At 43.0% G+C, this 72089-nt stretch overlaps 1 protein-coding gene across 4 annotated transcripts; it reads left to right on the top strand.

Annotated features, from left to right (window-relative positions):
* Positions 1–13849: 13849 nt before the first annotated feature.
* ZBTB44 (zinc finger and BTB domain containing 44) lies at positions 13850–71810 on the top strand. Of its 4 annotated transcripts, XM_065569240.1 has the most exons (7): positions 20099–30483; positions 32181–32695; positions 38559–39626; positions 46771–46855; positions 58745–58908; positions 62709–63009; positions 65792–71810. In XM_065569240.1, exons 3-7 carry the CDS (start codon positions 38609–38611, stop codon positions 66072–66074), a joined length of 1851 nt encoding a protein of 616 aa, XP_065425312.1. In that variant the 5' UTR covers positions 20099–30483; positions 32181–32695; positions 38559–38608; the 3' UTR covers positions 66075–71810. The 4 variants fall into 4 exon arrangements, with proteins under 4 accessions (XP_065425313.1, XP_065425311.1, XP_065425312.1 ...); XM_065569241.1 differs by lacking the exons at positions 20099–30483; positions 32181–32695 and adding an exon at positions 13850–14085 and having other exon boundaries at positions 62709–62792; XM_065569239.1 differs by lacking the exons at positions 20099–30483; positions 32181–32695 and adding an exon at positions 13851–14085.
* The last annotated feature ends 279 nt before the right edge of the window (positions 71811–72089 follow it).

Here is a 72089-nt window from a genome sequence, read left to right as displayed (position 1 = left end):
CACTTGCACTTCCTGTGACTTCAGTGGGATTTGTTGGCATTTAGAGCCTCTGAAAATCACTCCACTTTCATGTAGGTGTCTAAATAAGGATTTGAGCACCCAGGTTTGCAAAATTTGGCCATATGGACCTAAGTCTGATCGCCCTTCCACCAGTGCAAATGGGGGAATAACGCTACTGAAGCCAAAGGAAAAGTGGGGGTCAGAATAAGCATTATAGAGCCAGCCTGGGTCAGAAGGAGGAGGGTGTGATGGGTTGGACCCCCTTATAGGATGCCACCTGATGTATTGGGATTTCAATGAATCTGCCTGCTCCACTTGCCTGGGCTCCCTCTCCCTTTTTTTGCTGAATTAGGCTCTCCAGCCTCTGGCAGTGCACACATACAGGTAGGTACGCACCAACTGTAGAATCACACAGAGTCTGCAAACAGTTCTCTACGAGAAGACTCATCTAGGAAATCACCCACCACTCAAGTGCAGCTCGCTTCTGGAAAGTACACCCACAATAATATTGTCTTGCGCTGTAGAGAAATCTATACAACGTAAGCTCATAAATTCGCCCCTTCCCTCAATGTGGAGGAAGATATGCACAACTTCTTGCCCCGCAGTTAGCAATTGCACAAACTGGATTTAATAATAAACAGAAACAGGATTATTAACTATAAAAGGCAGATTTTAAATGCTTATAAGGATAGCAAACAGAACAAAGCAGATTATCAAGCAAATAAAACTAAACACGCATACTAAGCTTAAGATCTTAAAGGGACTGGTTTCAAGAAATAATTTCTCATCCTAAATGTTGTTTTAGGCAAGTTGCAGAGTTTCTGTAGCTTAGACTTCCAGTTATTTCTCTTTATAGCCTAGACTCCTGTCTTAGTCTGGACACAGCCCTTGCCTTTCCCACTGCTCAGGTCCTTTGTTTCTTCAGGTACTTTCAGCAGGCTTTCTTCATAGGTAAGAAGGCAATGGAAGGAGGGTTAGCTCTGTGGTTTGAGCATTGGCCTGTTAAACCAAGGATTGTGAGTTCAATCCTTGAGGGGTCCATTTAGGGAGCTGGGGCAAAAATCTGTCTGGGGATTAGTCCTGCTTTGAGCAGGGGGTTGGACTAGATGACCTCCTGAGGTCCCTTCTAACCCTGATATTCTAAGAATCCTGTTTGCCTTACTCCCCAGCCTTAAATAAGATTTACATAGGGCAGGAATCTTTTGTTTCCCAGTCTTGACCTCCCCCTCCTTTATAGTGGAAAATTACTAGAAGTCCAAGATGGAGTTTAGTACTAGGTGGCAGGACCATTTGACCTAGTAGTGTCACAGCTATGTCCCAGGACGCTTCTCAGGAAGGAGAGAGATTAGTATCTTCAAAGTCTTATTGTTTCTTCCTCATGGCCCATCAAGGCTGTTGGTTGGTTGTCTGGTGGGTGTCTCCCAAATACACACATAGTTGTCATTGTTACATAGTCAATATTCCTAACTTTAGATTCAGAAATGATACAGGCACACAAATTGGATAATCACATTCAGTAAATTATAACCTTTCTGATGATACAAAAGATCCATCTTGCATAAAATATATCTCAGTTATGCCATATCCATATCATAACCATATTTCCATAAAGAATATGGGGTGTGACGTCACAGAGGGATAATTATTTGTTTCTTCGGCCTCAGGTAATGTCCTGAGGGAATCCTACTCAGGGAATCTTGCAAGGGGCTGAGAAGCAATGAAGTCCGTGGCAGCTGAGACGTCGGCCCCTTGCAGGAGCCGTTCTTTTCATATGCCCAATGAGAGCTGTTTGCCTGAGCCAAACGCTCCGTGTTCTCACCCTTGCTTCCTCAAAAGCCAATCTGAACTATGTGGCAATCCGACAGGCCTGGGGCAAGTGGCTCTCTTTCATCCCCAAAGAGTCCACTCTCAAGAAAATCTTGTCTCCCAATAACTGCCTGAGAGTTCAACACAGAGCGCTCGTGTCTGGAGAGCCGTTCCTAACAGGAATCAAATGCTAATCGTCCTATTCTGACAGGCTTTTTACACAGTCCCCTTCTACCCACCCCCTTCTGTCCACGCTCAGAACCATTTAACAGTCCGTCATGTTTTTGTCTGCCTGTTATCTCATGTTGTTTCTTTATCAAATGCCAGCTAAGGACCCATCCTGTGATTCAATGGCAGCTGATCCCTCGGCACTCACAGGATCAGACCCTCAGGTACTAGAGGGTGCGTCCAAATCCGCAGCATGGCTTTCGCAGCAGGGCCCGGTGACTGAACTGTATTCCCCTTGGGCAATTAGTCAGTCACATGTACGTAGTGTCCTGCACGGGAATGGCCTGCCATGCTACGCACAAGATAAAACCAAATAAAACATAACTGGAGAAAAAAATTGGCAGTTGCCAAGCAACTAAGTCAGTGGACTTGAAGTTAGTTAATGGCCCTTTAGAGACTAATATGGGCAGGAACGAGGAGGTGAATTGAAGAACCACAAGGCAGCCTTAAAAGCTTGAGGGCTAAAGCAAAGAATAGGCAGCAGTCTCTTGAGGGTAGCCGCAAAAGGGTTTCCCTATGGAACTACCCAGATCAAAGAGGTTGGGTAAGTGTGGCAGGGCGACAGCCTACACTGAGTGTTGTGTGTAAGGACTTTGACTTAGTTTGACTTAGTTCCTGGGTAGGAAATGATGTACAGGACTCAAATATGCCGGAGAACCTGAATCAAAATGGGAATCGCATCTGATCCAAGCCTCACTGAAGTTAATGGACAGTGTCCCGTTGACTACAAGGGATTGCTCATGAGGCTAATTTATTAGGACAACAGTAGCGTGGCTGCCACCCTGTATCTGATCAGGAGGAACACAGGCCACTACCCTGGGACTGGTGAGCAATTCAGGGAAAGGCGGTACCCTCTAGGGTTACAGCATGAGATTTTGAGCCGGAAGTGCTCCCGGGTCTGCCACAGACCTATGGAGCAACTGTGGGCAATTCCTAACCTCTCTGTGCTTCAGTTTCCCCATCTGTAAAAAGGGGAATATAACACTGAGTGTGCAGAGAACGCTGAGGCTCAGTGAACATTTTGTAATGTGCTTTGAGATCTTCTAGGGGGAAATATATGGAAGTGGGGAGAAAGTTCTGCATGGGTTGCAAATTCTCTGAGGAAGAAACAGCCAGGAGACTAGCGAGTGCAAAAGCGACATCCTGGTGGAATAATTCCTGTCATCGTACTAAGGCTGCCTGCCTAAAAATGCAGCTCCAAACACCCAAGGTCAAAAATATTTCCAGTATGAGAAACTTTGGCAGCAGGAAGAACAGCACTGCCATGAAAGGAAACAGCCCAGGAGGGGAAACGAGGTCTCAGTGTGCAGAGCCCAATCAGTCACAGCTCTGGCTTGTCAGTGTTCAGCTTGAGAAAATTAGTCATCTCCTCCAAACCTTGCTATCAGAAAGGCAATCACACCGTGCCGGCTGTCGAAAGGGCCAAGAGATATACCTAGGTGTCTTCTGCATAGATTGGAAACCGGAATCTCATCGCCAGACGGAGAGGGCTTTGAGTGTCATCGCTAGTGAATTGCGCTGATGCAGGCCCTTCAAAGATCTACCCAACAAATCAGCTCCCTGGATTTGTGGCACAAAATGTTCACTCTGCCCCAAAGCCACGAGCATTCCACAGGAAGGAGCGCTACAAGCTGCTGAAAGTGATACAAGACAGCGCTGATAACTGCCCCGAGCTTCACGCCACACTGTTGGGGAAATCTAAGGAAAAAGTTCTCACATCTTTACGCTGTAACAGCAGCAACCCCCTGATAACGGCTCTGAGAGAAGATAAGCTATTAGCAGTTCTTCCAGCTAAACAGGGCCCTTAGGTAAAGTAGAGCAAAAGCCCTACTCATTAGAAAGCAGCGTCCTGGAAAACTGGGCATCTAGCTGCTGTGTTGTTGGGAAAAAACCAAGAGACTCTTTGGCAGTGCACACTAGGGACTACTGGATCTGCAAAGTAATTGTTTAAATTACACATAATCTCTTGTTTGCGTGTGTGTGCACAAAGGGAATGCAACATGGTGTAAAATGTTACCAGATCAGAATTCTGCATTCCCTTACGCTACCGGTAGAGTTTTGTATGAGAATATGCCAGGTGCAAGGTAGCAAAGAATCAACACCCTCTTCACCATAACTCATATACGGTGTGGTGTGAAAGGGCTAGAGGAACTCTGGGCCAGAGCTGCAAAGATATTTAGGCCCCTAAGCCCCAGTTGTAGGCACCACTCTGCAACCCACACTTAGCTGCTGCCTAACATGGTAGGTGCCTAAACTTGTTCTGTACCTAAATGTTCAGGGTAAAAGATTCTCTAGAGGCCTAAGTTTCTGCCTCGGACCATAAGCACTGCTGCCTGGTTCTAGACTTCCAGACACCTGTCTCCTGCCTAAACACCAGTGCAATCCGGGACCAGGGGGAAGATAGGCCGAGGAGCACTTATCTTGCCTGCCAAGGGGGGCAGTTCCCTTGGTGATCTCCTCTTTCTGCTTGAGGCTGTGGGGATGCAGAGGGCTGTGGGTGGGGACAGAGTTATGTGTGGAGCCCCCCAGGAGGAAGGGGGCAAGCTTACCTTGTGATCTCCTCTTTCTGCCAGCACCTATCTTGGCCGCCTGCATCAAATCCCATTCAGACGCTGGTCGCCACCAGCAGCATACTGAGCGAAGCAACGCGACAGCCCCTTTGTGGAGCCACGCCTCTGAGCCTAAGGGTAAAACTTTCAAAAGCACCTGGGTCTTATTTTCAAACGGGACCAAGGCAGGGGTTCTCAACCTTTTTCTTTCTGAGCCCCTCCCCCACCCCAATTCTGTCAAGACATGGCGGTGTCAAGACAGGCACATGCGCACGTCATGGTCAGTGTTCATCCTGGCTCAGCTTTAGCTCCGGGTGGTGGGGTTCAGGCTTCAGCTTCAGCCCCGGGTGGCAGGGCTCGGGTTTCGGCTTTCTGCCCTGAGAGTCTAACGCTGGCCCTGCTCTCTGGTTTATTTTGGCGGGCCTCCTGAAACCTGCTCGCGGCCCCCCAGGGGGGCCATGGGTACCCGGTTGAGAACCACAGGAGCCTTCCAGTGAAAATCAATGAGATTTAGGCTCCTGTGTTACCAGGGGCGGCTCTATGTTTTTTGCTGCCCCAAGCACAGCAGTCAGGCGGCCTTCGGCGGCATGCCTGCAGGTGGTCCGCTGGTCACGCGGATTCGGCAGCGTTTCTGTGGGTGATCTGCAGGTCCCGCGACTTTGGCGTACCCGCCGCCGAATTGCCGCTGAAGCCGTGGGACCGGCGGATCTCCCGCAGGCATGACTGCTGCCCTCTCGGCGACCGGCACGCCGTCCCCCCGCGGCTTGCCGCCCCAGGCACGCGCTTGCTGCACTGGTGCCTGGAGCCGCCCCTGTATGTTACTTCAGGGCTTTTGAAAAATGTATCATAATTCTCCTCTCAGACCAGTTTATACCTTTGAAATTCTATTGACTTCGGTGATGTTACTCCAGATGTACAAATTAAGTGAGCTCAAAATTAGTTCCAGTGGATTTACAGGGCCTGATTCACCACTGTACTACTCCAGTTTCATGCCAGTGTAACTTCAATAATGTCAACGACTCATGCCCGTAATGTTGGGAAATGAGTATGAGACTAAAATCAGGCTCACCCTTTATGGAAAAGTCCTGTAGAAAATGATGGCTTTCCCATGGGCTTTCTTTAACCATCCTGTAGCATTTTAATCAAACATGATAGCCCAGCTATAGAGGTGGATAGGATGGTTCAAAGAAAGGAGCTCATTCTCTATTAATTAGGTAGGTTTTTAGAGTAATGTTTCTAGAACTGTCACATGCTGCCTGGCTCTTTAAGGGAGTTTGGATCTGCCTGGCTTGTGACAGATCAGAGTCCCCTGCTCCCATCCCACCACCCCATCTGATCCTGATCAGGCTGTGGAATCAGGTGGCTTCGTTCAATTATCTGGCCCAGGTGGGGAAGAGTGGGTGATTGCTATAAAGGGCTGGAAGATCCCATCTGGGGAGGAGAAAAGTTGTTTCCTGTCATTGGTCCTGAAGCAAGAGGGTGATCGGAGAGAAGATGGTTCTTGTGGCAGGCCTGGGAAAAGACCAGCCTCCAGGTAGATGGCCTGGAGGTAGACTGGGTATATGGACCCAGCCAGGGGGAAGGACTCCTAGACAGAAGCTCTGACGGTCAGTGGTTTGGGTAGGAACTGACCAGCCAGGAAGAAAGTCTGGAGAGCCAGCAATCTGAGAGTGCAGGGTGGATGAGGAGACCAGGAGGAGTAGAAGACCCTTTTGTTTGATGTTTTCCTAGGACTAGCCTGCTGCTTGATGTAGCCTCCCTAGGACAAGGTCCTCCTGTCAAAGAAGCATTGCTGAGACTAAGGGGAGAACGGCGGTGGAACTGTTGCTGTGCCATGCCATTGTGGGTCACTGGGGAGGGATGGCATGCTGCCACAAGAACGCTACTAAATTTCTGGAGAATCCTACTGGTTTAATCCCTATTGGACTATTTCTTCAGGGTCTGACTTTATCCATCCCACCTGCTCACTGCATGCAACTGTGGCGTGCAGGTGCTAGAGGCAGCCGGGCACCATTCATTCCAATGTCCTTGGGAGAAAGCAGAGGCATCATCACGCCCCATGGAGAAATTACCAATTGTACAGAAAAAGCAAATAGTAATAAAAAACGACCTGGTTTCTTAGGAATGAGGATGCCGAATCATAAGGACAGCTCCTACATAGATTTACCCCAGCTGATAATCTTGTGGAACTGTTGCAGAATCTATTTTGAAGGGACCAATGAATTCTTTTGACCAAAAACAGTCCTCTTCTGCCCTACTTGGAAGAATTTGCTATTTAGGTTACGCTTGGGAAGGCTTACGTCACAGGACCTCTCACAATTGAAAGCTGGGGGATGCAAATATGACAGGATCGGCTGGGCTGTACGCAGTGCCGACATAATCCTTACTTTGCAATTAATGGGCAAGGGTTACACAGTGCTGTACAGTGATGTATAATGTGCAGAGAACACTGTATATCAAAATGTAACTCATGAACAGTTTCTAGCACCTTGCTTCTTAAATCCAAAATAACCTGCTGTCAATTAAAAGCCTAATGAGGCATGCAGAGATCTCAGCTGGGTGCTGTGGGTCAGATCTACCTGTGATGCTTTCTTGGGGTGGCTAGGACTGAGACACACCCCTGCTGCAGGGAGAGAGAAATTTGCTGGTACTAAACTGGCTGCCAGCTCCCTGACACCCTCTGTTTGTTAGCCACCCAATCTCCCCAGAGCTCTGCCAGCTCTTACTTTGCCCTGCAGGGTAACACTGGGTGTACCCTAGTCCCTGAGAGCTTCTGAAGTGCCCCCCTGTAGTGTCCAGCACCTGTCACTGACACTCCCAGTTACTACCGGTTTTTCTATTCCCAAGGGAACAGTGTATGCACACAGCTTGATTGGTACAACTCAGCATCAGGGCCTTGATACCACCACGGCATAGAGATGTAACAATTGTAACTTTATTATTAAAGATGTTTATTATTGAAGAGGTTGAGTAGCGAAGACAAAGATTTCAGAGATGCTGAGAAAGGATAATGGAAACAGAAGTGGTTACACGTAGGACATAAGGTATAACACTCCTTAGGGTTTACACTTCACTTTCATTGGGTAAAAATTTTTTCTAAAGCAGTTTCTCACTGAAAGCATCTTTGCAGTGTTTCCAGACAGGACAGGCTGGGATCCCATTTTCATGAATATAGTGCACTGCACAATTCCTTCCTTAAGTGCAGGATAAAACCAGGGTCTTTTTGCCTTCCTCCTATACTGCAAAGTTAATTGTCTTTGCACCCAAGACCGGACAACCACTTGTGGTAAAGTCCCTGGCGTGCTGATCCAATGCTGACATCACAGCCTCATGTTGACTTGGAATGCAAATGCAGCTGCCACTGTGTTTGATTTACAATGCTTAATTTACATCAGAGACAGGGGTAGGTGAATTGATACACTTTTACTGACAGAAAACCTGTTTGTCAACTCTGCCTTGCTACATAGTTTTAGTAGGTACCCATAAGTCATTAACCGTACATTTCACAATGATATTAATGACCAGCATGACACCAGCTTTAATTTGTACCTTGCAAGACACTATGAAAGTAGTGTGTTAGGTGTACTGAGTTTGTCAGGCCTCTTAAGAGTTGCTGACACAGAGTAGTGCAGGGGTTCTCAACCTTTTTCTTTTTGAGGCTCTCCCACCATGCTATAAAAACTCCACAACCTATCTGATACTTGACAGCCTACCTGTGCCACAATAACTGTCTTTCCGCATATAAAAGCCAGGCCCGGCGTTAGGGGGTAGCAAGCAGGGTAATTGCCTGGAGCCTACGGTGACCAGACAGCACATGTGAAAAATTGGGACAGGGGGTGGTGGGTAATAGGAGCCTATGTAAGAAAAAGACCCAAAAATTGGGACTGTCCCTATAAAATCGGGACATCTGGTCACCCTACTGGGGCCCCATGCCACTGGGCCCCTGCGAAGCTATATTGCTCAGGCTTCAGCTTGAGCCCCTGGTGACGGGGCTCAGGGCCCCTGGCTTCAGCCCTATGCGGTGAGGCTTCGGCTTTCTACCCTGGGCCCTAGCAAGTCAAATGCTGACCATGCTTGGAGGACCCCCTGAAACCTGCTCGTGGCCCCCTGGACAAGAACCACTGGAGCAGTGAACCCTTTGCCAGCTGGCACCAAGGCGCCTTGGTGTCACAATTCCATTTCAGGATTCTCCAAGAACAAGAGAGAAAGCTGGGAAGAAAACAAATGAAGGGGTTGTTCTCACTGGGGGGGGTCTTATCCAAAGCCTATTGAAGTCAATCAAAATCCTTCTCCTTGAGCAAGTTTCTGTGGAGAGAACTATGGGGGCGGGGGGGAGGCGAAGGGCACGAAACATGCTGACCTGCCTGTCTTCCCAACCAGGCTTGTTCCCTGTGAGGGGCATTTGGCAGACCTGGGAGAAGCTGAAAGAGGGAGCCGTGAATGACTGCATACGCTGGTCATGTCCCCGCATGACTGCGTGGTAAATACCAAGCAACCGTGTCACATGGCTAAAACCTGTGCAGCTTGGCATCTGCGTGCATGTTAAGTTAATGATTTCACTTTGCTTCAGTCCTAAACATCTGCCAAAGTCTGAGCAAATGAATCAGTGAGGGCTGGGAAAGCAGAACTAAAAATGTGATTTGAAAAATCCAGCACAAGGGGGTCATCATGCAATGGGCAGATCCTGCTGAACTGTACTGGGTCAGTGGGCCGTTCTAATTGACCTGGCAGAGTTCAGGCAACTGTCACAGTTGGTTGATTTAATTCAGCTGGGGGTGCTAACAACCCTCATGGAGTTTTCTGTGGAAAGCCAAGTGCATCCGCATAGAAAACTGCGTTTCTGATCCTGCAGCCACTTACTCCCATGAGTAGTCCTTCCTCACTTGAATTCAAGGGTCTACTTGTGGGCGAAAGAGTTTGCAGGATCAGGCCCTAGATAATTCACACTCCTCCCTACCATGCACAGACTAGAACACCTAGAGGTATGGGGCCAGATCCTCACTGGTGAAAATCAGCACCACTCCAAAGTTATGGAAGTATACTCAGTTACACCCACTGAGGTTCTCGCCTATAGTCTTTGTCCATTCTCATTTCCTCATGCCTCATTTTATAAGATGATAGCTCATTACCTATGATATATTGTGTCATTTGGGCCTGGGACAGTCCTTTACTATATGTTTGTACAGTGCCTGCCTGCGGCCTCCAGGTGCTTTCACTAAATAATTTTGTCAATGTCTTGTTTCATGCCGTGACATGACACTTTTGTTCCCATTTCTGTACTGACTTTAATAGCTCATCACCAGCCTGCACATGTACAAACAAGGCCAGATGTTAATGTTTTTTTACTGGCGTTTCAATCCTTTTTCTCTGAAATATCTGATCAGCGGTGGGGTATTGCTTGAGATGCTCCTCTGGTCTGTTCAGGTATGACAAGTCCTATTTGTTTATTTACAGGTCATTCTGACCCCCCCTGTAGCGTGATGGCATTTCTGTCACTGCCATAATTCTTAGCTGGAACCCCATTATCCGAATGGAGTTGGGCAAGTCCATGCCACCATTCGCACAGGTTATATCCCTATTTATCTGACCACCAAAGTTGAACCTACCTATCATTACTGGTGGCATAGATCAGAAGTTCATTGTCCTTCTCCAACAAGCCACACTTTGGGTGAGAAACTTCTCTACAGATTCGCCTATCTGGGATACTCTTCATATGTTCCCACGCTCCAGCTAATTTAAAATCTCACCTGAAGATGTACCTTTTCTCTCTCCTCTATGACTATTAATTTCCCTTACCCATTGTTATCGCTTTCTAACTAGAATCCTTTATTTGTTCACCATACATTCAAGCTTTCCAGCACTGCTTTTTCAGTAACTTATGCCACACACTATCCAGTGTCTTTGTTTGATTCTGTACTGCATTTTTACATGCGCTTTGTGTGGAAGATACTGTATCAAGCTAGGATATGTTGCATTCCACTGTCAAACTGATTGACTGACTACACAGCAGTGAGAGTCTGATTTATTCTACACTGGTTTTACAACAGTGTAACTCCATGGACATCAATAAAGTTACCCCTTATCTGGGTTAACTGCCCCTCTGATCCCTTGCTGGACTGTACCTCCTCTCGGGCCTGAAGCCATCACCTTCGTTAGGGTGGAATCACATGATGCTCTCACTCTCAGATTGGGCCTTGCGCCCCAGATGTCAGTCAAGATATTCTTGGCAGATCTGAATTAGGTTCAGTACCTGCAGTTCTGTTTCCTCTGGGAGCAGCGGTAGCCAGGCAGTCTCCTTAAAGCACATGATTATTTATTCAGAACAAAAGCATTTAATAGAAAACAGGTCTTAAACCTGTGTAGTTTGAAAGCTGGTACCTTCCACCAATAGAAATTGGTCCCATAAAAGATATCTTGTCTCTCTCATATCCTGGGACCAACACAGCTACAACACTTACACCAATGGAAAGTCTACGTGCATGCCTGTCTTTCCCTAAGACTTACCATTCCCTGGAAGCCACAGAAGCCTCAGTTGCTTTTAGACACCCTTGCTGGACCTGTGTCTCTCTCTTTCATCTCCGTCTGTTCTCACCAGGAACAGCATCCTCAGGTCCCTGCTCTTCTCTCGCCAGAGTGCCCTTTTGAGCGTTTGCTGTTCTTGTGATCTCTACCTACCAGCAGGGGCAAAACAAGGCTTGTACCTTTGCTGGAGACCGGATATAGCAGGGGTAGGCAACCTATGGCACGCGTGCCAAAGGTGGCACACGAGCTGATTTTCAGTGGCACTCAGACTGCCCGGGTCCTGGCCACCGGTCCGGGGGGCTCTGCATTTTAATTTAATTTTAAATGAAGTTTCTTAAACATTTTTAAAACCTTATTTACTTTACAACAACAATAGTTTAGTTATATATTATAGATTTATAGAAAGAGACCTTCTAAAAACGTTAACAGGTATTACTGGCACCCGAAACCTTAAATTAGAGTGAATAAATGAAGACTTGGCACACCACTTCTGAAAGGTTGCCGACCCCTGGGATATAGGATCCTCTAAATTTTCCCCATTGTCTTTCAAGTGTGTGCTTGTTTTGCCAACAGCCCCCTATTAAGTTAGATCAATACATTCACATAGGAAAGCCTAATAATCCAATGCAACTATACAGTATCTTTGCCTCACTGACCAGGTCACCTATAGCATTCATAAATTATTATAGTATTCTTAGATTAGTACATAGCAGCTCCACATCTGCCACACCCCGATTTGCAAGGGTATAGGGGTGAGAGAAGAATCAGGCTCAACGTGTGCGGGCATGATCCTTAACTGTAGTTCCACGGAAATCAGATGAACTATGCCAGTTTACATCGGCTGATGCACTGGCCTGGCAATTTTTGCATCAGCATGTAGAGGCTGGTATAAAGTAGGTCTGATTATCAACTCATATCAGTGTAAATCAGGAATAATCCATGGCAGACAGGGCCTGATTCTTCACTGCCACACAATTTATGTCTCCATTTACACCTATGCAGAGTGGGTCTTTATTTAACGCTGCCAAATTGGCATGGGAAAGTTTTATTCCTGCTTTGCAGAGGTGTAAATGTCAACACAACATGCAAGGCAGTTTTGAATCAAACTCCCATTGTAGTTGCTGTACATTGGTGTAAAGCCAGAAGAAGTGAAAAACGAAGCAGGAAGAGCATTCCTGGAATCTACTTACTCTCACACTGCTTTGCAGCAAAGCTCACTAGTTTTGCTGGGAACCTATTCCAATTGCCCCAGTATTTTTAATACAGCACTGAGAGCTTGCTCCTGTTTTTTATCTTTAAAACAGTGAGCAGTGTGTCACTTTCCAGCAGATGACTTAGATTTTTTACTGCTGATTAATTCTTTTGGATTGTGGACTTTCACTCTGTTTCCTGCTGCAATTTAGTTTGAATTTATTACAAAAATGTGTAGCAAATGGCTGCACTACTCAAGTTAAATCAAGCCATGCTTACATTGGGTTAGCACTGACGTGGACCAAATTCTAGGGAGGAATTAACTGAAGATTTGACCTGGATGGATAAAATATGCAGCCACCCAGAGTGACTTTTGGGAGGTGGGGAATGGAAGCGTGCTGCCAGAAAATAATTCCACATGCAAGGAGCGAGGAAGGGTACTTCCTTAAATCCACAGTTGGAGAGGCCCCAGGGTGCTTCAGAGCATGACATGTGGCTAATCTGGTCAACCATTTATCTAATCTGCCACTGCCAAATTCTAAAAGACACTTCTCATTCTAAGCAGGGTTCGGTCATTTTCTATACTATCAGGAGCGGCTGAACACAGAATACATTTCCAAGGGAGAGATTGTGATCTGGCCCCTGGGTGAATACACATTGGTGTGAGAATGGGCAAGATTTCCCTCACTTGCTTTGTATGCCCTGAGCAGAGACAAGATGCCATTCCATTCTTCTGAGAACCCCGAGCACCACGTGAGGTGACAGTCTCCCCAAAAGGACAGGGCTATCCTAAGGAGCAGGTAGTGGCTGCACTTCCCAAGAGCTACCCTTGGCTTATCGCGGTGAACCACAATTGCCTTCAGAGCTGACCCTGGGGTGATGCAAATCCACACACTACTTCCTACATAAAAGGCATGTCATGTGAAATGATAGTCTCTTTTTCTCTCCTGCTCTTTGCACAGCAAGGCTGGGCTGACATTCCTTTAGCACCAAAAGGACTGGAAGTATCAGATGGTTCTGCTGCAGTTGGGCATAAAGGAGGAGGCACCTGGGAATGGCCATTTGAAGTGATGGGAGTGGCAGCTGGAAATGACAGTTAAGATTCAGGTTGGGAACTGTATCATATGGATTAGGCTGGGGACTGTGCATGCATCGGGTACCTGCCCCCAAACTGGAGACCGTGTATGCATCGGGCTGCAGTACCTGAACTAACTGGGGACCATGCACATCTGGCTGCACTGTGTCCTCCCTCATGAGCTTGAAGCGTGCATCGGGCGTGCACACATCGGGCTGCAGTTCTGCACTGGACTGTAGACCATGCATGCATCGGGGTGCAGTTCTGCACTGGACTGTAGACCATGCATGCATCAGGCTGCAGTACCTGCACTGGGCTGGGGACCGCGCGTGCATCGGGCTGCACTGTGTGCGCCTGCAGCAGGCTGAGGCCCTGGCACGCAGGGGGCTGAAGCATCCGGCCCGGGCACGCGCTGAGCGAGCCTCGCACTGCGCCTGCGCATGGCAGGCGGCCCCTCCTCCGCCCGCACGGCCGCGGCCGCGGTGCATTGTGGGACACAAACAAAGTGCCCGGCCAGGCTGGAGCGCGGAGCTCGAGCGCCTGGGCCCCGCGTGCCCCCCCCGCCCCGAGAGCCCGCGCGAGCCGCCCCCCCCGGGAGGAGGCAGCGGCGGCCCCCCGCCCGCCGCCGCCATGGCCCAGCAGGGGCCCCGGCGCGGCCCCAGATAGGGGCTCGGTCTGCCGCGCGGCCCGGGGCGCCGGGCCCAGCCACTGCAGGTAACGGGGCCGGGCCGGGGGTGGCGGGAGACAGCGAGAGCCGGGCCCGGCGTCTGCCTCGTCCCCGGGCAGCCACAGGCCGCCTCCGCCACCTGCCCCTCCCCCACTCCGGAGCCCCCTTCCTTAGAGACCCGCTTCCACGGGCACTAGCCCCCCCGAGAGCCCCCCGAGCTCTTACCCCCATGTGCCCCCTCCCCCGGGCACTAACCCCCCTGAGAGCCCCCCGAGCTCTTACCCCCATGTGCCCCTCATGTGCCCCCCTCCCCCGGGCACTAACCCCCCGAGAGCCCCCCGAGCTCTTACTCCCATGTGCCCCCCTCCCCCGGGCACTAGCCCCCCTGAGAGCCCCCTGAGCTCTTACTCCCATGTGCCCCCCTCCCCCGGGCACTAGCCCCCCCGAGAGCCCCCCTCCCCCGGGCACTAACCCCCGAGAGTCCTCCCCCCCAGCTCTTACTCCCATGTGCCCCCCGAGAGCCCCCCTCCCCCGGGCACTAACCCCCGAGAGCCCTCCTCCCCCCCCAGCTCTTACCCCCATGTACTCCCTGAGAGCCCTCCTCCCCCGGGCACTAACCCCCCGAGAGCCCCCCGAGCTCTTACCCCCCAGCTCTTACCCCCATGTACTCCCTGAGAGCCCTTCTCCCCTGGGCACTAACCCCCCGAGAGCCCCCCGAGCTCTTACCCCCATGCACTCTCCGAGAGCCCCCCCACCCGAGCTCTTACCCCCCATGTACTCCCCGAGAGTCCCCCTGCCCCGGGCACTAACACCCCTGAGAGCCCTCCCCTGAGCTCTTCTCCCCCGGGCACTAACCCCCGAGCTCTTACCCCATGTGCCCCCCGAGACTCCCCCCGGGTACTGAGCCTCCCCGAGCTCTTACACCCATGTGGCCCCCGAGAGCCCTCCTCCTCCTGGCACTAACCCCCAAGAGCCCCCCGAGCTCTTACCCCTCATGTATTCCCCGAGAGCCCCCCCTCCTACTTCCCCGGCACAAACCCCCCCTGAGAGCCCTTGAGCTCTTACCCCCCATGTACTCCCCGAGAGCCCCCCCTCCCGCTTCCCTGGCATGAACCCCCCCCACGAGAGCCCCCTGAGCTCTTACCCCCCATGTACTCCCTGAGAGCCCCCCGAGCTCTTACCCCCCATATGCACACCGAGACCCCCCTCCCACTCCCCATGGACACTAACCCTCCCCCCCCCCCCCCCGAGCTCTTACATGTACACACTGAGAGTTCCCCCTCCTACTCTCCTGGATACTAACCTCTCCCCCCGAGAGCCTACCCCCGAGATCTCCCCCACGCTCATCCGGGGACTAACCTACCGAGAGCCCCTCATAGCTCTTAATCCTCCTGTGTACCCCCTAAGAACCCCCCTCCTGCTCCCCTGGACACTAACCCCCCGCCGATAACTCACCCTGGACTCTTGCGCCCCTCTTCTCCCCCTCCCCCCGCTTCTCTGGGCACTGACCTCCTGAGAGCCTCCACTGAGCTCTTACCTCTCCCCATGTACCCCCAAGAGCACTCCCTGGGCACTAACCCCCCAAGAGAGCCTCCCGCTGCTCCCCTGGACACTAACCACCTGAGAGCCTCCCTGGGTTCTTATCTTCCATTCACCCCTGAGAACCCCCCCCCGCTCCCATGAACACTAACCCCCTGAGAGCCCCTCCAAACTCTTGCCCTCCACACACACACACCCCCCACTGGGCACTAACCCCCTGAAAGTCCCCTCCCCCGCTCCCCTGGACACTACCCCTGGAGAGCAGGCCCCAGGCTCTTAGTCCCCAATGCACCCCTGTGAGCGCTCCTTGCTCCTCCAGGCAGTAACTCTCCCCCCCCCTCCCCCTCCGAGGGGCCCCTATGCTCCCCCAAGAGTCCCTCCTGGGCACTAACCTCTCAAGAGCCCCCTGGGCTCTTCCCCCCCACCCCCCACACAACCCCAAGAACCACCTTCCCTCTCCCCTGGGGTTTCACCCCAGAGGACACCACATGTCTCCTGCCTCTACCCTAGAGGCTGTCCTATTTTACCTGTCCAAAACCTTGCCTGGCATTTATTATCCCAGTACAAATTCTCTAGTGATGCGCACCCCTTCCTTCCCCTCTCTCTACCCCTCTTCCAGGACACACCCTAGAAGTCCCCCTAAGTCTCCTCTCCCACAGCTTAGCAGCTCCTCCTCCCCATTCCCCCCACTCCCTCTTGACATCTACCCTTTCCCATAGCCCTTGAGGCCTCTCCATTTTCTCTCTTCCAAAGCCTGGTCTGGTCTCTCTGTGTCCCTTTCCTCCCCCCTTGCCCCCATGAGGCCTTCCTGTTCCCATCAGCCCTCCCCCTGGCATCTATCTATCCCACTCACCCTTTGGAAGTGATCCCGCTTCATCCTTCCCCAAGGGTGACCGCTTACTCCCCATCCCAGGGGGTTGCTCTCCAAAGCCATAGGGGCTGGCAGCTGTTCGGGGCAGCAACTTGGCATTACTTGCACCCTTGTGATGCCTCCTGTGGAGCCCTGCTAAGTGATGCACTGAGCACAGGTGCTCCTGGCCTGGCAGGGTATGCACACTCACAGGATAACCTGTCTGTTGGAGGGGGGAGGTGGGTGATGACACACTTCCCCTTTGCCTAGGGGTGTGAGTCCCACCCCCACCACAGGGCCAGGCACATAGAGATGTCTCCTAGGGTTGGCCCACCCACAGTTTTTGCACCAATTTAGCTATATCTGCTTAGAAAGCAACATAGTTAAATAAGTGATCCAATTATATCAGTGCAGGTGTTTTTATTGGTATAACTTGTTTTTGATATGAACACTTCTGTAGTGATATAACTATTCATAGTAGGGGGTTACAGTGATTTAATGATCTTTGTTTCTATTCCAGTACTTAAATTGGTGAAAAAACCTGTAGGTAGGTAATCCCTTACTAGAGGGATTTCCATTTCCGTGCTGATCTCCCCAAGTGGGAAATGCACAGAGGATCCCCTTTACACTAGGAGAATTGTTTCTTTGCATGTCGGTGATTTTCCCTAATTTGCTTCCTGAACCTGACACACATAGAGACTCAGTTTACAGGGGAAGGGAATGTCCCCTGTGTGAGATTTACAGATGCACTGGGGGAACAACCAATTAATACTTCTCTTTATTGTTGTCACATAAGCTGTAAATGAAAGAATTAGTGAAATGAACTCTATGCATCATTTGTTGCTGCAAGAGGTTGTATCACATGTTCTGCCTGGTTTTAAGGAGGGTAATTTTGTGGTATTCATAGTAAAATGTGTGCTAAAAGAAGGGTCCAGTCAGATGTTGGATATTTGCTAGATGGGTCAGAAAGAAATTTGACTCCCTTTCTACTGTGTATAGCATTGCACGAGTAGCCAAATCCATTGTAGGAATGTTTGCCGTCTTTGAAGCTTCAGGTATTGCCAGGGATAGACTATCTGATCCAGTATGACAAATCCGGTGAATATTTGGTTAAGGAGGTTTTTCTCTTTGGTATCTTTCTTCTCATGAGCAGTCTTTGCTGTATGATGTCTGCATTACGGGATTAATAATAGACATTGCTGCCATGTCTGGTCTTTTAATAGACTGTAGTTGATGAAAAGGAGGGCTTTGGGACCACCACCCCTCCCATACTGAGATTTTTGACATTGTGCAGTCCAGTACACCTTCTTTGCTGTAGGTGGTAAATCAGATCAATTCTGTACCAATCCACTTGAGTGTTCCAGTATATGTTCATTCAGTACTATACAACCTAGCTGCTAAGAAGTCTGCTAGGAAATAAAAATCAAATCTCTTAACTCGATAAAACTATAAAATGAAAAAATAGAAAACAGGAAAATAGTAATGTAAAGATATTGTATGTAAACCAAATAATTTAGTTTTGGGGTGTAAAAAAAAAAGCTGAGAGAATTTGAGTTCTAGGCTATAAAAATAAATGGTGTGCCTTTAACAAAGGATTTGACGAGAGAACTACTGGAATCTAAGGGATACTTGCAAGTCTCTGATGATGAAGAATCAGCTTTCTAAGTAATGGTGATGGATTCCATTTATGAGCCTTAATTATAATCATGAATTTGAATGACCAAAAATAAGCATCATTTTGTGAATGTCTGTCTCTGCCAAATCTTCTCTTTAGACAATCTAGATAGATCTTTCCTTTATTTCTTTTAAAGCATTGTAGCTTGTAGGCTGTCTTTGAAACCTATCAGGTGTGTAGCAAACCTTTTTCTGAAAAATGGTTTCTAGTATTCATTAGTGGCAATACATTTAGATGATTTTTGTTCGCTTTCCTGCTATACTAGAGTGCATAATATATTTGTTCTAAATACTTGTGACATCCCCTCATTCTGTTGACATACTTTATCTTATCCACTGCAAGAAAGTTATCCCAAATTATTCAGCCTGTGCAGACAGCCAGACTTAGAAACTCTGAATATTTTCATGCTTAAAGAGCGCACACATTTTTAAATGAAATGATGTAATTGAACAATGCTTTTACAATCTACATTACTTTAAATATTATGACATAAGTTGTGGAATTTGTCTTTTAAAGGGATACAACCTTAAAAAACACCTCTCTGAAAATGTTTTGTTATAAGGAACATGTAAAATTGCAAGGAAGAAAGTGTGTGGTTGGTATGCCTTACTTCTAATGTCACTACATATTAGTATTTCAACAATTATATTTGGAAATAATGAAATAACAGTTAACTTTTTAACAGTTAAAAGGGAATTGGTTTGTTTTAATATACTTGGGAATAAATATGAAAATGCAACCTCTGTGCACTTAGGCAGAGATTTTTAAAAATATTTAGGGGTTGCTGTGTTCAGTGTCACAAAACCTGATTGTTGGAATTTAGACACCTAAGTGCCTGAATCCCTTTTGAAACCGGCTTCTAAATCAGTTACGGGTTGTGATGCTGAGCACAGCAGTGCCTAAATACCTTTTAAAAATCTGGGCCTTGCTCCTGACTCAACTCCATGGGAGTCCACTGTCTTTAATTTGCATAGTAGTTAAAATTAGTACTCACAATGAACTCTCAGGAAGAAAACAAATGCTTAGTGCTGCTATGTCAAATGGGCATAAAAGTGGACCACTGAAAAACAATGGGTGGGATGATACATAAAAGTGTAGTAAAATAAAAATGGTTTTAACTAATACCACTATAGAAGAGAGGAAAAAGAATTCTAAAGCTTTAACAGCATTCCTTCTTCCAGCTTCCATTTAATCAAGTTACAGAGGAAGCCTCTTAAACTACATATTGTGTTTACAGGCAGGCTGTTTGTAACATGTATTAGAAAGAAAAGTCTGCTTAAGCTAAATCATGAGTTTTATTTAAATTTGAAGTTGGAAGAAATCAAATTCTGCAGATGAAATGTTAAAATACCTGTTCCATTGTTCACAGAAAACGGTTTCATTCATTTTATTCGAGAGGAATGAATAAAGGCAGGTTCTCTAAAGCAGAAACATCTTACTAAATGGATGTTTTTTCTCTGATCGCATATCTGTATTGACAGTGTAATTACTGAGTACAATGTCTTGCATGCAGAAGTGTGACTCCTGTTCGTTTGTATTAAGAGCAGTTTTAGTGGAAAGTTTGTGGAAGACTTTCAGGAGGAAAGACTTTCAGGCTGCTAAACTTGGCTGAAGATGGCACTTATGAAGTAGATGGCAGATTATCTATCTAGCACAGGGGTTCTCAAACTGTGGGTCGGGACTTCAAAGTGGGTGGCGATCCCATTTTAATGGGGTCGCCAAGGCTGGTGTTAGACTTGCTGGGGCCCAAGTCCAAGCCCCACTGCCCAAGGCTAAGGTTATATGACCCCCGTCCAGGACAGAAGCCCTTGGGCTTCAGCTTTGGTCCCTCCCACCTCCACCCAGGATGGCAGGGCTTGGGCAGGCTCGAGCTTTGGTCCCTCTTCCCCCTCCCCCCCCCTCCCCCCCCCCCCCCCCCCCGGATCGTGTAGTAATTTTTGTTGTCAGAAGAGGGTCACATAATTTTTGTTGTCAGAAGAGGGTCACAGTACAATGAAGTTTGAGAACCACTGATCTAGCATATTACATACCTGGATATTATATATAGAAATAGCTTTACAAGAAGATGGCTTAAAATGATTGGGGTTTTTGCCAGGAGCAAGTCTTTTGGGAAACATGCTCGATAGCATTTAGAAGTAATGTACCGCAGGGTACTGGAGCTCTCAGGAATGGTAATGGACTGTGTACAGGCTCTCCCCCCACCCCCCTCAGTTGCTGGTTTGAGTCCAGCCCATGTTAGTAATGACAGAAAGTTGTTAACATCTGATGACTTTTAAGTGTGGTTATTATTAAGGCTATGTTTTAGTCATGGGTATTTTTAGTAAGTCATGGACAGTTCATAGGCAGTAAACAAAAATTCATGGCCTGTGACCTGTCCATGACTTTTACTATGTACCCCTGATTAAAACCCTGGGTGGGGCGGAGCGCGGCTCAGGGGGGTACCTTGAGAGGGAGGGGGGTTGGCAGGGCTGGTGCAGACTCCCTACCCAGCTCCTGGGAAGCAGCGACCTCCAGCTCCTAGCTCAACTTGCTGCCTCCGCTCCGCCCCAAGCCCAGGTTCTGCAGCTCCTATTGGCTGGGAACTGCGGCCAATGGGAGCTGTGGGGGTGGTGCCTGCAGGTGGAGGCAGCACAGGGAGCTAGAAGCTGAGGGAGGGGAGTTCCTTTGGCCTTTCTGGGGCGCCACCTCCAGGTAAGCACTGCACCCCAACTCTGAGCCCCCCCAAACTCCTGTTGCTGGGGGGGGGGGGCGCGGCTTGAGACTGACCTAACAGCGACAGGTGCGACTGGCCTGGGGGCTGCTCGGGGGCTCCTGGGCCATCTGCATGGGCCACTGCAGAAGTCATGGAGGTCACGGAAAGTTGCGGAATCCGTGACTTCCATGACAAACATGGAGCCTAAGTTACTATATTTACATAGTCTCAGACTCTGCATAGCACTTCACAAAGATTTAGAAGAAAACAAGGGTCCCTGCAGTGATACAGAATCCAGCTTCTAATGCACAAGGTACCTATGTCACAATAAAAACACACTAATTGGCAAGTTTAGTGGCGGTGTTAGAGGCCAAGGACTGAATGGCCATGTGGAGACTCTGCTCTTACCCATAGAGAGAGTCCTTCCAGACTCGATCATACAAGGGAAAGAATGTGGGAAGCTTGCATTGCTTTTGCTCATCCTTTACGTATTCTGTGGATAAACAGAGTACTCTTCAGTTTCCAGGGCCAAGGACAGAGGTTTTGCTCAGGTAACTGGTTCATTAAGTAAAACAAAAAGAAACTCTTAAGGCTTGTCTACACTGGCACTTTACAGCCCTGCAACTTTCTCACTCAGGGGTGTGAAAAAACGCCCCCCGGAGCACTGCAAGTTTCAGCGCTGTAAAGCACCAGTGTAAACTGTGCACAGCGCTGGGAGCCACGCCCCTGGTGGAGTTGGTTTTTAGAGCCCTGGGAGAGCTCTCTCCCAGCACTGTGCCGTGACTACACAAGCCATAGTAAAGCACTGCCAGTGTAGACTAGCCCTTAATGGTAAGTGTGCTGAGACAGAGCTGTATTCTTTCCATGATTAAATTTGTTCAGGACTCTTTAAATCCACTTTCTTTTGAAAAAGTATCCGTATACTTGTTTATACAGTATATGTCTGGTACCTTGAGGAGTTGATCACACTCCATGCTGCCTGATCTATCTTTTGGACTGATGATTCCTGTTTGTCTTAAGTTTTTGCATGTGTGACTTGAACTCTCTCCCTCAGCCCCAGCACAAATATATTACATATAGTTTCTTGTTACTGCAGTTTTCTCTTTACCTTTTGCATTAATATGACTTGGATTATTGGGGGGGTGAAGTGGAGGGATACGTTTTGCTTCATAGCTCATTAAGAAACCCAATCATGGAGGTTCACACTGTATTTCATCAATCATAGTGTAACACTTTCCCAATAACCAGTTATGGAAGTTAGAGAAGGAAAGATAGCAATTGTTATAAAAGGAAATCTGTTTACAAGTAAACTTTATACATAGGACACATAAAAACCAGCAAACTCAAAACTATCCTACCTTGCTGTCTTGTATGAAGTTACAATTGTATATTCGTGTAAAATTATGGGATAGATTCTATCAGAGTTTTGGGTGACGGGAGTAAAGTCTCAGAGACAGAAATGGGGGATAATTCTTCAGTAGTGAAGTTCTGCTGTCCCAGGAAATTTAGGGAACCCGCCCAAGTAGCCAGGCACTCAGTTTTCTCAGAGGAAGTGAAGAAGGAACTGATTTTCAAAGTATAATCTCCACTTTTCTCTCCTAGAACTGGTGTTTGAATCTTATATTACCTTGTTTCAAAACCCAGAGGATGTGACTTTTCAAATAGGAGGCTCAGGTTGGTTTGGTTTGAATAATTGAGAATCTACTGAATTACATAGCTTCATGTTATTTGTTTTCTTAAGTGGGACAGAAGTTTTGTTCTGTGAATAGACATCTTTTTAAACTTAAACATGCATACACAAGCATGTTCAAGTTTTTTTATTTTCCCCCAGAGTTTAAATACCAGTGTTTGTATAAATCATTGTGAGCTGCAGTATAATTGTGTTTTGGCATGCAAATAAGCACATTAAGCATCCCACTTTGCTTTAGATTTCCTTTACACAGCATGTCCACAAATAGCTTTTTAAATTGGGGTGCAGTTTACCCAGACTACGTTTGTAAGGGTGAATATTTTTGTCACAAGTTTGAATTTGTATACTAGTTATACTTGCAGAGCTTCTAAAATTGACATTGATTGAAAAGCTATATTCAACTGTAGAAAATCACTTCCTTCAATTAGCTCTTTTAAAGCTTTTTTATTGCTTCACTAAGTGGCCACTGCCATGTGCCAGATGTCAGAGGTTTATATCATTATTCACAGTGGCTTGTAGTACCTTACAGGTTAAAAATACTATTTTGGTTTCCTTTTATTTTTTTGCTGCCTTCTATTTGCATATTGTTATTGCAGGACTTGTTTTCAATATCATCTTCAGGTACTGCTTCTGTTGGTGGGCTGGGAACTGTTAAGTATTTGTTATAAAGGGGTAGTATACGTGGAGGGGTTGGAGGTCACAAAGGTCAAACTTTGATCCTAACAACTCTAGTGTTGTAATTGTGTTTATGCCAGTGATCTAGGTGTGACTACAAGCTCTGGTCAAGTGTAGGTAGTCTCTTGGTCTATCCAAGGCCATGATCAAGTGTCTTGATGTTTTTGGTCTTTTGGCCTCGAGATGAAAACCTTGTCTTTGCTTCTGGGACCTTGAAGTGAAAAAATTCTTTGTGTTCAGATAATTGACATGCTTATATAGGATATAAGTTCTACATCTAGAAAAAAATCTGCAGGTTCATTTTACATGCTGGTCTTACGTGTGGTGCCTTTTAAAGGCACAATAATCAACTTAATTTGGTCCAAACATAAATGTTATAAATGTCAAGTTTTTTTTATCAAACCTAAGCCCAAATGTGAAACGGGCTTCACAGATTCATAAATAACAAAGACTAAATTATGTATTGTTTTTATTCATCTAAAGTGATGATAGTAACACAATTAAATTTGTTTACATGTTTACATTGGTAGTGTCTCTTTAAGCGCTTTCAGACCAAGTGAAACAATTCTGTTTTTAATTCACGTTCTGGTAGGTCAGCAACTACACTTGGCAGATTACTGTTGTCGTTGTGCAGGAATTGCAGCGCCATGAAGCTTTGCTAGTTATTTCCTGGAGTGTCAAGTGGTTCCTCTATATAGCAATTTTTCAAATGCTAATTGCAGATTATTTTACCACGTGAAAATAAAATTCATTATAAAACAAGGCTTGTAATCAATTACTGTTCAGATATTGTTAATGAGACATCATCTTAAAAATTGCACTACTTAAAAAATTGCTTGCCTACTATTCTAAATAGCATAAGTGAGATTACTGTGATGATGGAGTCTCCCATTGAGTTTGATGGGTGAGCTACAGTCACTTATTGTGAGTCCTGAGATGGGACCGAAGACCAACTTTGGACCTGCAGCTGCATCCACAAGTGCCAGAGGTGAAGACAATTGTAGATGAATGTGTGCAGCTTTTAGCTTTATGCCCTCTCTCCTTGGTTGCAGCAATCCACAAGCTCTCAGTCTTTCAGTCCAAGATGATAGAGGTGCTGCCATTGACTCTTGTCATGGGCTAAGAGCTCCAAGGTGTTGAGGTCAACATCACAAGACTGCAGGTTGACCTTGAGAGTGTATTTGTAATGTTTTCCTGGTCTGCCCCTAAAACAAGTTGCTGTCTTCAATTCTGCCTAGAAGATGGTCTTCGGTATTCCACTGTCAGACATACAGACCACGTGACCACACTATCTCAGCTGAGTTCTCACTATAAAAACTTCAATGTCTGGGAAGTTGCAGCACTCAAGCACCTCAGTGTTTGGAAATAAATATTGCCAGACACTGAGGTGTCCTCCTTATAACTGAAGGATTAAAGGAGAAAATATTTATTTGGTTTGTGTACCTATTTACTTGGATTACACAGACAGCTGTCAAATACAATTTTACTCTTCCACTCTATAGTATAGTAAATTTTCTTTGGCTACCTTTAGACAAGGAAACATTCTTAAACAGCGGTGTCAACAGGATTTAGCACGTTTATAAACGTTTTAGCTGGTTGTGGTCAAGTATGGGGAGAGGTTAAGAAAACATTCAAATATTTTTAAACAACTCATTTTTCTAGTCTAGATAAGGCCTTAATAAAAAAGATTGTAAAGCTCCCAACACTTGTTGACAGTGGATCGAATGAGACTGCCCATGAAAGGCCTGCTGGTCACAAGACCACTTACAGGCCATATCCCAGGATCCATTCTTTGTTTTGGCAGTACAACTTCTAAAAGGCAACAGGTTAAATCTGGGGCTGTTAAGCGATTAAAAAAATTAATTGCTCGGTTAAAAAAAATGTGAAATTTCTAAAAATAGCTACAGCACTCAACCCAAGATTTAAGAATCTGAAGAGCCTTCCAAAATCTGAGAGGGATGAGGTGTGGAACATGCTTTCAGAAATCTTAAAAGAGCAACACTCTGATGTGGAAACTACAGAACCCAAACCACCAAAAAATAAAATCAACCTTCTGCTGGTGGCATCTGACTCATGATGATGAAAATGAACATGCATCGGTCTACACTGCTTTGGATGGTTATCAAGCAGAACCTGTCATCAGCATGGACGCATGTCCCCCGGAATGGTGGTTGAATCATGAAGGGACATATGAATCTTTAGTGCATCTGGCATGTAAATATCTTGCGACACTAGCTACAACAGTGCCATGCAAATGCCTGTTCTCACTTTTAGGTGACATTGTAAACAAGAAGCAGGCAGCATTATCTTCTGCAAATGTAAACAAACTTGTTTGAGTGATTGGCTGAACAAGAGGTAGGATTGATTGGACTTGTAGGCTCTAAAGTTTTACATTGTTTTATTTTTGAATGCAGGATATTTTTGTACATAATTCTACATTTGTAAGTTCAAGTTTCATGATAAAGAGATTGCACTAGAGTACTTTTATGAGGTGAATTGAAAAATACTATTTTATCATTTTTACAGTGCAAAAATTTGTAATAAAAAATATAAAGTGAGCACTGTACAGTTTGTATTGTGTTGTAACTGAAATAGATATATTTGAAAATGTAGAAAAACATCCAAAATATTTAATAAATTTCAGTTGGTATTCTATTGTTCAACAGTGTGATTAATCACGATTAATTTTTTAATGGCAATTACTTTTTAGTTAATTGCGTGAGTTAACTGTGATTAATTGACAGCCCCAGTTAAATATAAAGGTTGTCTTTCAAGTAATGCTTGATAAGATTCTACTCTCTGAAAGCACTGATCTCAAATAACTCTGCCAGAATTTCAAGAAAGTTGTGGTTAGATATAAAAATGCATAATTTACAAAAACAGTGACATCAGAAAGATGGGAATTTCTTGGGGGATTTTCTTGCATATAATTTAGGTTATGGTAGAAGACAGTATATTCGACTTGATGAAAAGACAGGTGCTTTTTTCTCATTTGTCAAAAGATGAGTGAGAACAGTTACTGTGTTTAAACCCTCATTAGAAAACATGTATTAGAAGCTCATCTTGGTGCACCAAGATGTGACAATTCCACAATTTGAGCCTCTGTACTTAAATATTTGAAATGGATTAAGGAAAATGATGACCCTCTTTCTTTTCCACATTCTAAATGTTACACCATAATTAAATGGAAAACATGGAAATTACTGTGATTAACTATAATTAATTAGTGTAAAACTAAAATAACGCTTACTAAGCTGTATTAACTCAATTAAAGAAAAAACCTGCAGTATTAAAGTATTGGAAATAAGTTTGCAAAGGAAGTAGAAATCAAAGCAATATTGCATGTTTTATAAAACCAAGGCAGATACTGGGTATCCAGCTGTTATGAAAAAATGCGTATCTTACAGAAAATCAGTATCTTAAGACTAGATGATAGTTCCCACCAGAATTCCTGTAGAACTCACCCATGCCTGAAAATGTGGTAGGTAATAGAGAGTTCTGATAGAATTTGATGGACTATTCAAAAGATGTTGCCCAGATGTTTGTACCTTCCAGTCTGGTTCTGCTGTTCAAGTCACGTAATAACATGAACAAGGTGCAAACTCACCACCACCTGTTTAATCTCAGTGAGTGAACTTCAAAGCCTAACATGGATCACTGAAGTGTTATTAGAAGTGACCTTGCATAGAAGAGAAGTCTGTCTTTGTTTTTTTGGAAGGGGGTGCGTGTGGAGGAGAGAAAGATGAAGGGGATTGTTGCTTTGTGATGTATAAAGAATTAATTGTTTAAAAAACAAAAACTTTTGAATATCAGGTGTGGTCTTCCAGCAAAACCAGCGAAGTCTAAGGCCTGGTCATACTACAGCTTACGTCGACCTAACTGTAAGCATCTACACCAGAGGTTCCCAAACTGGGGTTTGTGACCCCCTGGGGGTTCACAAAATGTTACAGGTGGTTCTCGGGGGAAAAAAATCCCTAATGATGGACAGAGCTGTCCCTAGGGATCCCAGTCAGCACGGGGCCAGCAGCCCGGAGCCCCTGGACTTCCAAGAGCTAAGCAGACCAAAAACAAGCACATCTATCACATTGAGGAGATTTAAACTTCAAGACTCCTTATAAGAAATGGAAAGGGAAGTGGATATTTTTTGCTGTTTTAAAAATTAAATAGGCAGCTAGTATTGTTTTTAAAATTATTATGAAGAACAAGTTTAAGCTTTGTTGTAATGTGTGTTGTTTGCCCGGACTGCTCAAGACCTGAATGCTTGTGTAGGAGGAACTCTTTGAGTTGGCTTCTTAAATACCTTCATGCTGTTTCACATCTGGTACTCTTTGATGAAACATAGGAGCCTTGTATTATAACAGGCTTATTGAAAGTGATACAAGCTATGAATGTGAGATCTTGGAAGAGTGTTGCCGTTTTCATAAAGTAATTAAAGTACTGTAATGATTATTAATAAATAGTGTGTAATAAGCATGTCATCAAAACAAATTTTATATTTTCAAGATCACTGCTTTTATAATTTATACTCAAGTAAAGGAGAAAATCCCTGGAAATACTCATTTTTAGACGGGGGTTCACAAGACTTGAAATTTGAGTAAAAGGGGTTCACAGATTGTTAAAGTTTCGGAACCACTGATCTACACTAAAATGTTGCTGATGTAACTTGCCTACTACAACGAATTCATAACTCCACCTCCGCAAGAAGTGTAGTGTGTAGGTCAATGTAATTTGGTCGACTCAATGTCAGTGCAGATATTGTGTTGCTTACATCTACTGTTGCTGCCTTTCAGAAGCCGTCCCACAATGTCCCGCACTGACAGTCAAATTGGTGCAAGCGCTCCTGGTGAGGAACACACTGCTAACACAAAGAACATAGTGTGGACATGCAACAACGATTTAATTACTGTGGTGGCTGTACATTAATGTAACTTAGGTTGACTTAATTTTGTAGTGTAGACTTGCCCTAAAACTGCTTTCTCAATAAGCAGCTGAAGGCGTGGAGATATCAAAGTGCCTTTCTCCCAAAAAACAATCAGGAGTTCAAAATAGATGTTATTAAACACCTAACAATAACAAAAAACCCAAAACAGTGTGACACAGTCCCTTTCCCTTAGAGTGTTCCCAGATGAGACTATTTTAATCCAGAGTTAATTGATAGCAAACTCTGAGTGGCAAATATGTTTGTAAATGAGTATCCTGGACAAACATTTTTGAGTGTCCACACTGGGATTTACAAATGCGTTAGCTAATTCAAGTTAACTGGCTATCAGTTTACTTGAGTTTAAAAAGTTCTAGTCTAGACAAATCCTCAGTTGCTCAGGTTTCACTCTTGTCGTGCCATAATCTCAGTAGACTTGCATCATAAACAGGGACATCGTAATGTTAAAGAGTCAATTTTCTTTCAGACCCTTTATACATCATAAAGAAGCAAAAAAGGACAAATGTAACTTTTTTTCTTCTAAAAATATTGTGTATATAAATAGATCAGCGTAATGTTAAAGTCAACAGTTTTGATCTTGGGTGCTTAAATTTAGGTAACTAAATCCATTTAGGCATACATACTTGAAAATATTCCTTTTACATGAATATTAAACTGGCCAACGTGAGTATCCCGTGAGGTGTAGGGCATATATATTGTGCATGTTGAAAATAAATAGATCTATTAATCTACATAACTCTCAAATGAAAATTGAGAATGCTATACACACTGGGGGGTTTTATAAGAATGTTAACTTCTTAATTTTCCAACTAACTGTGCAACCTTAATGTTTTAAATAATGTGGCTTTTTTGCAATGAATTATTCTCTAACTGGGTACTAATGAGCTAAAATCTGGAGAACGTTTGCAGCGGAGTGGGTGGTTTGGGATAGCTGTGGTTTGGGTGTAATATTTTATATATCTCAGGAAATGTTTGGTTTTTTTAATATGAATGTGCACACGTTACTGCAAAGAAACACTAAAGATTTTCTTGAGCTAATTGATATTTTAAACCTCTTATTTTTAGATTTTAATAAATGAACTTGACTGCAGTGGAAAAATTTCCTTGCTGGCTTCTGGAATTTACCAGACTACTTGTAGTTTTGTGGTTTTACTGGGCACATAGATTCTTTCTTAATTTGGCCAAGATTCTTGCAGATTTACTTTATACCTAATCTAATTACTGGTCTTTGAAAGAGCCAGAAATTTTTCTATGTTTTTGAAATAATTGGGACTGTAGTCTGTCTTATTTTGGAGGATGAAATTAAAGTACCACTAGTGCCGCCAAGATTTCTGACAGGTCTAATACAAAATGAGACTGTCTTTAAATATTACTGATTCTTCTCCCCTTCATCCTAGCAGTTTTTCCTTGCGAATGGAGATAACAGCTAGTCTTCCTCAGAACAAAGTTTGAACCAACAGATTTGACAGCAGTGTTTGGCTGTCATTGCAACAGTTTGAAGCGCTTTAAACTGATTTTAATGACAGGAGCAGTGACAAGGTTTGCATGCCTAAAACGTGATCATCTTTGATACTTAGACCTTTCCGTAGACTAGAAGCTATAGTTGTATTTAACATCATGTGTTCCCTCTGGTATGATTCTAGCACAACCTGCATCCAACCCAAATTACTCAATTCTGTCTAGGTTCCGCTAGGTTCCACATACACTGGAGTTCCTGCTAGGGCTGACCATGACCAAGGCAATTCATGTCAGCTTTATTGTGTTACTGTGTTACTGTCCATGTGGATGGAGGCTAATGTCATGTTAAAACACACAAGTCAAATTGGTCTTCCATAACCCTTTGAACTACAGGAGTGATCTCTTTGGCTATGTAGCTAATCTTCATTGCTCAGGGGTCAGCAAGGCCAAAAACCACCTACTGGTTTAAATTTCCCCGAATGGCCACATGCATTCCAGCTGAAGACTGATTCCACAGCAACCAATTACTTTTGGCAACTGATCAGCAAACTGCTTCATGCTTCATCTGTAAATTAGTTATCTATCTGCTATAAAACTATAATGTTGGCAACTAGCTACCCACAATGCTTCTAGCATGTCAGCTGTGGGCATCTTAATTTTGGCTGTCTTCTGGGCCAAGGCACCAGCCGTGCAGAATTCCTTTAACAGAAATCACAAGGCTTACAATAAGATTTCAAGTCATCATGCCAAACTGGAAATTTCCCAGACCAGAATGAAAGCCATATCAAGGGGATGAAGGTGGCCTATAGGAAGACAAAGAACGTAAATCCAGGAATGTTACCAACGTTTTGTCCATTTCCTCATGAAATGAATTGAATTATGAGATTCTGCCCCAGTACAAGGCTGGTATACTTAATGGACAGCTTGGTAAGTTCCACTTATTTATTATACTATTATATTCCTTTACTTGGCTTCGGGTGGAAACATTGTGAGGTTTTGTGGAGGCAGCCATTATTGGCAGATACAGCTTCATTTGGGCACAAAATTTTCCATCCATCTCTGTGGCCTCCTCAGGTTCCAGCCCAGTTGCAATCTAATCTCCTGGTTGGACTCTGACCACCTCCTTCCCACCGATCTCACCCAGCCTCCCTACACCTTGATATCTCTGGCGGCACAGTTGCTGAGCAAGGAAAGAATGTCCACTCTACCCACCATTTTGCCTGCCAGTATGTGCCATGCCAACAGGCAGTCATAACCAATGGTAATCGGAAAATTTTCAAAAGTGAACTGCACACACAGTGCACTGAAGCTTAATTAGGAGGGTTTTATTGCTTTAAAACAATGTCACTTAGCCTTTTCCAGTGGTACCCCATTTTACCACAGGAACAGTTTTGAGATGCACCCCCTCTCATCTAGGCATAAAGAACAGGTGGGTGGTTGTGATGCCCCCACCCTAGTTTGAGAACCCATACTGTAACACAAGCAGAAGCATTCCTAGAATACAGGAGTTGCAGGTGGCATTTTTAACCCCAATATGATATCCCACTTATACAGGTAAGCAAACAAGTGCAGATTATTCCATGTATGCATTTGAACATTTCATAGTAGCACTTGTACAATACAAGTTATTTTCAAACTAGAGTTCACTGAAGTTATCTGATTGGTTTGGATCATATGCTATAAGAAAAAGCAGTGAGAAGTGCATTCAGAGCAATGAGAAACAGTGCACTTGTGCATGCACTGCTTACATGCAATATAGCAGGGGTCAGCAACGTTTGGCACACGACTCGCCAGGGTAAGCACCTTAGCGGGCTGGGCCAGTTTATTTACCTGCTGACGCGGCAGATTCGGCCGGTCGCGGCCCCCACTGGCCGTGGTTCACTGTCCCGGGCCAATGGGGGCGGTGGGAAGCCTCGGCCAGCACATCCCTCACCCGCGACGCTTCCCGCCACCCCCATTGGCCCGGGACGGCGAACCGCAGCCAGTGGGGGCCGCGATCGGCCGAACCTGCCGCGTCAGCAGGTAAATAAACTGGCCCAGCCCGCTAGGGTGCTTACCCTGGCGAGCCGCATGCCAAACGTTGCCGACCCCTGCAATATAGGCAAAATTATTTTAGTAAGGCAGATACTACAGACACTCTACCGTAATCTGTTTTTGGACTTAATCAGTATCCACCCTTGTGGCACAAGATCAGAAACTTTCCCTTTTATGCAATATTCCACATTGTTCTTGAGGCCTACAGGGATGGCCTGCTTTTCCTACACCTCCACTCCCTTTTACAGCTGACACTGCCTTTCCAAGCATCCAGCAAGTGTCTTCGTATGCCAAAATGAGACTGTGGTATAGCTCATTGGCTTTCCTCTTGTTGCCTGAAACACCTGGGGCCTTTCATACTCTGGAGATGAAATATTAAATTGTCTTTAAGGATCTAATTCCCATGCCTTGATAGTCTTTGGGAACCTTAAAGGGAAGGCAGTAGTTTACGGTGGTGCTGCCCATGTCTCTTGGTGAAATTATGTATTGGAATGTAAAAGTGAAGATAAGTGTCTGTTTTTCCCTTTCCAGAAAGGATTTGGTGCTATGTTGCTGTGGACACTGATATAGACTTTTGGCTTTTCCTACAGGCCCTCTTAATGCTGCTCATCCCAGGCTCGAATCAAGAAGACCCATGTCCTAACTGGACATGCTTCACAGTCGTCTTGCCAGGAGAACAATTCAAAAGAGGGCAGACTGCTTGAATTTCAGGCGTTGTCATACCTCTGCTAGTCTCCTTCTCAGCTGGAGCTTGGAAAAAGGAGACTTCAGGTTGCAGAGAGAGGGTGACAAGCAGCTTGACTGCCGGACCATGGCTGAATATGTTCATCCTCAGAGATGTGAACGGAGGACAGTGAATTCCAAAGACATACATTTCAGGGATTTTGAGGTGCTTACACACCCCTTAAGCCATCCTGCTCCCTCTGCCTCATGTATTCTGTTTGTACCTGCTCCCTCACCTCCATGTAACGATGCACTCCAGAATAGAGTGCTGTGGTACTTTAAACAGCAGGCGCATGTCTCAACCATAGCCTGTGCACGCCAGTGCAGAGAAGAGGGAATGAGAAACAGCGCCCTGAAGTGCTGCACTTCCACTACCTCCAAGGTATTGCAGAGAAGAGTAACCCCAAGCTTTCTTTTTGGGAGAATGCATTTAAGGTTCTATATGCAAACCTGACTAGTTAGTTGGGGGTATATTACAATAGTCCATTTAAAAAAAAAAATCACATTTGGGAGCTAATGTTAGTCTTATTGCAAGAATTGCTTTCTTGGCCTTGTTTTGTAATGCCGGATGCACTGTGTACTGTCTTTTTTTCAGCTTCCAATTTAGTCTTTTGTCACAAGTTGGCAGCTGGTCTACCCTCTCTACTTCCAATAAAGCTGTGTTTAAAACCACTCATTTGTTACTTGCACTTCAAATAATTGTATCTCAAATAATATTTTCACCACCCAAGGAGACAACCGGCACCTCACTGCCAGGGCTCAGGCTCTCCTTCTCTCCACCCCCCAAATCCCTCACTGGGAGACAGACTGGGCTCGGGCTCTCCTTCCCCCTCCCCTGAATCCTTTAGCAGGAGGTAGCCTGAGCTCTCCTTCCCATCCCTCCCTTCCCATCCCCCCCCCCCCAATCGCTCACCTGGAGGTGGTGGGGCTCCAGCTGTCAGCCCTGGGGTGACAGCAGCTGTGCAGAAGTAAGGGTGACAATGGGGTGCTAAGTCTGCTGTGAAAAGTGTTATTGACAAATACCACTTTTCACATTGCCTCCCCTCTGTCCTGCTGCTGGCGCGGCACTGCCTTCAGAGCTGGGTGCCCAGTCAACAGCCGCTGCGCTGTGTTCTGACTTCAATTTGGTGGCTATCTATGTACTTGGCTGGGATTGCGGAGGCATAAATGACTACAGACACAGAGAAGGGGAGCCCGATCAAATAAGTTTGAGAACCACTGATCTAGTGTAATCATTCTGTGTTTGTGGGCCTGACCCATAACTGCTGCTTGAGTGTTCCCTTCATCCGTGAGGAAACGATGCAGTTACTCGTGGAACTCCTCTGAGACTCTCTTCTTGCTGGGTATTCCTCACACCAGGCTCCCAACTAGTAATGCTAGACTACCTGCCACCGCCTCAACAGCTGGCATGTGACTTGGAAATCCTTTGATAGTTCTCTTCCCTGTAAGGATCCATGCCAGTGGAGAGTTGGCTGCTGTGGAAGCACTTCCAACTGGGGCCCACATTAGGTGTGCTAGGAAATTATATAATAAGATTTGGGACCTTGGAGGAATTATGAGAGACCCCGCCCCCCCCAGGAATCTTGGGATTTTCCAGGACAGGTTGTAGGAGTTGAGAAACTAACCCCTCAGCGTGCAGTTTCCCTGAGCACTTGCAAAAGTCTCTCCAAGGCCTGTGTAGTTCATCCATGAGGCACCGCAGTTTGCTGTGGTATTGGGAACTCTGAGCTGCATCTCCAGAAAGCATTGCTGCTAAAATAATGAAGTGTAGTGCTAGTGTGGATACAGTGTGTAACGGCAGACCTGTGTGTAGACACACTGACATGTTCAATAGAGTCAAACTAAGTATTGAGTGTCTTACAGTTAAGATAACCATGGTGTAGATATTGCTTCAAGTACAGTTTAAAGGCAATGCTTTGAGAGTTGCATTGTCTACCCCCACTTCCCCCCCAAAAAAAGTTTCATATTTTTGGTGCCTAACCCTGTTGACTCTTGTAAACTAACTTCTGTAAATGGTCTCTCTATGTAAAACTTTCAGCAAGGTGATTTGTGAAAGATCAGTATTTGAGCCAAGAGATGGTAGTTTATTGCAGAAATAAATTTTCAGTGATCTTCACAAAGTAAGGACTCTTTTAATGACAACTCTCAAGGTAGATCAATTTTTAGGCCTAATATCCTCGATTATAACAGTTCCAAGCTCTATCGTAAAAGAAATATAACATCTGTGGAGCAACTGGCATAGCCAGGTCAGACTAATTATGAAAGCTGTGATAATGACTGTTATCCCCAAACTTGTAATTTGATGTCTTTAACTGTAATTCTGCTGGACACTTGTGCTTTTAAGTATGCAGTACTCACAGACATGGGACTGTTAAAACATTGAATTTGTATCTTGATGGCTCAGTGCCCTGATGTATTCACCCATTACCTCCAAAGGAGACAGGTTTGCATTCCATAGATTCTATTACAGCAGAGTGAATATTTCATATTGAAGTAATTGCATGCAAGGAGATCTTGCAGTGTTGGTCTGCTTTTTTTTTTTTTTTTAAACATAGTTTTGTCCACACTGATGCTCAAACTGGGCTACTGAGCTGGCTTAGAACAGTGTTTTAAACCATATTCAGCGAATAGTGTTCTTGGTCCAGTGTAAATGGGAGGCCTTTGTCAGATAAAGCTGACATCTTGAATATTTTTTGTGTATTTTTGAAGTTATAGGGCTAAATCCACTTTTGTTGTTAGGATGCACAACTGATGAAGGTGGCCCGTGGTCTCACCCTAAAAAGAAACCAATTTCACAGTATAAATCTCATGTTACAAAGATGATAGTCTTAAGCTGTAAAGAAAAATTAAAAAGCAGGAGGCAAATAAGAAATAAAAGTATTGGTAATGAGAGAGGACAGGCAATATAAGATAGAGAATGCTGAGGTCGGACCTGTTGTTTGTTCATAGTATACATTGTACTGTTTATACTTTCAAATATGTTTATAGTTTCCAGGCAAGCAAGTTTTACATACAACTCAGATGTTGAAAAATAAATACTTTAGAGGATCTGAACTGGTACATGTGATTTGTTGATTCAGAGATTTTAAATTGTGTTCTTTCTCCTTTGGAAGTAACTACTTGATTTCTTCAGTGATCTTGACCCAGTAAAAATGAGACAAGCCACCTTAAATGATTTACTATCAGGTCTACATTACCATTCTAACTCTATTTAAAATCCATTCAACTGAACTTGTTTGAAAACCCAGTGCCCTAACATTTATCATCAGCCTACCCATCAATTGGCAATTCAGAAAATTCTCCTTGCTCTGGCATTCTGAGGCACTCTTGTCACACTTCAACAGAGTAGTGACTGGTTCACTCAAACCATAAAAGTAAAGAAAATGTCAGGGAAAGTTTGAAATAAATTGCTGTTGCACCAACCTATTAAACTTCTTTGAAAAGTTTTTGAAAATAGCATCATTTTCAATTTAACAGTTAATATAAGTGGTTTATTCCTTGAACTTGAGAACACTGTGGTGTAGCATATTGCATGTGTGTGGAAGAGGAGTTTAATTCTGAGAGATGAGGGGTGAGGAGTCCAGCACCCATGCCACCAGTTCCTGGGAAGAGGAAGCATGCCTGTGTTTCTGTCAGGTTGCTGTCCCTGCTCTCTACTCAGAGTTGGTCTCTTATATTGTCCTGTGACTGGAGATTGTTAAACTTTTCCAGTTGCATCCTGCCACGCATACACCCCAACTCCACTCCTGTTTGCTGTTGGGGGGGAATCTCTACTACTCTTGTGCCTCCTGGCTGCAAAGTAGCATCAGGATTAGTTCTCCGTTACTCCATCCACTCCCCAGCTCTCCATTTTTGGGTCCTCTTTCCCAGATAAACACTAATTTGCATCCCCTGTTCTTCAGTAAAGCTATAAACATCAACAAAGCCTTTGGAGCTATCTGTCTCCAGACCCCTATAGATGTGAGACTGGGATATGGTTTCTTTCACTTAGCAAGTGTTTTGTTTATGCTTAATTTCTCCCTTCACAGTGGCGTGAAATTTCATTTTAAATCCAAGTTGTCTTCATAATTTGACTGACTTCATAAATTAATGTTCCTCTCATAACTTATGGTTATTGAAATAAATTAAGCATGTGACTGCATCTGTAATGTTAGTCAGTTGATTCTGGGCTCCAGAAGGAGTAATACTTTTCTCTGTCTGAAGTAGTTTGCAATAAGAAGAGTGAAATAACAGGAACAAGATAATGTGAGGTGGAAATATGGCTCATATTTAATAGTGGAGTGAGTGAGTAATGAGAGAGAGTCACTAGGAGCCTCTGAAAGCCATTATTTATGTATATTTTAAGGCTCCAAATCTGTAACCTATTCCACATAGGCAGCTCCCTGCATCATGAGGTCAGCTTGTACAGAACAGCTTGCAAATTTGTGAGTGTGTGAGGCAGATGGTGATGGCTAGAAGGGAGGAGAAACTTACCCCTGTCAACCAACCAGGTATAATTCAGTCACTGATATTTAAACATGGAGAAGCACCTTATTTATGCATCCAGCCTCTTCTGAATTGTGTAAAGCATACAAACACAAAAGAAAATGGGGTCCCTACTTTAATTGGGAGTTGTGTTCATGTAAGGAATGCATGCTTAGGGCCTTAAGTAACTGAAATGATAGCTTGTTTTCCCTTTAACAATTAAATACATAATTAAAGCTGCCTCAGAAACTAGGTCTCCTCATTTGCAGACCAATTCTGTGCATGCAGCAGAAGTGGTATGGTTCCTAGCAAAAGATGCACACAGAGCCTCACTGTGCAAGGACTCTCCACATGTCTGTAGAGTGAGGGGTTGGGGTCACTGGACCATCATATTCCTCTGTAAAATCAGAGGCATGTAGGTTTCAAACAGTCAATAATGGCTTGAGAATGTTTCCTCTGTAGCCTGGAGGAGAGGATTCTGTGCCTTCCACACCTCCAGGAAATTGTGTCAAGCCTTTTTACTTAGATTAGCATCAAAGAGAGGATTTGTCCCTAAGGGTATGTCTTCACTACCCGCCAGATTGGCGGGCAGCGATCGATCCAGCGGGGATCAATTTATCGCGTCTAGTCTATATGCGATAAATCGACCCCCGAGCGCTCTCCCGTCAACTCCTGTACTCCAGCTCCGCGAGAGGCGCAGGCAGAGTCGACGGGGGAGCGGCAGCAGTCGACTCGCCATGTGAAGACACCACGGTAAGTCGATCTAAGTACGTCGACTTCAGCTACGTTATTCACGTAGCTGAAGTTGCGTAATTTAGATCGATTCCCCCCCCCAGTGTAGACCAGGGCTAAGAAAATAATTGGAAGTGTTCTGTGTTTTTATTGTTTCAGCAATAGATATGCAAAGGAAGATGTTACGTGCCTTGTGTTTGCTTTACCTTGTAAAATCCAGTGTTGTAGATGTGATTTGGTAAGCCAGAACTGTACTTTGAGGATTAGAATGCATTTTGTTTTTGGAGGAATTTTCAACAACCTCTCATCCTAGTCCAAAATCATTTATTGAAAACCGCTTTAGGCAATCACTGCCTACGCTACCAGCAGCACGGCTTAGCTATTGTTAAAAACTGTTCTGTGTTTGCTAGCTCGAACTCTGTCTTCTGAAAATTCATACAGTGGACTCTATAAGGCTTTCTTATTTAGAACCTTCACTGAGAAGTTTGTTTGATTCTACACATTTGCATCCCAGCCCAAACTAATGTCAGGGTCTTCAGTTTACAGAACCATTTCACAAAGCCCCTGAAGACTAATAACTAAGCAATAGATTATTGATTCCAGAAAACAAAAATACAGGTTTAAGACACACGCATACTAGTTTAAAAGCATATATTTCCCATCTCAAAAGGTGATAAGTGTCCTTGTTACCAAACTCTGATCAGGGTAATTTCTTTGAGCAGGTAACAGCAGAGATCTGGAAAGTGATATTATTGGCTGAGTTCAGATAATCTGACTTCCACATTTCATTTACATTACAAAATATTAATAACTCAGTGCATTGTCGTAGAGTAAACTTAATATAATCTCTCATAATTTTTTCTGGCCCATGGGACAGTCTGGATTCTAAAAGGTCTAATGTCCTGGACTTTAGTGTAAAGGACAATTCTCTTTCATGTTAGTCTCTGCAAATACGAAGTCACTAATCTTTAATTCTCAGTGTAGAAATTTGTAGTATAGAATATCTTTATAAAAATTACAAAAGATAATGTTTTTTGTCTATCTTTTAGGACACTTGTGACCACTTGCATGGTGAAAGAGCATCAGCAAAAGTGAAAAAATGGGTGTAAAAACATTTACTCATAATTCCCCTGCTCACAGCCAGGAGATGCTTGGAAAACTTAACATGCTTCGCAACGATGGACATTTCTGCGACATCACCATTCGCGTACAGGACAAAATCTTCAGGGCACACAAGGTGGTCTTGGCAGCCTGCAGCGACTTCTTCCGCTCCAAACTAGTTGGCCAAGCAGAAGATGACGGCAAGAGTGTATTAGACTTGCATCATGTGACAGTGACTGGCTTCATACCCCTTCTGGAGTATGCTTACACAGCCACACTGTCTATCAACACAGAAAATATTATTGATGTGTTGGCTGCAGCCAGCTACATGCAAATGTTCAGTGTTGCTAGTACATGCTCAGAATTCATGAAGTCGAGTATTTTATGGAATACACCCAACAGCCAGCAAGACAAGGTGCTAGATGCAGGACAAGAAAACAGTGCAAACTGCAACTTTACTTCTCGAGATGGCAGCCTTTCTCCGGTTTCCTCCGAATGCAGTGTGGTGGAAAGAGCCATTCCTGTTTGTCGAGAGTCCCGAAGAAAGCGCAAAAGCTACATTGTCATGTCTCCTGAAAGTCCACTTAAGTGTAACACACAAACGAACTCCCCCCAAGTGCTCAATCCTTCAGCTTCCTACGCAGAGTCCAGAAATCAGCCAGTAGATTCTTCCTTAGCTTTTCCTTGGACTTTTCCTTTTGGAATTGATCGAAGGCTTCAATCTGAGAAGGTGAAACAGGTAGAGAATTCTAGGACTTTAGAACTCCCTGGGCCATCTGAGGCAGCCAGAAGAATTACTGATTATGTGACATGTGAGAGCACAAAAGCCAGTTCACCTCTTGTGATTGAAGAAGATGTGCGTGTCAAAGTGGAAAGGTTAAGTGATGAGGAGGTTCATGAGGAAGTATCGCAGCCTGTGAGTGCATCCCAGAGTTCTCTGAGTGATCAGCAGACAGTCCCAGGAAGTGAGCAAGTTCAGGAAGATCTCCTGATCAGTCCACAATCTTCCTCTATAGGTACAGCCACTTCTACTATTTTATATATGTATACGTACATGCACTTGTGATTTTATTTAAGAAAGTCTGCTTGAATTTTTAATTAGGTCACAGAAGATTGGTGAAACTGTATTTTGTTATTCTAACTTATGAAATGCAATGCAGTGATTTTAACAGTTTGTTAATAATTATTTTCTTAATAGTGCCAAATGGTTTGACCACAGTCCATTCACAGAGAACCATTTTGGAAAAATTGGTGCTTACCTTTATCTCCCTTTACAGTTACGGAATCTCCAAAATCAAGCCTTTTATCAGTGTAGGTACAATGATAGTAGAGACCTTTTATAATAAAAGTTAAGAACATATTTTGCAGAATAAATGGTGGAAAGCTGTAAAATTAATATCCCAGACAAAAACAAAATAGTGAAGTCATAATATATAGAACCTTTCCATTTCAAAGGGATTTAATCACAAATTGCAGCTCTTATTCTGCCAAATGCTGAGACTAACATTTTTCCCAAATGACGATTTGTAGCCTTTTTTGGGTTCCTCTAGTGAGCTTTTATCTATTAATAGCTAATATTTAGAGCAGTGATTCTCACCCGGGAGTGCGTGTACCCCGGGAGTATGCAGAGGTCTTCCAAGGGGTACATCAATTCATCTAGATATTTGCCTAGTTTTACAACAGGCTACAAAAAAAGCACAAGCGAAGTCAGTACAAACTAAAATTTCATACAGACAAAATGAGAAAGTAAGCAATTTTTCAGTAATAGTGTGCAGTGACATTTTTGTATTTTTTATGTCTGATTTTGTAAGCAAGTAGTTTTTAAGTGAGGTGAAATTTGTGGCACGCAAGATAAATCAGTAGTCTGGAAAGGTTTAGAGGACATCACTATAACCATCCGGTTTTCTCTTTGCATAGAAAAGACTCTTACAAATGGCTTTCAGTAAGTCTGAACACAGTTTGCAATATTTCTAATTTTGTTGCCAGTATTTTGCACAGATTATCTATTTGCCTTTGTATTTACAAAGCCTATTTATTGAAGGGTTATTTCAGTAAAATCTGGTTTATTTGAGAACTGTTGGTCGACTTCATTCAGCTAATATCATGCCAAATGCTGTTTCAATTAATAAAATTATAAATATAGTCTTGTACGCTAACTCTACCTCAGAGTTTTGTCACTCTGCCTTCATGAGGGAGTAGTAGGTAGCTGATCTCTCTGACCCTTTCAATGAGGAAATAGCTGGCCACTGTAAGCGTACTATTTCAATTGCACAATTGCTTTAAAGAAGCAGGAACTTTGTCATGTTAGTACCTGCTTCAACACTTTGTATATTGCTATTTTTTGTATGTCATTATTTTGTATAGCTCATATGGTAGCATTCTACATTGGTAGTGTTTATGCCCAATCTAAACTGCTTTACTTACTGGAGTTTTACAGACATGGTTTTTGTGAATCCCCTTTGAGTAGCAGCCACAACTTGTGAGTAAACTATCAGAGTAAATACTGATAGTTTCTTTAATTTATCAAAAATGTGTCTCATTTTATAAACTACAGGGAGAGTAGAGTTTGTGTTCCAACAGCCTCCAGGAAAAAAAAAGACTGGTTCACTGAACTGGTGCAATTTGACCCAGTCCTTAACACATTGTAGCAATACCTTAGAAAAGAAGTTGCCAAGGACATGTGATAGTTGTGTGAAGTCATACTATATTGATATATCAGTGAGAAATATAAACTACAACATACAAAAAAGACAATGAAACTAAGGGTCAGGAGAAGGAAAAAAACATACCCACTGAAAAGAGTTTTACCCACTGTATTTATCATATTCAAGCAGCCTGACAGACAACTAACTATGCTGCTTCCTTTTGATCAGGATCCGGTGTGATCTGTATAGAAAATGGCAGAGGACAGGTACATTCGATATCTTCTAAGCCACTCAAAAAATAGCAGTGTATAAAAATACATGTCAACATAAAAAAAGTAATCTTTAACCATAGGAGAATGGGAGGAATGGCAATATAAGAGTGAGCCCAGCACTAGATCGTAAAGAGAGAGACTTCGGTGAGTGGCCTAAATGTTCCTTTTCTAAGAAAGTCCTAGAATTGAACAAATGCACTGAATGTACGCTAGTGATCAGGCCCTGGTAATGTATGTGACTGCGTTCCTTTTGCCAAAGATTGACCTAGCCAGAATCCTTCACTGTGAAATGACATCTACTGAGAAGCAGCTTTGAGAATGTCACCTTCTAGTGCTGAAGCTGCACAACAGTTTCTGGAAGGCTTACCCTTTGAACTCTACCCTTCTGGGTCTATTGCCACTAAGGGCATGTTCCCTAACCATATTTACAGCACAAGAAGAGGGTTTGGGGTCTTGTGCCATATTTTTGTGAACTGCATTAGTGACCATCATTTTAACCAAATGCTCTAAAGTCTAAAATCAAATGTCTGTAAGCTTTGAGGATAGTTCAGTATAGCATGCGGCTGCACCTTCATGGCTGCAGATACAAAAAAGTTGGCCCGAGGTCAACATAATAGAATCCCATTCTGTGTGCTTGAATGATGCATGGGTGATGCTTTCCTCAGGGCACCTAGAGCTGTAAGCCACTCTTACCTCTGCGTTAGCAAGAGAGAGTTTTCCTGGAGTTTAGATTAAGAGACAGTTCCCTGCTGCACTAATCTGTTTGCCTCACCAGCAAACTCCTGAGATGCTGCCAGTCCTTACTTTGCAGGTAATAGAGTGAATTCAGGTTCCCCAGAGACATCTCGCAGCAGAGAGGTAAATCCACATTCCTTTGTCTAAGGCAGGCTTGCCTCCAGAACATATTTCCAGCACATATATATAATTCCTTATATACAACCTGTACATAGATCACACAATATGACCAGCATGTCACCAGTTTTTTATGTGATACCTTACCAAAACCGTTTGGCTAAATATTTTGACACAGTGTGTTGTCTTCCCTTTGCTGTTTGGCATAAAGGGCCCTTAAGGTATCAATGTGTTTGAATTTACATTTAGCATTGTTTGCACAACACTATTATACCATGATTATAGATTATATTCCTGTTTTGCTGTATTCGAAAGCAGTGCAAATTCCTTGTTTTAGAACAGGGGTCAGCAACCTTTCAGAAGTGGTGTGCCGAGTCTTCATTTATTCACTCTGATTTAAGGTTTCGCGTGCTGGTAATACATTTTAGCATTTTTAGAAGGTCTCTTTCTATAAGTCTATAATCTATAACTAAACTATCATTGTATATAAAGTAAATACGGTTTTTAAAATGTTTAAGAAGCTTCATTTAAAATTAAATTAAAATGCAGAGCCCCCCGGACCGGAGGCCAGGACCCGGGCAGTGTGAGTGCCACTGAAAATCAGGTTGCGTGCCGCCTTCGGCACGTGTGCCATAGGTTGCCTACCCTTGTTTTAGAAGGTTTGCACTGCATCAAAGGTATGATAAAGCACAGTTGCAGCACAGGCCACATTATAAGCATCCTTTGTTTTCTAAAGAAGTATTGCCTTGCACACTATCACAACATTAGGGACGATCCAGTACAGCAATAACTGTTGGGGGCAAGGAGGTATGTTAAAACACAACATTCTCTTTCCTGAACACACACATTACCCTTTTAAAATTACATGTACTTATTTCAGTGCTTTATAATGCATTTATAAAAGCTTCCCTGCCTGTTTTTCTTGTATTGTAAAGAGCTTTCATTCGCTACTTGGGCAATTGCAAGAATTGCTCATTTGCAGTTTGTTATATGTAGTATCACTTAAACAGTGCGTAAGGGCACTTTATAATACTGGAGAAAGACAAGCAGGAGAGCCTTTATAAATATATTATGTCATTCTGGTAGCAACACTAGTTACGTTTGAGAAGATATTTTCATAACTCTTTGACATCAGCCCCATCAGAGAGATAAGTACACAAAATAAAAATTCTAGCAGCAAATAAACTTTTTTTGGACTAGATTTTATTAGTTGGCAATATCATGAAGGATAAAATCAATATAGAATTCAATTTTTTATTTTTACACGTTGTATTACATCTGATCTTGCGTACCCAACAATACTCAGCTTATTTTAAGTCACACTGAACCACAGTTTTAAATTTGATATTCATAATGTTGTTTTCAGAAACTTATCAAAGGTGAGTCTTCCATCAGTAACCCCAAAATATGGGATCATTATATTTTGGATCCCTAACTTTTCTTTCAGTTGGGAAATATGGGCCTTCCTTGTGACTCCTGACATCTTAATGGCTTTTCTATTTTCTATTCTAGCACTCTTCCTTTTGGAATAAACATTTTTCCCCCTCTCCTGTCTCCATATCGCATTGTATCTCTTCTCTTTCCATTTGTATCTTCGGTCTGACAATCTCATCTGAAGTCCCAATAGTATTGTTTTTCTAGTGTTGTATTTCAGCGCATACTGACAGTGGGTCTTTTCCCATTGAAGTCTGTTGGAATTTAGCCATCAACTTTCTTCACTCCCATTAAATCCCAATACCGTCCTCAATGAAACCCCAAATGCCTGTCACCATATGCAGGCATTACAGAGTGCCCTAAAGTTCAACAAATTCAGGCTGTTTTGCATGATGGGAGGGAGGAGAAAGGGTGAAATTAAAATTCCAGGGACTCTTCAGCAGCTCACTTATATATCTGGAATATTGATCTGTCTTCACCGAGGTACCCACCCCTTCTCCCAAACCCCTGCCCCCGCTCCACCTCCGTCCCCTTCCCCCATGGCCCCACCCTGCCTCTTCCCCGCCCCATTCTGCCCCTTCCCCCAAGCATGTCCTGTCACCTGCATGCGGTGGGCAGGACGCACTGGGAGAGAGTTGATCAGTGGGGCTGCCCACAGGCAGGAGGCGCAGGGGAGGGAGGGAGCTGGGCACCTGTGGATGGGCATACTGCCTCTGGCACAGGAGCAGTTGAGGGCCCACAGATTGTGGTATATGAAGAAAGAGGGAATTGAGGTGGCACGGGGAGAGCACACAGAGTTCCTGGCATGGGGGAGTGCAGGGAGTCTATGAAATAGAAGGGGATGGGAGGGTGGCACACACGGAGCTGGCAGGGTTGGAGATGATGGAGGAATGCAAGTGACCCCCTTGTGTATGCAGTGCTCTCTGCCTATAGAAGCTACACTGTGGAGCATTCTAGTTGTACCGCATTACCAAACAGGAGGATGTTTTCCAGCAGAGAGGATGTTTTTTCTACTGCTTTATATTTCTTGGAACTAAATTGACACCAAGATCTGATCAATTTCCTTATCCCCTTTCTGTTAGAGTGAAATGCGGTCAAATCTTGATCAGAGTGGATTTGATTTAAATCAAATTGATTTAAATCACTAGTCAGGAAGAATTGATTTAATCATGGATTTCTACATAAAAGTGCATTCTTGATGGTTGTTATAACCTTAATACATAATCTTCAAAACTCAGAGATAGATGTAGGTTTCATTTTTAGAAGGTACACACTATACATTTTTAAAGTGATTTATTTTGAAAACTTTTCAGACTAGTTTTACAGCTATATCAGAAATTGAATGATTGTTTGGTTATTTCATTTACCAAAGGTAATTGAAGCAGATATCTATGAAGTCATTGGTAGGTGAACTATCTCCAATTCAACACATTAATCATTAATATTTGGAGGATTTTCTTGCCATGCTATATTAGTAGGAGAACATCACCCAACAGACATTTAAATTGTTTTTTTTAACTAAAACAACGACGTTATGTATTCTGGATTTTTTTTCTTCAACAGCACACATAATATTTTAACAAAACAAGCATATAAATTTTTTAAATTTAAACAGTCAAGTTTTTTAAAATCAGGTTTGTTTATGTTAAAAATGTTTTTAATTAAAATAGTTAAATGAAATATTTAAAAAAACAACAACAACCATTTTTGCTGTTAACAAGCATGTTATCTCTGGAGACAGAAATCCACAGTTCTCAAACTGTGAAACTAAGCATCTCTGATGGTCTCTTCTAGACTGAGCACTGAGTCCCGTTGGGTAGATAGAAAGATTAACCTATATAATCTATACAGAAGCCCCTGGAACCCCGTAAAATTGGGTCCCTAATCCGTGAGCTATTGGAACTCATTTGCAAAACTGTTCTTAAACATTACATGAATATATTGTCTCATACTATAGAATTAGAATTTATAATCCCTATTCCATGATGAGATATCTTTGAGCTATAATATATCTTAATTAAAACTACCTTTAGATAGGTTTTTTCCTCAAAAAGCATTTTATCAAAAAAATCCAATTTAAAGTGGAAAAAAAACAAACTATTTTTAAAAAAAAACAAACATTGATTTTTATCCACCCTGATCTTGATGCTGTTACTTAGTTTACCCGGTCCTCACTCAAGCAAAACTCTCATTGAATCAAAGGAGACTTGTCTGAACAACGATTGAGTAAACAAACTAAGGATATCAAGGTTTGGTTTAGTGCTGAAATTATACTAGATCTGTTTCCAAAGCTCAGTTCAGCAATATTTCCCAAGACATTTTGTGTCCTAATGAACCATTATGCAGACTAGCATCTCTCTGGCAGTAATAAGTGCTGGGTATACTACTGTTTAGTCTCCTTTGGGTTGCATTTTTCATCTGCCAAGGGCACCAAGAACCTGGAATTGGCATTCTTTTATTAAATATCCTTATGTATAGAGGATGCATAAGGTATGGGAAATAAAGCTCCAAGACAGCAGCAGGATTAAATTGCTCAGTATACCTTAACATTTTGAAAAATCTTGAGGAGCATAGTAGTTTTACTTGAAATTAGCATTTTCTGGCTTAGAAGTATTAGTTTCGGAGAAAAAAATACAACATTTGTTGACGACCTTTACTGCATTTTAACACAATTTTATTAGTCTTTTAATTTATCCTCTCATTTTGTAGGCACACTGAATATTTGACCATATATTAAAATTGCTCCTCCCTCTGCTGAGTTCTTGATAAAGTGGGGAAGAATCCTGAGGTCTAGATGCTGCTGGTTTTGAAGGAGCTCTGGCACTTTGTGTGCCTCCAACCAGTAAACAGTGTCTGCAGGAGACTCTTGGAAGAGAGCTTTTACATGTAGTTACCCAGCTTTTGAGCACTTTTACTTGCATTAAATTGCAAATTGATGTTCCTTTTTTCTTCCCCAGGTTCAATAGATGAAGGGGTTACTGAGGGATTACCCACTCTCCAAAGTACCTCTGGCACTAATGCTCATGCAGATGATGATGATCGGTATGTACCAACATAGTGTGCAAACTGTTCTGTAGTGAGTGAGTGGTATGCTATAATTAACTTGCCCCAGCCCTGCTCGGAGAAAGGTTAGCTGCTCATACATATACTTTGTGTTGAACAAAGTACAATCAGTGCCTGAAGGATCAAATACTTTTAAGAGAGCAGAGGTGATGAAAGTCTGTTTGCTTAGCAGTTGCACTGTTTCCTTTTGCGAAGTTTCCAACTTAAACTGAAGAGGAAAGGGATGAGCTTATTCCTGTGCTGGGTATTCACACTAGTCTATATTTATATATGGACTTCATTGTGAAACCATTAAGGTTGATGCATACAGTGTATAGCTGACACAAAAACAAGGAAATGAAAAATTAATCCACATAACAGTACATGTCTTCTCCTCCACCCAGAGAGAGAGAGAGAGACAGCTACTACAACTACTGTACATCACACATACAACAACCGTAACTCTGTTCCCTCAATCTGTTGTTCTTAATATACCTTTACCAAAATACCCTGTTTCATCACTATTCATTGTAGATGTTCAACATAGTAGTTTGCTGTGCTGGGAGTGGGTAGTTTGTTAAAGTGAGTGATGGAAGGCTGGCATCCCTAGGTATATAGAATTAAGGTTATGGGAGCATGGACTGACGTGTATGGTAGCTATGTTGAAAGGAAGGTATGTGCTTGTGGGTGGAGTATGGGGTATGCGCTGTTGGGTAGCGTAACTTTTTATTTCCTAACTTTTGTAGTTTTTGTCACGTGTGGTATGTATGGAGCCACATTGTTTCCCAGTGAAGCTTTTAGTGTATTAATTTCCTAGTGTTTAAATGTTTAATCAAGGGAGTTGGTCTTGGGCAAGAGGTATGGACCCTATGAGGGCTGCTCCAGGAGCTCTGACACAGTTGCAGTGTCTGATAGAGAAAACGTCATCAGCCAGCAGCTGCACTTTTCTAGCACACAAAATCTCTGTTGGCTGCTGATACATGTAACTTTCTCCATTGTAGAGTTACATGTGAAAAAAGAATGTAGCTGCTGGCAAAAGATTTAGTGTATGATTGAGAAGATTTTACACACTTTGGTGTGTAAACTTAGTTATAATAACAACGTAGTTCTTATACCTATGACTAATAGTTAAAATAACCCTAAATATCCTTTTAAAAACTACCCGTTGTACCAAATCTACTCCCAAGTTCATCTCTATCCCGGTTTTTAAAAAGATACTAGTCAACAACAAAAAAACCAAACTGCCACAGACAGCTTTCAGCCATGGATCAAATTCCGACACCTCCTATTAAAAAATCATACGAAAAGAAATTAATCAAAAACTTAATAGAAAATTCAAAGGGCATAAAACTAACACATTATGAAATTTACATGTAAAGGAGAAATAGGAATTTATGCCTCATCTTAAGCCCATGCTCGAAAAATTCCCAAACACAGATTTGTAGAACCATCAGTTAAATCCAGCAGGATTTGTGTACTATTTACTCAGTACTGAAGAAGCTGCTAGCTGTGTGCATTTATTAAGAACAGAATTCTGCACTTTGGGACTTTGGAGTTTCTAAACCAAATGATTTATAAGTTCATATGCAGTTACAGGCCCTACCCCATAAATTGGCTAAATATTTACGGCAGAGTTTCCTAGTCCCAGGAAGCTCACTCTTAAAAAGGTCTTCCCACTATATTAGAGTTATGTACCCCAAAACTTTATTCTCACTCTAGAACAGACTTTATTACCATTACCAACATTCAGATCTGCTCAGCTCAGTAGTACACAATCAACAGAAAAATCTTTAGCTGCTCTCCTGCTCTTCTCTCTGAGGAAAAAACAAATTATAGTTTAAAAAAAAACAAACACACACTCGTGCTCTTACACTCTCCCTCTCTTTCTCTCTCAGTGCATGTATATGTATATATAAGGGGCTCTGATTTTGTCTGGAGGACAGTAAACTGGCCTCCTGGGCAGGTCACTATTTTTAATTCATTGTGCAGCATTTAGAATAGACACTTTAGAAGTGGGCTGGATGCTGATTCCTCATGTGTTCGGAGTACAATAAAGCCTGTAACTCTTAGTCACCTTCTGTTTAAAAAAAAAAAAAAAACCTCTAAATGCTTCCTCCTACAGATAGCATTATCCATTCCCTATAGTGTTCCCTAGGCTCACTCGAGAAACACTATACCCCAAATATAGCTTGAACTTACTCCAGGCTCCTGGGAGCAACAGGATTTTTTCCTATCTGAAATAAGCATGAGAACTTTGTGTTCTTCTATCACTCAGTAGAGCTTCTGTTACTGAACAAAGCACTAAAAACACTTGGTTAGCAGATATGGATACAAAAACTTTGCTCGTTGGGTTTTTTCCATATGGATCATTAGTTTAAACCTCAGTTGGAAATTCCTTTATTGATAGATTCTTGAAACTCAGAATCAAGTTTTAGACAGGCATAGTAGACTTGCATCTTGAAACACTTAGTTGACTATGCGTGTGCTGCTCTTCTGTTGGGCTAGTCTTTGTATTCTAATCTAAATATGTTCTCCATGCAAAAATCATATTATAAAATATTTTTTCTGGTAAAATATCTTCATTCGGTGTTAATTGTCTAATACGATTAAATAGCGTCCTTGTTTCAAAAGCAGGTCAGATGATACATGACTTGAAGTAGACACATGAATGTTTTATGTATTTGAACTTTTCTCATTGAACTGATTTCTGTAGTATTCTTTCTTCTATTGAACATTAGATTGTAAATTTCCATAATATGGATATGTAGTAGACTGGTTAAATGTTTAGTCTAGTTTATTAGCTACTGTTAAATTAAGTTGACGCAAATTACCAGTACTGAAATATATGATGTTTGGAAAGTCTAATGAGAATGTTTGTTCAAATGGCTTGTCCATCTCTACAAGCGGGGGGCATTCTTGGGACAAACACAATGTTTTAGTGTTCATATTTGTCAGGATTTAGTTTTGCATAGCTGAACGTGCATTCCAGTCCATTTGCAGAATGTCAAAAGCAGATCAGTTGCTTATAGAATGTGATATCTGGAGGTTATAACATTAATTATAATTAACAGTTCTTGTTTCTTGATCTGGACTGATTGGAATGTTTTCTGTGCTTTTATTTAATTTTTAAAAATTACAAAATATTTCTTATTTAAAATGAAGCTTTTTAATGTATGTTACAAAGCGTCCAAAAATGTTTGTTTTAGTTTAGATTTTCCCCATTATACCTGATGTAACAGGAATTGCTCACAGCTTCCAAGTATTTAAATAAGTGAGTGTATAGAATGCAAGGAAGGGAGGGAAAAGGTGATTTTTGTTTTTACATTTCTTCCTTGTGCTAAGGTCCACAGATCCATGAGCATGGGTACTTCAGCCAGCTTACAGCGTGGGGAAGAAACTGACCTGTCAGTCATTGGGAGTTAGAAAATGCCCTGCTTCCTGAAATGCCCTCCAGTTTTATCTGCCTTCCCAGAGACAAGCAGATGGCTCACCCAAGTCTGGGGTGACTTTTCTGGGGGAAATTCCAAACCCTATTTCAGATTTCTTACTATTTTAACTCAATAAAATATTGTCTGATTACCAGTTATCTCAGAGTGGCGTTTGCCTTTCAGGGAGACTGTCCCCTCAGCTCTGCTTAGCCTTCTGAGGCATTTGCAGCAGCTGGTGCTCCTGCAGGCTTCAGGAAGTGAGTTAGGTCAAAAAAAAAAGCCAGAGGCAAAAGGAAAGGTGCATGTCTCCTGCTTTCTCCCCTCTTCAAGTATCTCCTTGATGAGCTCGTCTGACTCTGTGGGCAGAATGCAGTCTTCCTCCAGTGCAGTCCAGGCGGGGTCACCTCAGACCCCTTCCCCCCGGCAGGAAAGTAGCCAAACGAGGTTGGAAAAACTGGCTCCAGGGACAAATAGCTCCCCCTCCTTCGGCTTTGTGAGTGGAACATTACTTAAAGGGCAATGCACCATACAGCCTGCAGCAGCAGCCATAACTCCAGCTGCAAAGTTCAGCTGCCTTCTCCCCCTCACATTCTCTGAGGCCAGGGTTAGAGGACAGTGGACACAGCATGGACTCTACCAAAGCTGCTGCCACCTCCATAACAGGCGTAGTGTTCCCTGCTGATATCCCAGGCTGGGCCCTCCAGGAGAAATGCAGACCTATCAGGCCCAGGTCAATCCCTTGTGCTAGAGACAGGTAGAGTTTCTGGGGAGTTCATTCTTGAACTTCATGCCATGTCTTTGTGGGGAAGGAGAGGTGACAAACCCAGCCTCTTTCAGGATACAGAGATTGCTAGCCACTTGAAACAGTTTAGGAGCAATCTGAGCCCAGTCTCTCCTCAAAGCAAGATTATAGGAACAAATTTCCAAAGGGGAAATAAACAAAATCAGCGCTGTTCCCTCTGAACGCCTCCATGGAGTGCAGCATGCACCTAAAGCAGTGGTTCTCAACTTATTTGCCATTGTGGGTCGTATATGCAGCTCTATGTGTGTTATGTGGGCTGCATCCACACAATATATATACTACCTTTATGGCCCTGAGGGTGTCACATGAGCCGTAGCTGTGTGCTGATTGGGCTGCATGCAGCCCATGGACCGCGGGTTGAGAACCACTGACCTAGATGTTATGGGTAGGGCTACGATTTTGTCACAGAAGTAACAGATTCAATGACTTCCAGAGTCCTCCGTGACTTGTGCCTTCAGCACCTGGGAGTTGCAGGGTCACCCCATCACCTGTGGTGGCTCGGAACTCTGGGGCCCTAAGCTCCCAGCCACCTTGGGCAGAAGAATTCAGAGTTGCCGCGGCCGGCCAGGGCGCCCTGGGAGCTCAGGTCCGGTGGGGTGCCCTGCAGCTGGGAGCCAAGGGCTGCGGGGATGCCCTGCAGCTCCCAGCCAGGTGGTGTGGGGACCCTCAGCTCCCCATTTTGTCAGGCATATTTTTAATAAAAGTCATGGATAGGTCATGGACTTCTGTGAATTTTTCTTTATTGCCCGTGACCTGTCTGTGATTTTTACTAAAAATATGAGAGACAAAATCTTAGCCTTTGTTATGTGTCATAAGGCAAATGGAAGTAGTCCCTGAAGTACAGCAGGAGAAAATACTGCAAGTGGTAGCTAGAACAAGAGCAGGCAACTGAGGCAAGGTTATTAGCTGCCCTCAGTTGCCTCAGAACTATATGCATGACTCCCAAACCAGGCCTATCTGGATTTAGATCTGTTTGGTTTCTGGGTCCTTCAGTTTGGGAGTGAATGGCTACCAACCGCTTTAGTTAAAATGAGGTCACTGGACATTGCCCACCAGAGGTATTCTAAGGCAAAAATCTCATGAACAGCTTTGTCCACTCTGAATCTCAAGCCACCTATGGAAATGCCAGGATGTGAATGAAACCATCCATAGTTTAATTCAGTTCAGAGCAGTACAACCCTTTCCCCATCCTATTTTCTAGCCTCATGCAGTCAGGAACAAACAGACCAGGGCATAAGTTCCTTAAGGATGCTTATCTTTCCCATTTCACCATCACATAGACAATTTTCCCCTCTTGCATGCAGATGGCAGCTTTTTATTTTCTCAACTTGTATTACCATTTGATTTGACAAGTGGTCAAATCTAGGTCTCTTCCAGGATCATGCCAGTATTAATTAATATTGACTTTAAGGAAGACACAAATTCACTTCTCTTCCTAGACAATTTTTCTGATCAGGGCTCAGTACGGAGTCAGCTGCAAAAAAATACAGCAATATGTTTTCTAAGATACCTTGGATACATGATGAACCCAGTCATATGGTGCCAGGGGAGTCAATCATAGTATTTATTCTCATCCCAATCCTATCAGAAGCAAGGTTTCACCTCAGACCATTTTTAGCAGAAGATGAAGAACAAAGGAAGGGCATGCAGTATCACAGAAACAAAAATACAGCTCTCTAGGGCATGCTGTTCTTATACACAGATATGTTTCCGTGATCAAGAGTTCATGAGAAACATCCAGTAATTCTTGTTATCCTCCTCTGCATCACATCCACTGGCAGAGATCAAGGTCTCATTGGATAGTCTCCACTCTCTCAGATGAGTGTACTAAATCAGATGTTTTTTGAAGGGATCCACCCATTAGCAAACCAGGCAGAGCAATCTTCATTTGATGCTAGTTGGGGGGTAATGGAGAGGGCTCATTCAGGTCCCAGTACAATCCAGGGAATAGGTCCCAGAAAAAGCAGCGCACAACACCAATGATCTGACGCAATGATTCATTGAGGCCTCAGAACACTGTTCCTTTCATGGGTCACAGACTTGTTTGGGTTGTGACAGTCAAAGTATCTGATAGGTTTTTTTTATAAATAAACATGGGAAACCTGATCATATCAATCACATAGAAAAATCAACTTCTCCGGTCCTGGGCAGAGCAAAGTTTACTATCCCTGTGTGCACTGTCTATCAAAGGGGAGATGAACACCAAGGCTCACATGGCAGAAGTTTGATTAAAGTGGACCCTGCGTCAAGAAATGTTCTTACTCATTGTAAGTTAGTGTGGTGGGCTGGTGAGTCACCTGTTTGCATCTGGAAACAGCAATAAAGCACCCTGTGGGCTTTCCGTATGTCGGGACTGGGATGTGAGATCAGAATTGACTTACAAAGCTGCGCAATGCCTCTACTGTGTGCCTTCCCACCTTTTCCACTGCTCCCCAGAACCATACAAAAAATAGGAAGGAGTGAGTGGCAGTGAAACTGTTGTCTTTCTGTCTGTCAGGCCTCATTAACCTAGCATTGAGTCTTCCAATGTCTGATTTTTTCAATAGTAGACCTTCTCTGAGGGGGGGGGACCCCAACCCAGACAGGTTTAAAATGGATACATGAATGAAGTGAATTCATTCTCATGGACCCTAAAAATCATTCAACAAATAGACCTTATTCTGCTGGTTGATGCAAAGTCTGTAATTTAACTACAATGTTAAACAAGTGAAATACAGCCTGGAATTCCACCAGGAGGGCCTTAGTGTCAGTGAATAAGTGTCCAAGTGAAAAGGTCATGGCTCCAGTATAATGTTATCAACATGTTCAGAAAAAGGGAATTTTGTACAAATCCCAGCATTAAATACTTTCTTAAGGCAACAGCTGTTACTCTAGCTCTGTTAGGCCATAGTAGAGCATGACTTTGGAACCTCATTCTGCTCCGTAGAGCGTTACCCAGATTGAGCCCCGTAGGAGGTGTCATTATACTTCCTACCCATTAAAGTAAAGCTCCCAGTATCTGTAATCTCCAATCAGACGAGCTTTGAAGTTGGCTAGGAGCTTTCTCAGATGAGATCCACTATTGTATTTTTCATTCAGACAAGTGTAGTCCTCTCAACTGTGTCATACCATTCATTCCTAAAGTAAATTCTAAAAATATTCTTCCTTCTCTTGAGCATCAAGTCCAAACTTCAGGAGCACTGGCAGTCTCAGGGTGGAGAAGTCATATCTCCTATATTGAGATCTGCTAGGTGGCCAAATGACCACTGATGCATAAATTCACTAAAATTCTGCATACTGGTGAATCCAGTTGTTAGTAAATGCTGTTTTTTAGCTGAAGTATTCTTCCGTGTCTTAGTGCTCAGGGGAAGGAACACTAAATTGGATGTCCATATTTAAGAGTTGATCCTAGTTCCTCCACTGCTGTGAAAATCCCATTGTAATGGCTCTGTTAACTTTCAAATGATGAAGTACAGGAAAATATATCTGCTTACCTGAACATTTCCTTTTTTTGAGTTTTAAGATCCACAGATCCAGCCCACCCTAGAGGCCAGTGGATTTTCCAGAACAGAGATGGAAATTGACATCTAGCTATTTGGTTTTGTTCCATTAGGGGGAAAATTATCCTGGTTGTGGAAGTTGTCTCAACTGGAGGGAACTTCAGGTGGCAGGGCAATCCCCTGCTGCCAGTGATAGACAGGTCTGGTTCTGCCCCTAAGCTGTGAGCGGGCTGCAGCAGCCATGGTAATAAAAAGGAAATTTTCAGGTAAGCACAGATAATAGAAAAGGCCGTTTTTATCAACTGGATCACCTTTGTCAACAAGCATGTGGACAAGGGGGATCCAGTAGAGACAGTGTACTTGTTCTTTCCGAAAGCCTTTGACAAGGTCCCTCACCAAAGTAAACAGTCAAGGGATGTGCCTGGGTGGGCCACACTGAGAAGGCCACACTTAGGGCAGACTGGAAGAAAGAGGGCAGACAATCCCCCCCAAACTGGTGAGGGTTTTTCTATAATTAGATTACCAAGCCAGTAACAAAAGAGCTTCTGCAGTACCACACAAGTTAACCAGGAGCCAAACACAGTCCCCTTTAGGCATTTCAGCCCTTGGTTCCCCTCCAGACAAACAGGTTAATATAGTGAAGAGTTATTGAAAACCTAATTCATCATATGTGAGGTTCTTACTAATCCCAAAGACTGTATGCATCCGAAGAAGTGGGCTGTAGTCCACAAAAGCTTATGCTCTAATAAATTTGTTAGTCTTTAAGGTGCCACAAGTACTCCTGTTCTTTTTACGGACACAGACTAACACGGCTGCTACGCTGAAACCCGAAGACTCAAACACTTACCCCAGGACAATATGTATTTCATATATTACCCAAATATCACACTGTCAACCAATCCTTAGTAAATTAACTAAAGATTTATTAATAAAAGAAGAGAGTTATTGGAATGGTTAAGGAATCATATACATTGGGGTGGGTGAACTTTTTGGCCCGAGGGACACATCTGGGTGGGGAAATTGCATGCAGGGCCGTGAAAGTAGGGCTGCGGGAGGGAGTCCAGGGTGTAGGAGGGGGTGCAGTGTGCAGGAAGGTACTCGAGGCCGGGGGTTGGGGTGTGGGAGGGGGCTCAGGGCAGGGTTTGGGGTGTGGGGTGCAGGAGGGGGCTCAGGGAAGGGGGTTGGGGTGCAGGCTCCAGCCCAGTGCCACTTACCTGGAGCAGCTCTGGGGTAGCAGCGGGCTAAGACAAGCTCCCTGGCCCTGCACTGCTCCCAGAAGCGGCCAGCACCACATCTCTGCGGCCCCTGGGGGAGGGGGACGGAGTAGAGGGCTCCAGGGGCACAGGGACGTGGTGTTGGCTGCTTCTGGGAGCGGCGCGGGGCCCGCGGTGCCACAGGAGTGGCAATCCCACGGGCCACATCCAAAGCCCTGACGGGACGGATCCAGCCCGCGGGCCGTAGTTTGTCCACCCCAATATACATACTAGTGATTTTCAGTGTTCGTAGATCAGGATAGTAGCAATGATGTTCTATTTGCTGGCTTGCAAAAGTCTCTTTGGAATTATCCCAATAGGTCAGAATCTAAAGGCAGCTTAGATGTAAAGTCTGTTAGATTTTCTAGGGTATTCCAAATAGCTACTTGGAGGATCTCAGTCCCATGGCTTAAACTTTCCCTGTTTAAAGCTTGGCAGACTAGAGATGCAGGATCAGGCCTGAGGTTTCACTTTTATAGTTCTCCAGCAGGCTTACAAGCCTCCTCAGGGGAAGAGTAGGCAATGCAGCTTGTTTGTGAACCTTTGTTTTGAAGTTAATCTTCTAGTTCCTGTGCATACACAGGTGCACTAGTTACACTCATTTACATAATCAGGGGGTAGCCGCCACCAGACTCCTTGTCATTTACATAATGCAATTAGCTGGCCCTCCATCATAACAGAAATAGATAAGCTGAAGACAATGTAGGTAATATTATCAATTTCCTGCAGTGTCTCACATCTTTGATCTTAAGGTTAACTAAACACAGTCACATATATAATGTAAGGTAATTAAGACGTGAAAACAGACTTAGAATCTAAAAGCTAATTTGGTTACATTGATAAACTTCTAACAAGATATAGGTAAACACAGACAAACACACTTAGCATCTACCTTTGATGTCTGTTATGACAAATGAATGGGTTAATGATTGCTGGTCTAGTACATCTCTTAGAAATTCACGTACAAGTGAATTATCCTGATAAAATTGTAATGCATCCTGTTAAGTTGTTATGGGTCCTGCACAGGTTGGTTGGTCTGCCAGTGTCACAAGGGATAAGAGGGAAAGTCTTCTTTTCGATCAGTAACTGATTAGAAGGTAGGAAAGAGAGGGTGGGAATAAATGGTCAGTTTTACAGTGGAGATTGGTATATAGCTGGGTCCCTCAAGGAACTGTACAGGGACCTCTGCTGTTCAACATGTTCATAAATGATCTGGAAAACAGTGAGCTGGCAAAATTTGCAGATGATACAAAATTACTGAAGATAGTCCAAAGCTGGCTGCAAAGAGTTACAAAGGGATCTCACAAAACTGGGTGACTGGGCAACAAAATGGCAAACGAAATTCAATGTTGATATGTGCAAAGTAATGCATATTAGGAAAACATAATCCCAACTATATATATGAAATGATGAGGTTTAAATTAGCTATTACCATTCAAGAAAGATCTTGGAGTCATTGTGACTAGTTCTCTGAAAACATCCACTCACTGTGTAGCTGCAGTCAAAAACGCTAAAATGTTAGGAACCGTTACGAAAGGGATGTATAATCAAATAGAAAATATCGTGATGCCACTATATAAATCCTTGATACCCGTACCTGGAATACTGTGTGCAGTTCTGGTTGCCCCATCTCAAAAAAGATTTGAATTAGAATTGGAAAAGATACGGAGGAGGGCAACAGATTGGAGTTTGGAACATTTTCTATGTGAGGAGAAAGTAAAAAGACTTTGTTCAGTTTAGGAAAGGGGGGCTATGGTAGGGTCTATAAAATCATGAATGGTGTGGAGAAAGTGAATAGGGAAATGTTGTTTACCCCTTCATGTAAACACAAGAACCAGGGATCACTCAAAGAAACTAATAGGCAACAGGTTTAAAACTAACATAAGGAAGTACTACTTCACACAACACACAGTCAACCTGTAGTACTTGTTGCCAGGGGAAGTAGTGAAGGCCAAATGTATAACTGGGTTCAAAAAAGAATTAGATAAGTTCATGGAGGATAGATCCATCAATGGCTATTAGCCAAGATGATCAGGGGTGCAACCCCATGCTGTGTGTGTCCCTAAACCTCTGACTGCCAGAAACTGGATTGGGTGACAGGATAGATAATTCAGTAATTGCCGTGTTCTGTTCATTCCCTTGAAGCTGTGTGGCACTGGCCACTGTCAATAGGGCCATTCTTATGTTTATGTTTAAGTGACAGGCAAGGCTGTTTCTAATTGACTAACGTGTCCTATCCACCGTGAAGAAAACACCACACCAGAGGACCAAATTACAGTGCTATATTCCACCCAGTTAGTTTGCAGTTAGAGAGTAGGTGAGGGTACTTAGATAATGTCAGGTAATTAATTTCTTTGAAAGTTAAAATATTTCCTTCATCCGCTACCTAGTGACCTTAAAATTATAACCAAGTTTAGCTAACTTTTAAACATACTGGTACATATCCTGTCACGCAACAGACTGTATCAAACAAACATCCAGTATGAACTAATGCAATTTACTTCCTTGCTGCCTGCTGGGCAAGCTAATTACTTGAAATTGTAAATCATATTATTGATTAATTATTGAATCTGATTTGAGCTGAAAATGAAAACTGTCCTGCCTCAGTTTCCTTTAAATGTCACGGGAACGGCAAAAATAAAAAAAATGGATTTGCTTTCCCATCTCACTAAATTCTTTCTCGTGGTCCATTTGCCAGTTGCACTTCATTACGTACTTTTGGAAGAATGCACGTATTCAATATGTATACATGTTCTCTGAAAAACAAAGTACATTGTACAGCTAGTGTTCAGTGACTGTTTCCAAAGAAATTGAGGTCAGAGGCCAGTGTCATTTCTTGCTTCATGTCAGGTTTTCTTTGGACAAGCCACCTCCATTTTTTTATCTAGCCTGCTTGTAAATTAGTGATTTTTTTTTTCTCCCCCCAGGTTGGAGAGTGTTCAGTATCCCTACCAACTCTACATTGCCCCTTCTACCAGTAGCACAGAGAGACCCAGCCCAAATGGCCCGGATAGACCTTTTCAGTGTCCAACCTGTGGGGTCCGATTCACCCGCATTCAGAACTTAAAACAGCACATGCTCATCCACTCAGGTAAGAAACTTCACTGTTTCCATGAATAAGTAGGTCATGGATCCAGGATGCTTGCTGGTTTTACAGCATGCTCAGTACTGCAACTGTTTGTTTTTAAATGAACTGCTGTGCGCAAACTGACTTTTTTGCTTCAATCTCTTTTTCAGAGGGGGGAGACTTTTTCTGAAAATTGGGTGTGTGTACCTCTGTGTCCCACATACAGTCTAGCAGTCTAGCTGAATAATTAAACTTTGTATGGATGAAAATATATTTATTAAAGTTAGTGGAATAAAACATTCATACAGTAATGGAGCTCCTGCTTGTATGGAAAGGTTTGAGGCAAAATGAAGATGTTAAGCTATGTGGCTCAGGGGTGTGAATCATCCACACCCTGAGCGGTGTAGTTTTACCACCCTAAGTGCTGATGTAGACAGCGCTATGTCAGCAAGAGAGCTTCTCCCGCCCATACAGCTGCTGCCTCTTGCGGAGGTGGCATTATTAAACCAAGGGGAGAGCTTTCTCCTATCGGCTTAGAGCGTCTTCACCAGAAGCACGACAGCAGCACAGCTGCATCCGTACAGCTGCGCCAGTGCAAGTATCTAGTGTAGACAAGCCCTATGAATCCTTTGCAAGTGTTGTACTGCATTGGCTTTTTTTATTATACCAATCTCAAGTGGCGTAGATTGGAGTTCATCCTTGGATGTCAGACTTGTCTGCTGTGTTGCTTGAAAAGACTCATAAATCCTAAGAAAGCTGTGACCAAAACCATTTTATCCAAAGCAGGTAGCTGAGATTAGTAGTTATGGCCTCCTGTGTCTCAGAAACTTCTGCAGGGATAGGTGAAGGGGAGCAATCGAAATGACTAATATATTAAGTGGTTGCAATCTGTGTCATTTAGCAAGAGCTAAGTATCAGGTCTGCCTCTTTTGAATCAACCTTTCTCTCCAAATTTCTTTGCAGCCATTTTGTTTTCTTTCAAACAAATGATCAAAGAATGAGCTGTTAATGAGGTTGTTACTGTTTGTCACCCAGAGATTTAACAGTTTAGGACAGGGGTGGGCAAACTTTTTGGGCCGAGGGCCACATCTGGGTGGGGAAATTGTATGCAGGGCCGGGGCAGGGGGTTGGGGTGCGGGAGGGAGTACGGAGTATGGGAGGGGGTGCGGTGTGCAGGAAGGGGCTCAAGGCAGGGGAGGGGTGCAGGGTGTATGAGGGGGCTCAGGGAAGGGGGTTAGGGTGCGGCGGGGGCCCAGGGCAGGGGGTTGGGGTGCAGGAGGGGTGCGGGATGTACAAGGGGGCTCAGGGCAGGGAGTTAGGGTGCAGGAGGGCTACGAGGTGCAGGCAGAGGACTTAGGGCAGGGAATTGTGGGGTGGGGTGCAGGAGGCTTCAGGCTCCGGGGTGGCAGAGGCGCGCAGTGGGGCCAGCGCAGGCTCCCTGCACGCCTTCCCTGTCCCCGGCCCTGCGCTGCTCCAGGAAGCGCTGCGGCCCCTGGGGGAGGGGAGGCGGAGGGCTCCGCATACGCTGCCCTTGCTGCGCCTCCAGGTACCTCCCCCGAAGTTCCCATTGGCGCGGTTCCCTGTTCCCTGCCAATGGGAGCTGAGGGGGGCGATGCCTGGAGGCAAGAGCAATGCACAGAGCCCTGTGCCCCCCACCCCCACCCGGGGGCCACAGGGAAGTGGTACCGGCCGCTTCTGGAGAGCGGTGCGGGGCCCGCGGCGCCACAGGGCGCAGTCCCGTGGGCCAGATCCAAAGCCCTGAGGGGCCGGATCCGGCCCGTGGGCCATAGTTTGCCTACCCCTGGTTTAGGATTTGCTAGATCAGCAATAACTGTGTCTTTGATAGTCCAGTGAATGTAGAGATACTTTTAACAGTTACAGTGCAGGCTTCAAAGATGCCCCTTATAGTTGTATACCAAATGGAATTTGTGCCCGTCAGTCAGAATGGTTGATCCTTGCTGATGGTTTTTTTAAGAAATCAGATTATTCGTAATAGTTTTGATATTTTAAACATGTTTATGGCTGAAATACACAATAAGTTATATAAAGTATATATAGTAAACAACTGTTGGTGGAGTTAACCACCATTTACCTAATAAAATGTTTAAATCTATAAAAGTTATTTTGATATAAGAGAAATTGGATGCTTGCAATTGAACAGTAACACGTTTATTCTCTCCTGATTTATATTTGACATGTCATCTTGCACAAATGCCATAAATTTTATGTGAGCAGAAGAACCACGATTCTCAAGGCACAAGTTTTTACTAGCAACTGTTATTGTGCCCAATAATGATCCATTAATATAGTTTTTTGGCATTTGACATTTAACAAGACAACCTGCCTGTGGATATTTGGTTATTAAATTGTCCCAAGTAGGCTGCTAAAATTTTAAGATATCCACCAAGCATCCATGAAGTATTTCAGCCTGATCTGTCAGTGGGCAGATGTCAGTAAGACTTGCACGGGAAATTGGCAGATATTTTTTACTAGCTGTTTTTGAGTTACTCGTGTGCAGAAACCTCCAATCTGTAAATGCCAGAAGTATTTTCTCTTAACTCAAATGGCTGAAGAGATTTGCCTCAAACTTTTCAAGAAAATAAATGCTTTTGGGCAGAGACCAAGCGTGGAAAGTTTCAGCCCCAAAGGACAATATTTTAGAATGTTTTGCATGTGAAAGCAAGTTTATAAAGAGACTCAGTTTAACCTTAACTGTAGCTTTCACTATGTTGGAAGCCACAATTAAAGGAGCTCACTTAAACATGAGGAAAGCAGAGGAACTGACAAGTAAAGTTAACAGCTTGGACTGAAACAACAGCCTTAATTTAGACCATTTAACATTTTTTTTTCTTTTGAACTATAGTGTGAATTGAGTCAGAGTCCAGATTCTTGGCCTGAATTCTGTCAGACCATTTAATAGGACTTTTTGTGGTTTAACCTTTTGTATAGTATTAGTGCTGGTAGTGATGTGATTGTTTAGGGAGAGCATGTTTCTCTCAGCCATAGGCATTCCATTGCAGATTAACTGCTGCTGTACCATGTAATATTTGTATTCACTCTGAAATGAGCATGGTGAGTAAATGATGAGAGTTGGTAACAAGGCTTCTAAATTGGATGTAGGACAAAACTAAGGGTCAGATCATCAGCTGTGTTAGTGCAGCTTTGTGTTCCTTTGCCTGTGCAAAGCTGCATTAAGGCTTACTTACCTGACCCCCAGAGGATCACCCCTGGATGCAAGCATCCCTAGGTGGCATGGAGCTGCTGTATAGGCTCCTACACCACAACTCTCTTGTCAGGCTCCTTGCATAAGCTAGGCTATCCCTATGCCCAGGCAGTCCCTTACTACCAGAACTGCTCAGTGGGGCTATAGACAGCTGATGAAACTTTCTCCTAAAAGCAATCTAAAGGTTGCTGTGTTGCACTGACCAGCCCAGCTCAAATTGGTCCAAGATCAGGAGACAATAAAGGTGGTTTATAGGTTCTGCTGCACCAAACAGTCTGGCTGCAGCTCAGTATCTTTGCCTTGGTTTCTAATCCACAGAAGCCTTACAGCAGGTTTAAGTTATATAATGAAGGACTATGTAAGGATCCACCTTGTCTCTCTGTATAAGGACCTGGTCATTATAAAACTTCCTTCTCATCTGATTGAGAGAAATATCAGGTTTGATGCTAATCACTTCTGCCATTTTAAAGATAACCTGTTTGTCTCCTTATTAAATCAGTACTTTACTATGACTGGTCACAGCTGCTGTCCTGTTGAACAGAAATTGCCAAATGTGAGCTCCAGTTGCACAAAGTAAATATTTCCCCCTCTTTTCCCACAGGCATTAAACCATTTCAGTGTGACCGTTGTGGGAAAAAGTTCACCCGAGCTTACTCGCTCAAGATGCATCGCCTGAAGCACGAAGGTAAACGCTGTTTCCGGTGCCAGATATGTAGTGCCACTTTCACTTCCTTCGGGGAATATAAACACCACATGCGGGTTTCCCGGCATATTATCCGCAAGCCTCGGATTTACGAGTGCAAAACATGTGGCGCCATGTTCACCAACTCTGGAAATTTAATCGTTCACCTGAGGAGTCTGAACCATGAAGCGTCAGAGCTAGCAAACTACTTCCAGAGCAGGTGAGGTCCACAACAAAAACCTAACAGGGGAAACTTGCTTTTTCTAAATCATCTCTTCCTGCTTTCAGGGCAGCCTGCTGTTCCTCTCATCAGGTTGCCAGCTAATTGCAGTCACGTTCATTCTTGCACTACTATCTGTAATCTCTGATCTGCTTTTTAGTGTGTATAAACTGTATAATAAGGCATTGAAGAATCCAGTAGTATGGAAAGACTTCTTAGTGACTAGGCTACTTCTCTTTCCACTAGTATCTAAAAGCACGTTAATAGTGCTAAAAATAACATTATATACCACAGTCTGAGAGTTTTTATGAATTATTTGATGGCTGTATCTGAAAGAGTTTGGACTGTCTGTTTAGATGGGGGGGTGGACTCATGACCTGATTTTTTTTAAGTACTTTTTATTGAGGGGAGGATTTTATTATGAGACTGCATGAATCCAGATGATCACATCTTCATTCTCATTTTTAGGTTTATTTTCCTGCTAAATGATGAAATTTTAACATTTCCAACCTATTAATCACACAGGCCTACTGCACATTTCTTGTTAATCAGGCAGTAAAGAATCGGCTTAACATACAAAACCATAAGAGCTCTTCAGAGGCCTGTAAATGAGTCTTGAGGAGTCAAAGTAACACCGTAATATCACACTGATATGGGATAAGTGTTTATAAACAAGAGATTTTTAAATAGAGGGATAAATAAATGAAAGTGAATGGGGGGGAGACTTGAGAGAGGGAGACTTCATTACTGTTAAATATTTAATCTCCTGAGAGCAAGTTGCATTTTAAAAAATAAAAATAAAACAAAAGTTCCTTCATTCACGGTAATGCAGATGTGTACATGTAAGTAGGCTGTTTGTTTTAAAAAGTATGAAGTAAACCTGTTGTAAGTTTATTCTTTGCATCATAGCAACTAAAATTCCCCAGCAATAATCTATCAGGTGTTTTCTAGATGTCATCTTTTTTTTGTCTTATGAAAGGTTTCAACATTTTGTTTGGTGGTTAGTTCTACACCACTTGTATAAAGAATTCCAAAAGAACATAAATCAGGAAATGTTTGCTTGTCAGCTGTCTTTCCCCAAAAATATAGTTTAAAAGTACAAAGTTCAGTACCTTCTGGTGTGTGCAGTTCATTGAGGGTACCACTTGTGCCAGAGATAGCATGAATATACCACGAGATGATGCGGTTGCTGTGGTAAGCACTCTTTTTTTGTTGTTGAATACATTAAAACACACTCATTTTAGTGATTTCCTGGGCATTATTTGATTTTTGAAAATCCAGATTAACATGTTAGCATCGAGCATTTTCCCATTGTTCCCCTATTTGGATTTCCCCTAGATTTGGAAAAGTGCATCCTCTTCTGCAGAAAGAAAAGGGTCATTGAATCTCATATCATTGTTCTAGGAAACTGCTCCCTTTTGAATGGACTACATGGAAAAACCAAAGAGTGCCTATCCTGGTTTTCGTTATGAATATGTCTGGTGCTGGATATTTGCAAAAAAAGTTGACTTTGTATCATGCTCGCACAGAGTAAATCAGGAAATATTGGTAGTGTGTGTGAGACCTTTCCTCTGAGCATGTTCAGCCCCCAGTTTCTGAGAATAAGCTATCTAGTTATTGTGACAAAAGATCCAGGACTAGGTAGCCTGGGAGGAAATGAAATTCAGTCCACTTCTTAGTACAGGGAAACCTGCCAAGAGCGATCACTCATGGGAGTTAGTAAAAATGGTCGCTTGTAAGAAGTGGTCTCTCATTAAAGTTTGCACACCAGATAGTGGTGGTGTTCCATGAGCTCTGCAAGTAGTCACTCATGACAGGTGGTCCCTCTTCAGAGGTCGTCTCTAAGGCAGGTTTTACTGTAATAGGATAGGTGTCAGCATCACAAAAAACATCACCGTTGGCATCCTTATTGATAGTTAAGCAGAGAGGCCAAGGATGGAATGGGCTACTGAAATTGAGCTACCCTCTGTCATCTCGAATAGTCCTGTGTCGTCGTTGAGGCACGTTGACGGGGCAACTTGAGGCAAGGTTTATATTGCTGCTGCCTGTGCTCCATCTGCTCTGTGGATAGAGAGCTCTCAATCCAACTTCTTTACCTTGACTTGTTGGAGCAGTGGGTGTCATCTGCAGGTCTGTGCACTGGGTCCTGCGCTAGCACACTTTATTATATATTTATATATATGTATGTGTGTGTGTGTGTGTGTGTGTGTGTGTGTGTGTGTGTGTATATATATATATATGTATATATGTTATACCTTTGTCCCCAAGCCTCAGCCCTACCTCTTTTGTTTCCTTTATCCCTTTTAATTCCCTTTGACTTTGGACCCCTCCCCTTTGAGAGGAAGGTTGTGTATGATTCTCTGGTAGTCCCTGCCCCTCTACAGAGGTTGAATAGACCTGAATTTACCTGCACTAAATTCAGTTTGTTCTTAAAAAAACAAAACTCCAGCGCTCTCTTTTTTGGCATGGAGGCATTCCGCACCAGGTGGTGATACTAACATCAACTCCCATTCTCAAGGGGCTCAAACCCAGATATGAAGCTACCCCTGAAGAAATATGGCTGCATAAACTATGAAAAATTGATATCCCAGGTCTAGCTTCTCCAAACATGTAAATAAAAACTGAGTTATAACACTTAGTGAAGCATATCATTGTGAAGATTTTAGCCCTATGCTGTGATAATAGTTTCTTTATTCCCTGCGCAATGCAGTAGTTAGCATAGCTGTATCTGATGTTTCTTTGAAAGGTTAACATTCTCTTCTGTCCTTTGCCCCTCTTCTAGTGATTTCCTAGTCCCGGACTACTTAAACCAGGAGCAGGAAGAGACCCTCGGGCAATATGAGCTAGGAGAGCATGGGTTTGAAAGCAACTCCTCTGTCCACATGCCTGTCATTTCGCAGGTCTCGTCGACTCAGAATTGCGAAAGCACTTTCCCCTTGGGGTCTTTGGGTGGGTTGGCAGAGAAAGAGGAAGACATGCCGGAGCAGCCAAAGACTAATGCCAGTGCCGAGGCAACCAGTGAAGACCCCCCGAAATCAGAGCTGTCCTCTATTACTATTGAATAATTCATGGTTTGGTTTCATTTTTGTTCTTTGGAAAGTGCCTGTGTTTGGTCCTGTACATTTTAATTTAATTTTTTTAAACAAAAGGAGGGAGATTTCCCTTTTTACTTTGTAAGCTACACTTTAAACAGAAAACTGCAACAGATGTTACATTATTTTTCATGACTGAATGATCAGTTCTGTGAAAATGTTTAAGACTGAATGCACAATAAGTCAGAGCATCATAAAAGCTGTGATGCACTTCTAAAGAAGAAGCAATCGACTGAAATCACTTCAACTTCCTTCTTCCACAATTAAAACAGCTCATTACATTTCTAATGCTTCTGCAGACCCTCTGGTAAAGGGAGAGAATCAGAAGACACTTTTAAAATGACCAGTACAAGCATGTATGCTCGCAAGTTAATTAATGAGCAGAGTTTTGACTAACTTTGAGTAGATGCGTTAATCCTCTGCTTAAAATATGGCATGTCCTATCTTTGTCCTTACTGTTTTTCAAACTGCTTACTAGAACCCTTTTCTTGGAAATTGTAAGCATTTCTGAAATTTAACAGTACCGCCCTTTTAAAAAATGTCTCTTTACAAAAAAATCTTTGGTTTCAGAGTAACAGCCGTGTTAGTCTGTATCCGCAAAAAGAAGAACAGGAGTACTTGTGGCACCTTAGAGACTAACAAATTTATTAGAGCATAAGCTTTCGTGGACTACAGCCCACTTCTTCGGATGCGGTGACAGACCTGCGGGTGGCTATATTACAACAGAAAAACTTCAAAAACAGACTCCAAAGAGAGACTGCTGAGCTAGAATTGATATGCAAACTAGACACAATCAACTCCGGTTTGAATAAGGACTGGGAATGGCTGAGCCATTACAAACATTGACTCTATCTCCCCTTGTAAGTACTCTCACACTTATTATCAAACTGTCTGTACTCGGCTAGCTTGATTATCACTTCAAAAGGTTTTTTTTTTTTTTTCTTTTTTTTTTTTTCTCTCTTAATTAATTGGCCTCTCAGAGTTGGTAAGACAACTCCCACCTGTTTATGCTCTCTGTATGTGTGTATATATATCTCCTCAATATATGTTCCATTCTATATGCATCCGAAGAAGTGGGCTGTAGTCCACGAAAGCTTATGCTCTAATAAATTTGTTAGTCTCTAAGGTGCCACAAGTACTCCTGTTCTTCTTTTTGCGAAAAAAAAAATCTCTGAAACAGTTCTGACAAACTGAGTGATGATGCCATGCCAGGTCCTCCCACTTCTGATATTCCACTCCGTTTAGAAACTGCTCATTCAAATAACCAATCCTGATTTGCTTATATGGGGCGAGACATACAGTCAAGGAGAGTATAAATCCATGCAAGCCTGACAAATCTGTCATCACTGTATCTTTCTGAAAAGGAAACCAACTTTAAAAAAAGAAAAAGTGTCCCAGACTAAAATTCTTAAACCTTGGCCAGACTGCTTGCAGTCCTAGTAACTTTCCCCTATCACACATATCACTAATATCCAAAAGCTGGCTAGAGAGAGTTTACAGAGGAAAAAACAAGTTCTTTTGTGCATTGTGGCACACTTTTGTGCTTATACATATGCATGTATGCTTTCTGGGGTTTTTATTAGTCTGTTTTGGACAAAACAACCAATTTATTCTTTTTAGAGGCCAAGTTTCTAACCCAACGGGGTTGTTTATAAAAACCCTATATAACAATGTTATGTTATTCCTGTTCCAAAACATTTTAAACCTTTGCCAAGTTAGTTTATTAAAGGCTGTTACTCCAGCTACGTACACAGCTCAAACAAGCAATAAAGTGAAAGATTTGCCATTTCATTTTTTCCAGATTTAGAAAAGGTTGTAAATTTTGAGTATGGGATTTTCAGAGCAGTGATTCTCATTTTGTTGCAGGCAGTTTGGGCTATAGTAAAGCTTAGAAACTTAAATTAGGGATTGTATAAATTCTTTGGCTGCTGATGAAATTAACTCTGTTTGATACCCAAACAGCTGTGCTCCACAATCCCAGCATGCTGAGAGTTTTAAGTATTACCTTACCTTAGTATTCCAAGGGCATGTGTCAGACTCTCTTGGTTTTAGATCTACTTGGTAAACTCATGTCCCTCTGTCTCACACACATTAGATTGAAAGAGAAATATAGAGAAATGTTTTTAAAAAAGGGAGGGAGAGATGGTGCAGAGCTCAAATAGCAAGATTGATTAGTGTGCAATGACTTCAGCAGTTCTAATGCATCTGTAGAACTATGAAATATCTGCTGGTAGCAAATCAGTGTCAAGCTTGTTGCACATTGGTAATATTTTAAAAGGCTTCAGCGATAACATACTTACACATTTCTAGTGTTTCTTTAAACAAGTTTTCCCTACCCTGTGTTTATGTAAAAAAAACAAACATTAATAAGATTCCCAGTTTTTTCCAAATTACTGAAGCTAAGTTTTTTTTTCCCTGTCTGATCTGCAGAAAATGTCTCAGCTACAATTCATCTTATATGTCTATCTTGGTCTTTTGTAAAGGGCTTGGGGCAGAAATTTTTTTTTTCTTTTTCAAAATACTGTACGATGAAATAGGCCAGTATCCATTGAAGGGACTGGATCAGATGACCAGTCCTCTTCCACTTCTGATTTCTATAATTGAGAATCCAGTGAGACAGGACAGTGCCTGTTAAATATTTCTTCCCTCGCCCCCCAGTAGTTCAGGATAAAAGAAGGATCTGGTACTAAACTCTAATTCTTGATCCTCTTTCTCTATTACAAAAGCATAAGTCTTCCTTGTACATGACAATTTTTAGTCAGTCATAAGTTAAAAAGCACTTAGGTAGACACACAAACTCAGACTTTACAACTGGCCCAGTGTGTATAATGCACAATGAATTAACACATCACACATGGATGGACTTATTCCTTCTGCCAAAAAAAGATGGTTTTCACCCAGGACAAGATCTGTCATAACACATAACTTACTGATCATGAGATGTGCAAATGCAGAATACATACACCTAGAATAACTGGTTTTTAGATGACTTAAAATTTTGTCGGAAGGTTAAGTGCTGTCTGAAATGCTGTGGAGAACACATTAAAACTTGGTAGCTACAAGGACTGTATTGTAGCTCTAATCTATTCTTTGGTTGGTATTTGTAATTGTTTCCTGTGAATATATGTATCCCTTCTCCATAGAGAGGAGTCCAAATGAAATGTAAATCTTGTTTCATTTCTCTTTTCCCTGTCTTTCTGGAAGTGCTCAGTTCTTGGGAGTATATAATGTCCCTCACAGGAGAGATTTAAAATGTTCTAACATTTTACATCAAGCTCTATTGCTGGATTTCCAGGTTCTAAACTGAGATAAATGTCTAAGTAAACTGAAAGCAGCAAGCCTTAGACTACACTGGGGATTAAACCTGAAACATAGCTTCTTTAAAAGATGTTATCAGAGGAGTTTGATTCCTGGACTGCTTTTTCTAAAAATAGATACAAGGAATTAAGTTATATTTTGGTTAAAAAGTATGTTGTTGAGAATTTCTTTCAAATAGAGGAGGTTCAGTTTACTGAGGCAGTAGTACCTCTTGCAGCAACTGTTGAATTGACGAGTATTCTCCAGATGTATTCACAAAGTGGTTTGAGTGCATTTTCCTTTTGCATAACGTTCTGGTGTACAGAGGACGATCTGTACATTAAGTGGAAAATCCTTCCTTCCCCCACCCACTTATGCGAGAAGTGGGCCCTGACTACCACAGAACATGGATGGTTCTATTTGGCAGGGAACAGGATTCAGGGACATGGATCTGCATTCCCTACATATTGTGTGGGACAGAGCCTCAAAGTGGAGGGGAGAGGGTCACCTCTGGCTCCCCCTCACCCCCACAGAGAGGGGAAGGAGGAGAAGCAGTTGCTTCAGCTATGTGCTGGCCAATTTGGCCAAGTAATAGTTTCCTTTTGATGCATGCGCACACAGCTCCCATTAATGTCAGTGGTAGGGATACATTCACATTGAAGAGATTAACCTTTCCCCCAGTACTAATTGGAATGTCAGTTTTCTGCAACACAGTTTTATTCTCACAGGTTAAAATTTTTGTGTCCCTGCTGGTTTGTCTTTCTCACTACAATTTGAGTTCAGTTGTCAGGCTAGTAAGTACTGTGGTCAAGTCTCTCATACTGAGAGTTTAGTTGACTAGATCTTTGAAAATGATTCTGGTTTTCACGAGGCTGAAAGGTGTGAACCTAAACTTTTAAAAAAAGTAATAGCTGCCAATGCAGTAAAATATATTTTATGAAACTATGGTCCCTAGGTCCCTTATGGGATAAAATTATATTGTTTTTAAGATATGGCTTTAAGTTTTTATATGTGGGCTTCAGTCACTTCTTGGTTGCTGGTTTTCCCCTCCAGTCCAAAGATTGTAGGGCATGAGAATTTTGCCATCCTCTTTTCAGGGCATACCCTGTAGCATTTTATATGCAATTTGGAGGGGTAGAGGCTTTGTGCACGCTGCCTGGATTGGCTGGCATAGGTAATATGCAGATGTAGGGAGCACCTTCTGTTCCTACTTCATTGTGGGCAGAAAAAAGTACTGGTCTCACCATCAAAAATGGAGTCAGACTATGCCTCAACCACATCAGAGGTCACCAGCAGAACACGGTGCAAATTATTCAGAGGGAATAAACCATAAAACGTGAACTTTTTTTAAAAATACAACAATCATTGGTAAAGCTCTGGGTTTTTGTTAACTCAGTGCATGCTATGACAGTCATTCAGTATCCTACAGGGCTCACCTACAGATCTGGTTGCACTAAAAAAAAAAAAAAAAAAGTTTCTGGGGCTGCCCTCCTGTGTGGAAACCACAGTCTTCCTGAGGGTTGATAAAGTCCCCAGAGGAGATTTCGACTGACCATTTTGTTTAGCTGATGCATGCTTTTGATATTCTGACTATAGCCCTGCCTACAAGAAAGTCCTCAATGGCTTCCTTGCCCTGCTGTTTCAGTGCCTTGACTCTCTGGGCACTGGCCTTTGATGGAACCCTTGAAGGGTGGGGGAGGGGAGAGCAGGAGGAAAAATGTGAATTAAATTATCATTGGGCTTCTTTGTGTGTTTTAGTAACAGTGCAACCCTTTTAACTGTGCCAGTCTCCAGTCACCAGCCGTATATCCAGTCGTCATCTCATACACAGTACAGCTTCTCTTGTTGACGCTGGTCACAGCTAGATTACTTGGCATGTTTATTGACTTAACAGAAATGTTTTTTGGTTTTGTTTTTAATGTATACGATGTTTAAATACACTTCACATTTTATATAATACTATCTGGCTATTAGTATTTTTCAGGAACCATAGTTCTTGGTGGCTATATATATTTTTGTGACTTTTTTGTAAACTAAGTGCCGTTTCAACGTTACAATCATTTTTAGAGTTCTTGTAATCAATGTGAATATCATGTTTTTTCAAATCTGTTCTGAGCCTGTAGTGTATGCTTTGTGATCATATGTGTAATGTATATATTCTGTATAGTTACATTGTACTGAAATACTAGCTTGTTTGATATAAGAAAAGTATGTATTGGGTACTTTTTTGCTAGCCTGATTGTTTAATCTTTAAAAAAAATGTTTTAAAATACAAAAAAAAAAAAATCTCCAAACTGGTCCCCTTATAGCTCAAAATTAAGGGGGGGGAGGAGGAAAACCTAGTTTTGAGTGTCTTTGGATAGAAACATGAAGCTAAGATTTTTCATTAAAATATTAATGTTTTATGGAGTATATACTTGCTTTGTGTCGTTACTTTATCTACGCCTAAGAGTATGGACAGTAGACTCAATTCAGCTCAGCTATAAGCGGGTGCAACTCTCAGTGGGATTTCAGCCTTTTATATTAGGGCTGACTTTGGTCTGAAGTAGTTAAATAGGGTGCGAAACGACTCTTTTCAGCATCCTGTTCAGAGGGAAGGTAGTGACCGCAGAGACTGCCTGAGTAAGGAGTATTATAAAAAAGTACCTGACATCATTTGACTTTCATATATGTGTGTACGATCCTTGCTAT

The sequence above is a fragment of the Chrysemys picta genome, chromosome 16 (assembly GCF_011386835.1).
Source record: "Chrysemys picta bellii isolate R12L10 chromosome 16, ASM1138683v2, whole genome shotgun sequence".
Lineage (NCBI taxonomy): Eukaryota > Metazoa > Chordata > Testudines > Emydidae > Chrysemys > Chrysemys picta.
This window is presented reverse-complemented; position numbering and strand designations above follow the sequence as displayed.

Bases quoted from the DNA above. Each gene is read 5' to 3' on its own strand.
- ZBTB44 (XM_065569239.1), top strand. From the start codon at position 38,609: ATGGGTGTAAAAACATTTACTCATAATTCCCCTGCTCACAGCCAGGAG. The intron at 39,627-46,770 runs GTACAGCCACTT...TTTCTTCCCCAG, and splicing joins TCCACAATCTTCCTCTATAG to GTTCAATAGATGAAGGGGTT. The intron at 46,856-58,744 runs GTATGTACCAAC...TTCTCCCCCCAG, and splicing joins CATGCAGATGATGATGATCG to GTTGGAGAGTGTTCAGTATC.